The sequence below is a fragment of the Panthera leo genome, chromosome E2, assembly GCF_018350215.1.
Source record: "Panthera leo isolate Ple1 chromosome E2, P.leo_Ple1_pat1.1, whole genome shotgun sequence".
Lineage (NCBI taxonomy): Eukaryota > Metazoa > Chordata > Mammalia > Carnivora > Felidae > Panthera > Panthera leo.
Genome location: NC_056693.1, coordinates 5,302,053 through 5,374,141, shown reverse-complemented (window position 1 = coordinate 5,374,141; position 72,089 = coordinate 5,302,053). Strand labels below are relative to the sequence as shown.

The window sequence follows — 72,089 nt, the reverse complement described above, 5'->3', positions numbered from 1 at the left end:
GAGATGTCAGCACCGAGCCCCACGTGGAGCTCAAACTCGCAAACCACGAGATCTTGACCTGAGCTGAAGTCAGACACTTAACCGACTGAGCCACCCAGGCACCCCTGTAATCTGCATTTTGACCAAGGATTTTGCAAGTTTTGTTGAGACTGTTTAAACTTAATACATTTTAATTAGTGAAACTGAACAGATTTTAATGTGTTAACACTGATGTGTAGTGAAGAGTGTTATTCTTGCACCAGCCTCAACCTACTATATTTTTCTAAGTTTTTTTTTTTAGAGAGAGAGAGAGAGAGAGGAAGAGAGAGAGCATGAGTGAGGAAGGGGCAGAGAGAGAGGGAGAAAAAGAATCACAAGCATTGTCCATGCTGTCAGCACAGAGTGTGACGCTGGACTCTATCTCAAGAACCTGTGGGATCATGACCTGAGCTGAAACCAACAGTCAGATGCTTGACTGATTGAGCCACCCAGGCACCCCAATCTACTAACTTTAAACAAGACTGTTGGTAAACAGACGCTAAGAACAAAATACTGTTGATTTTAAACACCATGGGTTTGAACTGTGTGGGTCCACTTACATACATATATTTTTTTAACAGTATAGTGTAAGTGTATTTTCTCTTCCTTATGATTTTCTTATTAACATATTCTTTTCTCTACCTTATTTTATTGTAATACTGTATATAATACACATAACATAGAAAATATGTGTTTATCATCTATGTTTTCAGTTAGATTTCTGGTTGATGGTAGGCTATTAGAACAGTTATACATGGGGTATCTGGGTGGCTCAGCCGGTTGAGCATCCAGCTTCGGCTCGGGTCATGATCTCACAGTTCGTGAATTCGAGCCCCGCGTTGGGCTCTGTGCTGACAGCTCAGAGCCTGGAGCCTGCTTACGTCTCTGTGTCTCCCTCTCTATCTGCTCCTCCCCCCACTCATGCTCTGTCTTTCTCTCTCCTTCAAAAATAAATAAAAATATTAAAAAAACAAAAGAACAGTTATACATGTATTTTCAACTGCTGGGGGTTGAGGACCCAACCCCTTCATTGTGCAAGAGTCAACTGTACTTGTGAATTCAGAGGGATCTCATCACAAGTATTCCATTTTCACAGTAGCCTTAAACCTCAAATAATTTAGACTATTTTCCCCAACTTTATAAACTGTATCTTTTCCTCCTTTTTGTAACTAATATGTTTGAACTTAACATATATTTAATTAATGAGCTAATTTAATTAATCCAATAATTATTAATTATGATGGTTCTGGAATAGATGATATAGAACTATTATTGAGCTTGTGGCTAACTTCTTGGTATTGCTGTCTTGGACTTGATTGTATGTAATCAAGCTGCCTGCAGGCGGTTTGAACTGACACTAACTCATCTGCAAAGTCACATGCTAGTGCAACTTCCTGATATGAAGTCCCCATCAGTCCTTAAAAACAACACTCTCCACTCCCAGTCTACTTACTTTGTGTACCCCTTACAGAATAACCCCACAGAGTTTACCATATGTCACTCATTTTGATTTGAATTGTGCATTCTACACTTGGCCCAGGAACATGGACCCTAATAAAGGCATCTTCCCTGGTTCCTACCACTCTCTTTTCCTGCACTGCTCCTTGATCCCCTTGTGTAGTCCTTTCAAGGCTTATTGTGCACATCCTCTAGGATCTATGAGTAATACACTTATCAATGTTGATTACCTTCATGTTCTTTTATTGAACCATGGCTCACCATCCAATGCCTAAGGGCTCTACCTAAGAAATACTAATTTAGCAAAGTCACTACTTTGTTAAATATAATTATAAGCCACACCTGCAGAATTAAAAAAAAATTTTTTTTAACGTTTATTTATTTTTGAGACAGAGAGAGACAGAGCATGAATGGGGGAGGGTCAGAGAGAGGGAGACAGAATCTGAAACAGGCTCCAGGCTCTGAGCTGTCAGCACAGAGCCCGACGCGGGGCTTGAACTCACGGACCGTGAGATCATGACCTGAGCCGAAGTCTGACGCTTAACTGATTGAGCCACCCAGGTGCCCCACACCTGCAGAATTTTAAATCACTCTTTAAGAAATTTCTGTTCTATAATATTCTTTGCTCTTGTGCTTTTTCTGAGTGTACTGAACAAAAAAAGATTCCCATGGTTTTGATATGCATGGAATGAAAATTGTAAACATGCAAAGCTTAAGATATAATTTAGGTGTAACAGCATTAATGACAAAAAGTTTGTGTGTGTATGTGTACCTATATCTTCAGAAAAGAGGAGGTTGGATCAATATAGATAATATCAGAATTTCAAAATTGATGATTTCCTAGCAAATTTTAAATGTTCCAGATTCATAATGGGAATAAATTTGCTTACATAGCATTGAATTTATTTATCCCAAATCTCATGACTCTTGGTGTGAGAATTTACCCATGCAAATCCTCATCTACCTGCCTATTACTTGTGTGAATATACTCCATTTTCCTTGTTCCAGCATTCATAAACCATTGCTTATATGACTTGCTCAGAGATTTTAAGAATGGCTTTCCTTGAATGATATGATGTTCAGAAATTCATTCAAAATGGAAGTAATTCCACTGTGATCATGTTAAGTTGTATGTTGTTTAACTGATATGTTTGATTGAACACTATGCCAGCTTTTTTCTTCTTTACTTCACTTTTGAGAAATGACATCATCCAAGTTGTTCATGTTACTGTGACAGTTTATTCAGGTGAAAACATGAAGAGATCATGAGTCATGGGTTGTTTTGATATTTCCCTGGAATGAAGGACATAGGACAGTGCTGGGTAAGTAGCCACTATACTACACCTAGGAAGATAACAGTATTCCATTAGAAGTAATGTTACTTTCTCAGGTAGAGATGAAAAGCATCCAGACTGAAGTATTGGAACGAATTCTGCATGTGCAGACAGAACACCTGTCCTGGGCTGCACTACTTACTCTGAACTTAGGAAGGTAAATTCTACTTGTTTCCTTTCCAAATAATCCCTAGTTCTTCTATATCTCCTCATCTCCAGTCCCAGAAATCTATGCATCATGCTGCCCCCCTCCCACATCAGTTTCTCAGGCCCTTGTAGATTCTCATGTGAATCTGACCAATGAGAAATGATCTTTAAACAGATTATTAGAGGCCATATTTAAGATTTTTTTTAACTTTTTTAAATGTTCAATTTTGAGAGAGAGACAGAGACAGAGTGTGAACAGGGAAAGGGGAGAGAGAGGGAGACACAGAATCTGAGCAGGTTCCAGGCTCTGAGCTGTCAGCACAGTGCCCGATGTGGGGCTTGAACTCTTCAACTGCAAGATCATGACCTGAGCCAAAGTCCGACACTTAACAGACTGAGCCCCCCAGGTGCACTCATATTTAACATTTAAATACAACATTGTCTCCACTTCTTTAAGATAAAAGGAAAGAGGTGTCAATAGGCCACAGGTTTACCTCAGGCACTTGGCACTGAGACAGTTATGAAGGCAGATGAAACATAATGATGGTATCCTTTGAGTGTAACCTAGGTCTACTGGAAGCAAACATGGACAACTCTTGAAATGTGGGACACAAATGGTAGGGAATCCGTTTTAGTCACTACAAGGGCTTAGGAAGCTACTTTTGATCAACAAATGTGACAGAGATGGAGACTTGGCAAATGAGGTGGTTTTCAGAGAAGTCAGATCCTATCTTCATGATTTCATATGTCCCTGTGCAGTGCTGAGGACACGTGGTGTTGGATGACAGAGATTCCTGTACTTTTCAGGCCAAAATCAGTGGCAGTGGAAGGAGAGGGGTTGCTGGAAGATACAAATGTTGTGGGCATAGCTTCCCAATGTCACATGGCAGAGTAGATGCTGGAAATGAGAAGTCCTTCTGGACACCGGCAGGATCAGGAGGTGTGCGCTGTCCTTCCACAAAGCACTAGAATCTTAGGTTTATAACCGCATGTTGGTCTGATCCACTGTAGATGGATGACATTCCAGGGAAGCTGATCCACAGCTGGCAGGAAACTCAGTCCTGCATGAGCCCCACGATGAGTGTTCTACTCTGAAGATTGTGCAAGGTACTGATTAATTGGGGAGCAATTCACCAGACACAGTCAGTGAGCGCTTCTGCCTCATACAGTCCACCTAGTTTTTAGGCTAGATGCCCCTCTGTTCATTCACAGCACATGATGCATTTCACCCATCGTCTGAGGGCTTCTGTCTGTGGTAGAAACTTATACAATGAGGTTGGGTAGCAGTTGTGCTCACATTTAACTTGGGCACATTGAAGTATAACGATGCAATATGGGATAGCTGTTATTTTGTGTTCAGCTATACCATGAGAAGGTCAATGTGTACACAGGGAAAAAGCTGTGTATTTTGTGTTATGTACACAGTGAGTAGGTAGATGCTCATGTCTGATAACATGGCTCAGACGCCCTATGCTGTGCTCTAGCTGTTCTATGTCTTCCCTCTGGTATTGTCCACCTGCAGGCATGTGCTCTCTTGCTCTCTCATGACCACAGATGCTTGCCCCACTATCAGCTATCAAACCATGTTCCACGTGGCAAGGAGGGAGTGTAAATCTGATAGGACTTATGGAATATATTTTCCAACCACTCCTTTTCGCTGAAGGAAGGCCATCCCCTTCAAGGCACTTTTCTCTTCATCTCATTGACCAGAACCCTTTCATAATGCCACTCTAAGTACCAACATATCTGTAAGACAGGTGGACAGATGAGATTGTTGGGAAAAGACAGCATTACCTGAACTATTTCAAGGCATCTGACACAAAGGGCATCATGCCTTGCATTGGAATCAGATGTCATTAAAATCCCCTGAAATATAGAGTATGTCTACCCAGATTCACAAGAATTTATCATTTACGCAAATGGAGTGCTAATTCTTTATTGGTGGGCATGAAGAGCTGCTTAACCAGGCAATTATTTCCTGGCTGACAAGAAAAATCGTCAAATACAGATTCAAAGTGAGAATGCTGTATTCAACTCTATTATCAAACATAACATCTATTTATGTTTGCATGTGTTTCGTATCTTATTTGATAAAATATTTGAATAAGTTCCAATTTATTCTAACATTACCTTGATGAAAGAATGTGAAGACATGTGTATTTGTGGGTGATTCCAGGGTGCTTGAGGAGGGCACTGAGGGAAGTGAGACATGGAAGAGGGGGAAATCAGAGCCTTAAAGAATAATTCCACTTTCCATTGACCCCCTCCAATATCCTCTGCTGGATTCTATTTGAGCTGGTAGGTATCACAGTTGCTATGTATGTGTGTGACAAGAAGAATAAGAAATACATCACAACACCTAGAATTGAGCCCTGTTCTGCTATGCCTTGTGGCAAACACATAGACTTGCTCTATGCAGTGTTCAGATGTACCTCAGATGTTTTCCATTTAGGACTAATGGTTTCCATTCCTTGCATATACAAGCCCAGAGGCCAACACCTTCATAGGAACAATCACACCTAGATCCTCCCATGACATATCTGCTACTCCAAGCCTTGACCTGGGGAGCACTTTTTAAAGTTTTGATTTATTTTTCATTTTTTTTACTGTTTTTATTTGTTTATTAATTAATTAATTTATTTAGAGAAAGGGAGTGGGGGAGGGGCTGAGAGAGAACTATTTGAGAATCCCAAGCAGGCTATAGGCTGTCAGCCCAGAACCTGATGTGGGGATCAGTCTCACTAAACGTGAGATCATGACCTGAGCTGAAATCAAGAGTCAGATGTTTAACTGACTTAGCCACCCCACGGCCCCCACTTTTGCAGCTCTTTATACCTTCTCTTCCATTATTGTATTTTTTTTCTTCATCATTAGAATATGTGGAGGGAAGTGAACAACTAAGACTTTATCAGTGCAACTTTTCCAACTGCCAGACTCTTTAGTCTCTTGAGTAATGACCACCGTGTATCCAGGATCTTCTGTTTTTCTCCATGTCACTCGTTTATGTATTCATGACTCAGATTGTTATGTAGAATTTTAAGGTGCTCACATTTAGGTTCAATTGTGAATAATATAATCTGTTCCAGTAATAAATAATAAATTATAGCCATACGATGAATCCTTTTATAATTATTATATAATAATCCATACAGTTATGTTCTTTTAGTGGTTTGAGGAGACGAGGTCAGAGTCCAATCAAGCATGAAACAGTTTCTCCTGTTATGCAAAATCTCTTTGAATGTGCATCTTTCTTTTTTTAAGTTTCTTTATTTTGAGAGAGAGAGTGAGAGAAAGAGGGTAGGGGCAGAGAGAGAAGGAGAGAAAGAGAACACCAAGCAGGGCTCCATGCTGCCAGTGTGAAGCCCAAGGCAGCGCTCAAACTCACAAACCATTTGATCACGATCTGAGTTGAAACCAAGAGTGAGACACACAAATGAGTAAGCCCCTTGTGCTCCTGAATGTGTATTTTTCAATATAAGTATTTTTTCAATATAAATATTTTATTTTCCTAACATTTACTTGGGCATGGGGTTTTGAAGACAGTTTCACAATGGTGCTTAACATGTTTGATGGTCCTTCAAGAAACTGATGCTTCTGATGGTCAGTGCAGAATCTCTAAGTAGCATCAAGCATAGGAAATAAAACCTGCTATAGTAGGTCTTGCCTTAATGCAACCTCAGGAGGCAAGAAGATCCTTTAACAAGGCAAAGTTAAAACCCACAAAATCTAGAATCATGACCACAACCTGTAACCTGTGTTAACTGAAGTAGAGGCTTTTTACAGTAGAATGCCCTGTTCAGGGACAGGAAACATCACACCTGTATCAAGGGTACTGCTCCACTAGGAACACGTATATGCTCTACCTGATGGCCCAGACTCAGCCTAAGGTTTTTGGTACCTGAATCCCTATGGGGCCATTAGGTCAGTCTCACTAAGGACACTCTCTGTAGCAACAAAGGCTGTTTGGAATATTTGGGGATATTGTATGTAGGCCTCAGCCTACACCAGATATGGCACCAGAATCTGAATCTGCTTCCATCTCAGAGAAAGATGAGTGAGTCATCCAGTGTCCTCTCCTCCTTCCATAGAAGGAAGCTCCTTCGTGGTACCCAGGTGGGACTCATTCCAAGTTCTTTCTACTATTTTGAGAACACTGAGAATGTGTAGAGATGCAAACAGATAGAAACTTATTGTTTGCATGGCATCTAGTCATTAGAAAAACAGATGGAGAGTCATGATTCCTACTCTGTAGGAATTTTTAGACTAGAGTTAATGGGTACATTGTTGAACTCAGACTGTGGAGTCACATAAGACTAAGAGGTGGTATACAGGGGACTTTGATGCAGCTGGGCCAGTTCTCTTTCTGTGTGTGTGAGTTCTGGTGTCACTTCTGATGGGTCATCCATGGACCAAAGAGTTTTTATTAATAGTAGTAGTAGCATTTATTTTTCATTCTTGTTAAGAATACAAGTTTTCTAATATAATTGTCTCAGAAAATTCTAATTGTTTATGGTAAGTTGCCTTTTATTTTATTTTTATGAAATAGAATGGAAAGAGACTAAATAGGTTAAACTAATAAGAACTCTGGGTGTTAAATTTCTCTGGGGAGACCTAGGACTGGAAGAGCCAGAGGTACCCCAGAGGCAGGGAGAGAAGAGCTTGCAGCCAGCCAGCTCCCTTCCTCACCCAAACCAGATCCACCCCCTTGTGAGACTGTGTCCTGGTCTAGCCTGGCTCTGGAATCTACTTTTCTAGGACAGATTAGAGGAGGTGAGATTCTGAGTGGTTGTTCCTTTCATCTCCCAGGGCAGATTCCAAAAACCCAGAAGCAGATTACTGGGAGCAGAGGACTATATATTTTAGTGTCTTCATTTCTGCCTTTCCTATTTAATCTTGTTTTTCATGAGTCTTTCATCCAGAACCTATTTTGTATTTCTGCAGATCCAATAGTTGCTCAAGTAATAAAATATAAATATATGTATATATTATGACATGATTATAAGAATCTAACATCCCACCACCTCATATACTTAAGAGTTTTGATTTTTGATTTTTATTTTTGTTAAGAACATCAAAGATACACTCTCTTAGCAAATTTCAAGTATAAAAGACATGTAAATATGTGTAGTCTCCATCCTGTACTTTAGATCTCCAGAATTTCATGCATACCTGAGATTTTGTACCATTTGGCCAACATCTCCCACTATGCCCTCAGTCAGCTCCTGGGAATCACAATTCTTCTCTGCTTTAGGAGCCCAATGTTATTAGATTCCAGATACAATTGAAATAATACAGTATTTGCCATTTTGTGTGGCTATTCCACTTAGTGTAACATCCTCCAGACTCACCTGCACTGTCCCAAAGGGAAGGATGTCCCTCTTTTTTTTTAAGGTTGAATTTTGTATTTACATATAGAGAGATGATAGCTATATAGATAGAGATATCTATATTTAAATAGATATATAGATGTACTATATACTACATAAGTTATATATTATTTATGATACATAACATTCTGATTTTATTTTATATCATATATATGACATGTTCCATAAATACTCCTCCTAGAAAGCAGGGAAACTACAGGGAGATAATACTTCCTATCTTCCCAAATGATTAAACTTGATAAAGTGATAACTCAAAAATGGAGGAATTAAACTGATCATATATTGCTGATGAGAGTGTACCAACTACAGGAAAACTGGCATTTACTATAAACATTTTTCTATCCTGTTAAAAAATGCACACACAACAATGAAAACTCTCTGAACTTCAAATCTAACCTTCCTTTCTGCATTTTTCAATTCATCCATATTTCACTCCTATGGTATGCAAATGTTCTTTTTCAATCAATAGGGAAACAGAAGATAGCAAATGGGTCAGACACGGTATCTACATCTTCACGGTTATTGTGGGACATCTAGTGGCCACTTGCAGGATATTATGGGGATTAAATCACATCATGTATGTGAAGTTCCTTACATGGTGCATCACAACTTCATTGTAAACAGGAAATTAGTGCTTAATCCACATTGCAGTAATTGATTTATACGTGTTGTTTTCCAAATAGAGACTGGCTCAGACATTAGTGCATTCCAGAGCCTTCTCTCAGTAAACTTTAAAGTGCTGTGAAAGCATGTTGTTCTGCAGGATGGTGATAGTGGTCTTTGCTGGGAAAAACAGTAAACTCACAACAGTGGAAAGTAAGTAGTAAACTCTTGCCTGGGAACTCAGCAGCAGTTGTTTGTGTTGAGTCAGATGGTGGCTGTGGGGGGCTCAGGTGTGCTGTGCCTGCATTCTCTAGTGTAGTGCCACTAAACATGGGTCTTGGGGAGTAACATCAGCGCTAACAAGGAATTGGTGAAAGATGCCAGTTCACAGACCCCATTCCAAGCCTGAAGAATCACCATTTCTTCTATGGGACTTAAAACACCACATGATTCATATTCACATTAAAACTTGAAGCACAAAATTGCTTATCAGCCTGGGTTTACAATAAAAATCCCATGGTGAATTTTAAGAACCAGCATCATCTGTGTCCTCTGCCAGAGTCTATTAGTCAAGGTGAGAACATCGGTGCTGCTTTAACTATGAGCCCCAGGTGATTCTCAGGTGAGGCCAGGGTGAAGCATGAGGATTTGCAGGCATATTTGGGAGGGCTGCATCTGCCTTTCAGTAGAAGAGACGATGACAGTCTGTTCGGTGTGGATTTGGAAGGGGCAGGACAGTGCAGTCCATGTTCCTGGAGCTGTGGTAGGATGTGTGACTATCTGTGGGAGGGCAGGACATCTGAAATTGGGAAGGAGAAACTCACAGGTAAGTGTCCACACAAGAGATCCATTTTTCTGAATCTTTCCTGTGACAAAGTCAAAGAGGGGGCAGCCCTTTCTGCACTTTGAGATGATGAGTGCAGGTGAAGAGGCTGTGTTGAGGCCTTTAAAGGTCTACAGGTGTGATTTCTCCACATGCCATCACCCCAGAAAGCACTCAAGAGCAGGCAGAGAGGAAGAAATTACTGCTTCTCAGGTAAATTTGGTCTTGACTTAGCTCAGGGACTGTGTCCTCATTTCTTACTGAACTGCTATGCATTTAGAAATTGCAAACATTTACCTCTCTATCTCTGATGGCCCTGCCTAACAAATTTGTTTTGGACCAGTATTTATTCCTTTCATGATAGTCAAATTCAGCTCTTTAGGACATTCCTAAATTATGTTCCCAGGCCTTCTCTCTATTCTCTACAACCAGGCTTTCTATACAGCATGAAAAATTCCTGCCATGAATTCATGACTTGGAACTTTGAAATAATTCCCTCTGCGACAGATCAATATGGAGATGTGTTGATACCCAAGATTCTCTTGGGAGATGGGTCATGTTTTGGGACCTCAGTGAAGGATGATATTATACAATATTTAGGTTGTGTCTGGGTATGGCATGAGTCTATGTAAACTAGATTAAAAACATGAACAAACAAGGGTTCATGGGTGGCTCAGTCATTTAGGCATTAGACTCTGTTTCAGCTCAGGTCATGATGTCACAGGTTGGAGTTCAAGCCCTGTGACAGGTTGTTGTCAGCACAGCTTCTCTCTTCTTCCCTTTCCCCCTATGCTGTTCACTCTGTCACATTCAAAATAAATATAAAACCAAAAGAACATGAACAAACAGATCAGATGGCTATTTGGCCCAGAATAAGTCAACGTTCTGGAAGAAAAAAAAAAAAAAAAAAAAAGCCTTCTTGTCTAGATTGTTTCAAAGGCTTACTATTTAAAATGGATTGAATACTATAGGACATGGGAGGAATCTGTGGCTTGAAATTTGCAAAAACCTTCTATATTTTCATGATGGGTATCCTATTATGATTTGTGGTGTTTTTGTTTGTTTGTTTTGTCCTTCGGAAACTCTATCACAACAATGGTGAGTCCTTCTACATGCATGAGGCCACTGATAACAATTTGTCTCATTACAGCTGATGTTAATATTGTTCACATGGATTAGGGTCTCTCTGATGGATACCCCTGAAAATGAAGTTTCTCACCTTTGCTTACAGGAGATCCTGGCCCTTGCAGATAAAGGTTTCATTGATAGGAAACCTTGATCTCTTGAGATGCAATTTTATTTTGCACAGTATAACAGATGTATTCTCCATCATTACTTCTTTTTATTTTCAGCAAAAGGAAACAAGCATCATATACTTACTATTTGTGAATAGGTTTTAAAATTCTTGGCATAAATGTAACTTGGCACAAATGACATAATTTCAATGAAATAACCAGGTATTTGTTGGTGTAAGGAAGGATTAATGATGTTTTATCTTGACTTAACCTTCTTCTTCCCTGAGGTTCTCTGTAAGCATCACTGTAGATTGATGATAATTGTAGAAACTAAATGGCATAGGATTCTGTTGCCCACATTTTAAAATCTGATATCTAGTCCTTATTTTTTATTCAATAGTACTTTGAGATGGAGTTAAGTGGCTGAACTTTGAAAAGGCTTCCTAAGTGTTCTAAAGAGGCCATCAGGAAACAACATTTGGAGAAATAAGTTCTATATTGTTCTATAATGTAACATCTTACTGAGGATAGCGCTGGATTTGAAATTGTAGATTTTCCAGCCAGGATCATGTATCTTTTTGCACATCTTGCTATCTCCAGAGTGGATCTGATCAAGTTCCTGGAAAAAGGAAAGAGCCCTGGCATATGAAGAGAAGGGAGACAGTAACCATACACCCAAGGTAAGTGGGAATGAATGAAGCAGATGACACAGGTGAGGGACCAAAGTCAAAGGAGATAACTCAACCTTAAAATGTGGTTTGGGAAACTCAGATTGAATGGAATGATTCTGGAAACCTAGGTTTATTTTGCTGGTGGTCACAGAGGGATCTCTCCTGTCTCCCTCTTGCCATGCTCCTACATCTTCTTAGGCTTACCCTCTGTTCCATTGGAACATTGTTCCATTGTCATCTTCTATGACATTCACAGTGAAATCCAAAAGCCACCCATGGCCACTGAGGGTCTATGTGATGTCTGCTTTTCCATTGGTTTTGGGAGCACATGAAAATCTGTACACATAGAGAGATTCTAAGTGAAGGCCTCAATGTAATCTACTCCTGTCCAAGTTATGGGTGCACTTGTCTCCTGGAGACAGACACAAAGGCTGGTACAACATCAGGAATGTGAGGTGGATTGATGCTCCCCTATGAAATCTTATACAGTGCAACCCTATCCATATAGGCTTCCCCATTGACCAAACCCAGTACTCTGTGCTCTTAAATGTACTGGGAGCCTCATCATTTACATTGGCTGCACAGTGGAATAATGGGGCCACCTCATTAACACCTAATTAATACTAGGCTCCATTAAGGACTAAGTGCCAGAATCTTTGGGGTTGGGACACTAGAGATGGGAGTTGAAAAAAAACTACACAGGGGATCCCACTATGAAGCCAAAGCTGAGAATGACATTTTAAACATTGCTTGTCAAAATTCCATGTATACACAAATCACTTGAGGTTCCCATTAAAAACAGACTCTGGAGCCCCACATTCAGGTATCCTGACTCCTTAGGTCTAGACGAAGGTCATTAATTTGTTCTTTATTTTTTTAATGTTTATTTTTGAAAGTGAGAGTGTGAGTGGAGGAGGGGCAGAGAGAGGGAGACACTGAATCTGAAGCAGGCTCTAGACTCTGAGCTGGCAGCAAAGAGCCCGATGCAGGGCTAAAATTCAGGAACCAGTGAGATTGTGACCTGAGCCAAAGTCAGCCACTTAACTGACTGAGCCACCCAGGTGCCCCCATTAATTTTTACTTTTCACAAGCATTGAGGTTGCTGTCCCCAGACTTTATTTCCAGTAGCACTAGAGAGAGCAGAAGAGCACACCTGAATCCGTTATACCCAACCATCCTATCTGAACACAAATACTGCCGTTTTCAGTGAAGACTACTAACTGCTTTAAAAAAGATGGCATTCTCTGCTCATACCCTGCAAATTGGGAAAGGAAAGGATAAGGCAGTGGGGTCTGAACATGGCTCTTTGGGGTACACATGTGTACTCATCCACAAAGGGGATGTTTATTGAGTATCTTCTACATGCTCCAAGTGTATGAGGATGCACTGTGTTCAAGAAGTTGGCCTGGGAATCTTACGTATATTGTGTGAGTTAATCTTCCTAAAACCCTGGGAATTGTGTACACTATGTCCATTTTTCCAGGAGGGTTGGATCCTGGGTGAGCCTTCTTGGGAGTAGAGATTGTTTCTCTTCTCTTGTAATAGCAGTGCTCTTGAAGACCATGTCGGATGTGGAGGCACAAATATAGAGAGCAGATGGGAGACACAAAGGGTAGGGTAGAACCTCTGAGGGAAATTTGATGCGTCAATAATTTGCATTTATGTATTTGGTCAATTTTAATGTGTTGAAAATCAGTGGACATTCCAGGAGTGGAAGGTGGGATGCTATGTGTTACGTTGCAAGCACTGTTTGAACCAGAAAGATGAAATGTACTCACCAAATTGTAAGTCCTTTACAATCCTTTATCTGAGTCTGAGCCTTAGGAAAGTGTGGATATCAATGGGCTATCCAGGAGGTGGAGCTGCTAGGAACTCTGTTCTCTGAGCTGTCCTGAGAAGGGAGGATCAGGGACTGGCACCGGGGCCATAGAGGTCAATTTCGTGGTGGAACAGGTCACTTAAAACAATTTTTTTTAACATTTATTCATTTTTGAGAGACAGAGAGAGCCCCAAAATGAGCAGGAGAGGGGCAGAGAGGGAGACACAGGATCAGAAGCAGGCTTCAGGCTCTGAGCTGTCAGCACAGAGCCCAATGTGGGGCTTGAACTCACAGACCTCAAGATCATGATCTGAGGTGAAGTTGGACGCTTAACGGAATGAGCCACCCAGGCACCCCTCAAACAGGTCATTTTTTGACAGAATCTGAAGGGATAATTCTGTCAGGCTCCACACACACCTGTAGACAGAAGGATTGTTCCAGATGCAAATTCCAGGACACCTGAGCTCCATGCCCAGAATGTTAGCCCTGAAGTATGAAACAGTAATCCGGGAACATCAGAAGATTCACTCCAGTGATGGGACTGATGGACGCTTAAGCGTTTATATCATGCACGGTGATCCTGAATGGCTGGTCCCTGCTCCTTATCTTCTCAGGTTCCCCTTCATTGTGTGAGGTGCCAAACTTGATGGGTTCACCAGCATTCTCTTTGTGCACATGTGTGAAGTTTGATAATACCAAAGGCAGAAACGAGAGAAAGTATCAAAAATTTTGGGTGTGATAACACTGGTATGAGGGAGGACTGGTCTGGCCAGAGACTGTGACCCCTTCACGTTTGAAACGTAAACTCAGGTGTGTGGGCTTGGTTGAGAAGAGATTAAAGGCTGGTGCTCTGGAGGCCTGGGCCAGTAAAAGGAGGAGCACAGGATGACAGGTTTTGGCCCTGAGAGGGGCAATGCATGCACAGAAATCCCCTGTGCACATGTGCAGCATTTGGCCAAAAACTCTATCTGTGCAGGTGCTGTGGGAGCCATTACCACAAGTGAAGTCTGGGGAAATGAGGGCTGAATCACATGAGTGTCTTATGCACATGTGCAAAAGTGGGCTGAGAGAGGCACGGAAAGGTGTCCTACTGAGTCTTATGCCCACGTTGTGAGTGGGCAAGGTGTTCAGACCATGTGGGAAAGGTGCTCAAAATGAGAGGTGGTACTGTGTGGTGTTAAAAGATGAACTGGTACGTGTTCATATTTTCAAGAGTTAGCTGACTATTTTGTCTGTACAAATGGTTAGACATCTTCCTTCTGTAGAAGACAGTGGTAAAGTTTTTATAGAGATGTGGAAACAAAGGAAAGACAGTGATTTATTGGATTCAGTATTTGCCCTTATTTTTGAATGCAATTTTATACAAACAAAAACTGCCCAAAAATTAATATCAGAAACTTACAGACGGGTATTATGGTAACCTGCCTGAAAGGACAACTTACTTGGAGATTAAAATACCAGATAATAAGGTAAATTAAATAACATATGAATGAAAAAAATGCAGTGTATAATAGCAAGAGGTTTACTATAGAAAACATTTACTATAGAAAAGATTTATTACTATAGAAAAGATTTATTAGCCTGTACAAGTTGGTTTTGATAAACTACTGTCTACAGGTTACAGTAAAGGACCATGACTTTCATTGCAACAGTATTTCCCACACACATAAAAATCTGGAAATAAGTCCTTCTCATATTGTCATTTAGTGTTATTTTCTTCCCCAACCCTCAAGTCACAGAAATAGATTTTTGAATATTAACTAGCTAAAAACCCTGCACAAAGTGACCATTAGTCACTTTAGTCTCACACTGGTGTGACTGAGTGTTTTTAGATTGGTGGTGTTTGGAAGAATGACAATAAGGTTTTCCCTCAGTTTGGCTTTGGAAGGATATGAATAGGGTGTTTCTTTAACTCATGTAATTCTTACCACTTTTCAAACCTACACTTTTTTTCTTCCCACAAGTGTTGGTGGTGTTTCCCCAGGTACCTCAATTAGAGCTTGTGTAAGGATTACGAACATCTGTATCTTAAGGGGTTTCTCTCCAGTATGGATTTGCCTATGTCCATTTAGTGGTGAGCCATAAAGGTTCAACCACATATTTCACATTTGTAAGGTTTCTCAGCAGTATGTATTCACTGATGATGAGACAGTTGAGTGTCAGTCAAAGGTTTGTCCACATTCCTTACAAATGTACCTTTTCTTACCAGTACATTTGTCTTCTGTATATTTAGTCTTGAGGACTGACTAAACACGTTCCCAGGTTTATGACATCTGGATGAGGTTTTTTCCCCCACATGAGTCCTCTGATGATCATCATCATTGGAGGACTGGTTAAGAGCTTTCCTACATTCATTATATTCATAAGGATTCTCTCCTATATGCAAACTCTTATATATAGTAAGATTGGAGCTTTGATAAATATCATCCCCTTAATTATTCATAATGATTGTCTGGAAAATGAGTCCTTAGACATTGTTAACAGCTGACCCTGGTTAAACTGTTTTCTCAGATTCACTGTGTTGTACAGTTCTGTCTCCATTAACAATGCTCTGATAGGATTGTGGGTTTGAATCCTTGGTGAAGGACCTCTCAAACTGAAACCACTTAGCACTTTTTTTCTTCATTTTAAATCTATGATTTTCACAAGTATTTGACGGAAAGGTCAATGCAATCCTATTTTTGAAATGGTTCAAATAATTATTTTTAGCATGGACTAGGTAACTGTAGAGAGACAGGTCCTAAAGGTGTGGTGATGAGAGAATTGGAAAGCAGAGGGCTGAGACTTTCCAGGAGCTGAAGCATTGGTCCCCTAGCTCAAGCCTCTTTTATTTTTGCAAATTGACTGATAACAGCAAGCACATACAACATTGTGTTGGACATCTTGACAGGTCCTGCACCTGTAGTGTATTCCATACTGGGTCATGAGTACGTCTGGTGCCAGACAACACATTCTCATCCCCAGGCCTGGTGCCCATATGATGTTCTTCTGGAGAGAACGAACAGTCCTGGCAGCCTTCTGTCCTGGGAATGAAACTGCTTTCAGTTTCTGGCTGCTCTGTCCCTTTCCTTCAGGACATTCTTATGGTGCCTCCAGTTTCTTGTCCTCCAACATCTCCCCCTTTTTGTTTGTATACAATGGACTGGAGAAGGACATTGCATAACCCAAACTGTCGGTTGGTACATTGACAGGCTCATTTTCCTCAGCACCAGACTGTACGTGCAAATATAAATACACTGCATATTAATACAAACAGAATAGCAGTAGGGAAACTGAAAATCTTAATATGCTCTGTACGGTTTAATTTTCCTAATCCCTCTGATCTACTTTCTAAGATCTTAGAACCAGATAACATGTCCAGACTTGTTTTGAAAGTCTCCTATATCTCTGCTTGCAGATGTTAAATGTCCATGGGCACATTAGATTGCCCAAGCAAGGGGCACCTGGGTGGCTCAGTCGGTTAAGCGGCTGACTTCAGCTCAGGTCATGATCTCACAGTTCGTGAGGGCTGTGAGTTCAAGCCCCGCATCGGGCTCTGTGCTGACAGCTCAGAGCCTGGAGCCTGTTTCAGATTCTGTGTCTCCCTCTCTCTGACCCTCCCCTGTTCATGCTCTGTCTCTCTGTGTCTCAAAAATAAATAAATGTGTTAAAAAAAAAAATTTAGATTGCCCAAGCAAATGTCTCTTAACATGATTCCATGGAAATTTGGTGTTATTAAACGGTAATGGGGTTACACATACTGATGTAACATACCAAACACATTTTAATGATATTTGCCTTTGTAGGCTCACTAATTGATCTCCCAGAAATATCACAGCCTGTTGTAGGTCTGCAATTTCTCTGGACATTCTACTGTCAATATCCCTCTCTGTCTTCCAAAGTTGGTGTGATTTCTCATGCCATTGTTGCACAAGTTGTGCTGTATACACAGATTGGTGCAATGAGACAACAGCAGTAGCTGTGGTGGCAGTGACAGCAATAATGTTTATAATAGCTGCAACAAGCATTCCAACAAATTGTAGGGATTGATAAAGAATTTGCTGTAGAGCCTGGTCCATCCGATACATTTCTGGAGAATGTTGCCATGGTGGAGACCTGTAAACCAGCACCCACAGGCCAGTGTGTGCTCCAAGTAAATACAAGCTTTCTGATGACCGATTAAAGGGTATGGAATTGTTAAGACAAGTGTATAATGAGCAGTTAACACAGGTTATAAGGGCCTCAGAATCATTCCAAACTATGTCATTTTAATAGTACGTATGGCAAACGGACACAAGCCCATATGTACCTGGTACTATTGCCCGTGAAGGACAAAGTAGTATATTGTTGGAGCTGTCTTTGTAATACGTGCCCTTCCAGGTATGTAAAGGGTGAAGGGCAGCAGTTAATTTCCATATATGCTTTTGTAATGGTCCTTGTTGTAAATGAGGACTGGGCACAGAAAATCCCCCACCATGCCGAACAACTGAGACATTAGGAGTGGCGCTGATAGTATGATTATGAACATACCATCGTAGATTTCGTAACATATTTTTAAGGCAAGCTGAGCCCAAAGGGCTCCAATCAATGATGCTTCCATAGGAAGTATTTAAAAGAACTCGACCTATCTCCCCTCTACATGCTTCCCAAGTCACCCGTCCATTCCATTCTGACAATGTATGAGTAGCACAAGACGGAAGTATTGGAAGAGTGTCATTAAGATTGGAGCCAATCAGAGAATGGGCTGATAGTAAGAAAATAGGTTTGTGCTGGGTTCCATTTTTAATAATAGATAGTAATGCTTGAGGCTTACTTTTGAGGCCGTTTCCCATAACCACAGCATATAGGAGGACCTTCAATCCCTACAGTATAATAATCCATAACAGTACCTTCTTCATCTGGCCTATGGGGTCCTCTGCTGTCAAATGGTCCAGGTGTCCATTCAGTGTCATTTGTATATACTGGCACGGGGGAGTCATACCAATTTACATCCTGATTGAAAGGCGGATGAGGGATGTAAGCCCAGTAAGTATAGTGATCAGCGTTTACCGTAGTAATGGTAGCTGAGAGCATCATATGGAAAAGGCGAGCAGGAGTTTGTGGGCTGCGAGTCTGCATCAATATTTTTTCAACATCATGCATCAACCTCTTAACTTGTCCCCAAGTAGGAGGTTGAGCAGTCCTAGTGCACCTCAGAAGAGGGTGTGGTGCATTGGGCACAATTATTGGTTTCTGGGTGGACATTCTGCAAAACTCTTCAACTAGTGGGGTCATGTTGAACCGAAGTTGCTTGGATCATCTCATGCCTGGGTTTCAACCGGCAACTGAGTAACTACTGGTAGCCTTGATCTGTAGAGACATAAGCATACCCTTTGCCCCACACAACAACCTCTCCCTATTCCCAGTGTCCCTTCTCATCTTTCCAATATACTGGCTGGTGAACAGGGGTGACCTTTTGCTTGTGCCAGTGTACCTCAGCAGCAGGACATGTATGGGGTCCTTGTATGTCCAAGAAATTTAAAGTATATAAGGCACGATGTAATTGTTTCCATGGTGTAGGTCTAAGTCCTTCTTCTCCTACCCCTTTTTGTTTAATTAACATGTTTTCAAGTACCTGATGAGTATGTTCTATGATCCCTTGACCTTGAGGGTTATAGGGAATGCCAGTAAGATGAGTAATTTGTTGGGCTGCAAAGAAGTGGACCACCTTATGAGATATATATGCGGGGCCATTATCAATTTTAATGCATTGTGGGATACCTAGAATTGCAAAGGTTTTAAGGAAATGAGCAATAATGTGCAAAGCCTTTTCTCTGGTATGTGCCATGGCCCAGATATATCTGGAGAAGATATCCATAGTAAAATGCACATAAGGGAGCTTACCAAAAGCAGAAATATGGGTAACATCAGATTGCCAAAGTTCATTTGCCTGTAGTCCACGAGGATTCACTCCAGAGTTGTATGGAGCCACAGTGAAGGGCTCACAAGAAGGACAGGCACTAACAATGTCTTTTGACTGAGCATGTGTTACAGCATGTCTATGGGCAAGTCCTCGAGCACTAGTAGGGTGAAGCATATGCTTCTGTCGTGCCATTTGTAAGGTGCCTTGTAATAAGTCATCAGCGATGGAATTTCATAAGGCTAATGTGTCAGGAAGGTTAGAATGACTGCAAATACGAATGATATATAAAGGGTGTTGCCTATACTGTATTCTTGTAAATGCAAAAACAGAAGATGTAATTCATTTTGTGGAACAATATGTGCAGTTTCAATATTTAGGACTGTGAACCACACATATTGTGAATCTGTCACAATATTGAGGGAGGCAGATACAAGATGCAACAATTCTATAATAGCTGCTAATTCAGCCTTTTGGGTAGATGTATAGGGTGTCTTAGAAATAGGGCCATGTATAGAAGCTTTACCATGACCAATTCCATCTGTATAATATGTGTCAGTATCTGTCAAAGGCCAGTCTCAAACTAGCTTTGGCCAAATCCATGATGTAGCCTTGAGAAATGGCAAAATTTTGTCTCTTGGATAGTGATTGTATAATTTCCCTACATAATCAGACAAAGTTATTTGCCCTTGTATATTAGTTTGGTAAGCCATATTAATTTGTTGATAAGGGAATAATTATAGAGGAGGGATCGTCACCATTAAGCACACGTAATCAGGATCGGCCTCTCCAAATTACATTCCCAATTTTATCCAGATGTATGGTAAGAGTTTTAGTGTCCTTATTTGGTAAAAACAGCCACTCAATGATTCCCCTGTCCTACCATAAGACCACAGTTGGAGAATGTGGAGTAGAAAAAATCAATAATTGAATAGGAATATTAAGTCAAATATGAATGGGCTGACAATTTTGAATATGATTTTCAATCCATTGTAATTCAGCCTCTGCCTCTTTTGTGAGAACCCTAGGGCTGTTAAGGTTGGGATCACCAGCTAATGTTTAGAAAAGATGAGATAAGGTATAAGTCGGGATACCCAAAGCAGGTTGCAACCAATTTATATCTCCTAATAACTTCTGGAAATCAATTAAAGTTTTTAAATTATCTTGGCGAATCTGTACTTTTTGGGGAATGATGGTTGCCTTGTGAATTTTTGCACCAAGATAAAGGAAAGGATCTTGGGTTTGCACCTTAACCTGTGCTATTATTAGGTCGTATTTGGGTAACAATAATCTAGTGGCCTGATAAAGATCTTCTACCTGTATAGGTGTTTCTGCAGCACAAAAATATCATCCAAGTAATGGATAATCAACGCCTGTGGAAACTGAATATGTAATTGTGAAAGTGGCCGATTTAACAAAATGCTGACACATAGTAAGGCTATTAAGCATACCTTGTGGAAGAACTTTCCATTGATAGCATTGCACAGGAGCCATATGATTGTATGAAGATACAGAAAAAGCCAATTTTTCTCTATTATCTGGCTGTCGAATTGTGAAAAAACAATCTTTTAAATCTGCTATAATTAATTACCAGTTCTAAGGAATCATAGGAGATGGGAGCCCAGGTTGCAAAGGTCCCATGGGCTGTATCACCTCGTTTACCTTTCTTAAGTCAGTAAACATTCTCCATTTTCCAGATTTTTTCTTTATCACACACACAAGAGAATTCCATGGAATGGTGGACATTTCTATATAACCTGCATCCAATTGTTCTTGCACTAATTGCCTTAAAACCTCTAACTTCTCTTTTGGAAGGGGCAACTGTTCCACCCACACCAGGGCAGTTGTTAACCATTTTAATGGTAAAGTATAACATTGTTCAGGAACAGTTATGTATATATGTATGTTCAAAATTACACTAAACTTGAATTCTGTACAGGATATACGGGATATCGCAGGCCCATATAAGGAGGCTGCATTTCAGCAGTAATTGGCTCCATAGGCCCACTTCCTTGTTGTCCAAGCCCTTTTAATGGATTATAATTCATTTTGGACATAATATTGGTTGCAGCAGGGGAAACATAGGGAATATTAATATATGCTCTCCATTGACTTAATAGGTGTCTTCCCCACAGATTAATAGCTATATCAGTAACATAAGGCTAGAGAATAACAGCCTGGACTTCAGGCTCTTTACATAGAAAAATTTCAGCACTCTGTTGGATATCGACAGCTTTTCCTACACCCAGAAAGACTGTGGATAGAGGTCGAAGTCGCCAATTCTTACACCAAAACTTAGAAGCAAGGATGGTGATGCTGTCATCTCCTGAGTCTACCAGGCCAGTAAACAATTTTCCATTAATTTGTAAGGTCATCTCAGGCCTTCTGTCCTTTAGAAATGTTTGCCAAAATACCTGTTTTCTGGTAGATCCAAACCCTCCCTGCCATTAGATCAGTGGAATTTAAAACAATGTAAGGCAACAACAATAGTTGAACAATGCAATCTCCTGCCATGACACGATAAGGAACAGTATTACTCTCCATTACTAAAATCTCAACCTTAAAGTCAGCATCTATGACTCTTAAGTGGACACAGTTCCCTGAGTAGGAATTGAACCCTGGTCACAGCAGTAAGAGCACATAATCCTAACCACTACACCACCAGGGAAATTGAGCTGCAATTGTCTCTGGGCCATTAACCTGGGACCCGGTAGGTTTCCATTCCTCCAGTAGTGGGGGTAGGGGCTCAGATTCTGAGTCCTCATTATCTACAAGCTCATGATTACTTTCAGCCAGTGAAGGGTTGCAAGGGCCAATACCCCTGTCTTTCCCCAATTCTGACTGCAAGGGCTGCCACGCCAGGGAACTTAAATTACATAAAGACCATAGGGAGAGAAGGATGGCTTCTCTTTGCTGATGAGCAAGGCGCAAAGCACGTAAAACCAAATTCCATTGTTTCTGATTCAAAGCATTTTTGCTAGAGGGCATAAACCAGTAACAATGTTTCTTTACTAAATAAAACAAATCCTCAAAACGGGAACATTTCACTTTTATCCCTGAGCTCTTTAATAAAGTCTGCAAGAGCTGAATATGTGAGTTATAAGTAGATGGGGTGGAATCCCCAGTACTTACTCTGCAGAAACCCCAAAGGAGGAGCTTCCCTGGCTCTAAAGTTCCCTTCAGTTCCCTGGGCATTTCTTCAGTGGTGCTGCACATGTCCACCTTCAGGTCCCTGTTGGGGCACCAGAGAGACAGGTCCTAAAGGTACGGTGATGAGAAAATTAGAAAGCAGGGGCTAAGACTCTCCAGGAGCCGAAGCATTGGTCCCCTGGCTCAAGCCTCTTTTATTTTTACAAATTGTCTGATAACAGCAAGCACATACAACATAGTAATTGGCGTCTTGATGGGTCACGTACCTGCAGTGTATTCCATACTGGGTCATTAGTACATCTGGCGTCAGACAACACATTCTCATCCCCAGGCCTGGTGCCTTCTGGAGAGAATGAGCGGTCCCAGTGGCTTTCCATCCTGGGAATAAAACTGCTTTCAGTTTCTAGCTGCTCTGTCCCTTTCCTTCAGGACATTCTTACGGTGTCTCTGGCTTCTTGTTCTCCAACATCCAACCATGTTTATCAAAATTAAGGGACTTTGGAACGAAAAGGGATTGTGTGTTGGTTGAAGAATCAAGAACCCTCCAAAAAGAACTTGTCAAATCAATCACATTTAGAATTAAAAAAAAAAATTAATGTTTATTTTTGAGACAGAGACAGAGCGTGAGAGAGGGAGGGGCAGAGAGAGGGAGACACAGAATCCGAAGCAGGCTCTGAGATGTCAGCACAGAGCCCAACGTGGGGCTCAAACTCATGGACCACGAGATCATGACCTGAGCTTAAGTCGGATGCTCAACTGACTGAGCCACCCAGGCACCCCGATCACATTTAGGATTTTTATCTCCATTGTTAAATGTCTAACTTTCAGAAGTGTTTCAGTGAATGATTAAACCCATGTTATATATGAAATGGTTTGAATGATTACTTTCAGCATGGACTAGGTGATTTTCCAGAATTTCCAAATGTCCTTTCAGAGAATATGTATTTTAATAATGGATTTGGGTCCTTTCATTCAAAGACAGTATTCTGCAAACATAACTGACTTAATGTTGGGTTTTGCCTCCAATTTTTATATCCTTGACCTCTTTTGTCAGTAAGGATTTCATCATGGTAATACAGCCAGTTTTGTCATATCCATCATAATATCATTTCTACCCTTCTCTACCCACCCCCCATAATTATTGCTGTCATTCATTAAGTATAAATACTCAGGTGTGAATGCAAACTGGTACAGCCACTCTGGAAAACAGTATGGAGGTTCCCCAAAAAATTAAAAATAGAACTACCCTACAACCCAGCAATTGCACTACTAGGTATTTATCCAAGGGATACAGGTGTGCTGTTTTGAAGGGACACATGCACCCCCATGTTTACAGCAGCACTATTGACAATAGCCCAAGTATAGAAAGAGCCCAAATGTCTATAGATGGATGAATGGATAAAGAAGAAGTGGTATACAGGGGCGCCTGGGTGGCTCAGTCAGTTGGGTGGCCGACTTCGGCTCAGGTCATGATCTCACAGTCTGTGGGTTCGAGCCCCGTGTCGGGCTCTGTGCTGACAGCTCAGAGCCTGGAGCCTGTTTCAGATTCTGTGTCTCCCTCTCTCTGACCCTCCCCTGTTCATGCTCTCTCTCTGTCTCAAAAATAAATAAACGTTAAAAAAATTAAAAAAAAAAGAAGTGGTATATTTATACAATGGAGTATTAGTCGGCAATCAAAAAGAATGAAATCTTGCCATTTGCAACTATGTGGATGGAACTGGATGGTATTATGCTAAGTGAAATTAGTCAGAGAAAGACAAATATCATATGACTTCATTCATATGAGGACTTTAAGAGACAAAACAGATGAACATAGGGGAAGGGAAACAAAAATAATATAAAAACAGGGAGGGGGACAAAACAGAAAAGACTCATAAATATGGAGAACAAACTGAGGGTTACCAGAAGGGTTTTGGGAGGGGGATGGGCTAATGGGTAAGGGAATTAAGGAATCTACTGAAATCATTGTTGCACTATATGCTAACTAATTTGGATGTAAATTTAAAAATAGATTTAAAAAAGAAGTATAAATACTCAGGGCCATAGCCTCCAGATCTTCCCAAATTAAGTCTAAGGAATTAATCTTTTTTGCCAATCATTGCCAACAAGCCTAGGATGTTATGGGAAGATGCAACTACAAGATAGAAAAGAAGTTATCTCACTTATTAAACCCACATTTATATATATTAAAATGATAATGTAGAAAATTTTACCCATCCATAGGACATAGCAGAATGGAGAAATAGGAAATACCAGTACTTTGCTGTTCCATGAAATTAAAAATGGACCAAATGACCTTTTGGAATGCTCCAGAAGCCAGTTGGGAGAACACAGCACACCTAAACAAGTACAAATGAAGAAGAACCACATCAAAGAGACAAGGAAAGTTTGTGAAACTTGCCCACTACAGCTGCTCACCCTCTCTGGCACTCCATGGCAAGACTGTGAGAAAACTCTTACCTCCTCTAAGGAGGGAAACAAAGGAGTGACCTGTATGTTCAATGATCTGGCTTGTTGGCAGCTGCCTGAAGGGCTTGTTTCTGTCTGGGAGGACATGCAAAGCCAAGGGACTGACAGCACTCTCTGAATGCACTGTGATGGGTGCTCAGACAGAAGATGAGTATTTTTTCAAACAATGGAAACTACAGAGGTGAAGACCGAGAGATTGAAGGTATCACGCACTCTCACGTAACTACACTTTCTTAAACTGGGAAATTTCAAAACCTCAGATGTGATAATGGCCAATACATGTGTAACTGAATTACTGTTATTTATCTTTTCCTCTACAAAGCAAGTTGATAAGCCTGTGCCCAGAGGATATTTTTTTAACTTCCCAAATCTCAAGGAAAGATCACAAAGTATAAAGAGAAATAGAAAAACACATTCTAATCAGATGAATAAAAGAATAAAATCTTTTTTTTTAATGTTTATTTATTTTTTGAGACAGAGAGAGACAGAGCATGAATGGGAGAGGGTCAGAGAGAGGGAGACACAGAATCTGAAACAGGTTCCAGGCTCTGAGCTGTCAGCACAGAGCCCGACATGGAGCTCAAACTCACGGACCACGATATCATGACCTGAGCTGAAGTCAGATGCTTAACCGACTGAGCCACCCAGGCACCCCTAAAATAAATCTTTAAAACTGGCCCTAAAGTAATAAAGAACTTATAATTGCCTGGCAAAGATTTCAAGAAATGATCATAAATGAGGCACCTAGCTGGTGCAGTCAGTGAAGGGTGTGATGCTTGATTTCAGGGCTCTGATACTGGGTGAAGAGATGAATTAGAAATAAAATCTTAAAAAAAATATATCCTAAAGATGCTCTTGGAGAAAGAAGAGGAAACAGGTAGGTAATTAAATAATATCAGAATACTATGCATGAACAAAATGAAAATCCAAAGAGACAAGGTACAACAAACAACCCAGAATTGGGAGGTGAAGAGTACAATTACTGAGTTAAAAATGCACTAATGGGACAGCAACGGACTTGATCGAGCAGAAGAAAGAATCAGACAAGCAAGACTCCTTGTTATAAATATCTCTGAAAACCAAAGGAAAACGTGGAAAAGAATAGGGACTCATGGGACACCAACAAATCTCACTCCCCATAAGGAGAGGAGAGTGAAAGAGATTACATAAACAACTAAAGGTTTGTAGTTCCCAACTATATGGAAAGAAGAAATTCAATAAGCTCGGTAAATTCATAGGAGGATACATATCAAGACCTGAATGCAGTGACACATTATAATTAACGTATCAAAAATCACAGGTGATAATTGTTAAACACCATGACAAAAGCAGCTCATGTTATACAAGAGAGCTTCTTTAAGAATATTAGTGGAATTCTCAGCAGACCTTATAAGAAGAAGTGCATGGGACAATGTATTCAAGTAATGAAGGATAAAAATATATCCACCAAGAATGTTTTATCTAGGAAAATTCTTTTCCATGAATGTAGAAATGAAGATTTTCCCAAGTGAAACCAGCCCCATCCCAAGTTTACCAGTAGACCTGTCCTATACAAATGTTCAAGGAAGTTCTTCTAGTTGAAATAAAAAGATTCTAAACAGTAACTGAAACCACATGACAACATGTAGCTCTCTGCTTAATTTAAACATTTACACAATTATAGAGATGTTTAGTGTTGTAACTGGGTAGTTCATGTCGCTTTCATTTCTGCTAGCAATTATTTTTCAAATAAAAGCATAAAAATCCTATCTAGGTAATAAAATATAAAACATAAAGAAAATAATTTGTGATAGTGGTTGGGTACAGGGTTGGAGACGACAAGTATGGATTTTGCATGTAATGGACAATGTCAGTTTATGACGGTTTATTATAACCTTGAGATGTTTTAAGTAATCTCTAAGGTAACCACAATGAAAATACATACGGAGGACATAAAAGTTAATGAGAATGATATCAAAGCATGTCATGGGTATAATGACACAATTAGGGATAAAATATGATACCTAAACTTGATACCATGGTATAAAATGTTTAAAAATACCTTCAGGGGTGGGGCACCTGGGAGGCTCAGTTGGTTGAGCGTCCGATTTCGGTTCAGGTCATGATCTCAGGATCTGTGAGTTCGAGCCCCAAGTCAGGCTCTGTGCTGATAGATTGGAGCCTGGAGCCTGCTTCAGATTCGGTGTCTCCCTCTCTCTCTGCCCCTTCCCCCACTCATGCTCTGTCTCTGTCTCTCTGTTAAAAATAAATAAACATTAAAAAAATTAAAAAAAAAATTACCTTCAGGGGAGCCTGGGTGGTTCAGTCAGTTAAGCAACTCCAGCCCAGGTCATGATCTTATTGTTCATGGGTTCAAGCCCACAGCAGGCTCTGTGCTGATAGCTCAGAACCTGGAGCCTGCTTCAGCTTCTGTATCTCCCTCTCTCTGTGCCCCTCCCCCCCTCTCAAAAATAAACATTTAAAAATTACTTTCAATTCACAAAAAGTGTTTTTCTCATGCAAAGGGAATACAAATTTACCAGTAGATCATGAAATTCTATTATTATGACAACTCCCTTAGATATGACACAACATTCACAGAACACTAACCAAGGAAAGAAATGAACAACATGAGTCACAATCAAAGTATGTATGGGTGATATTTATACAGGCAAATACATACATAATTTTATGGGTAAAGGGCATAAAGCTGTTTTATATTTGAGTTAAATTCACACTGTCTTAAAATGCACTGAGATGACAATTGTCAGCCTATAACAAAATTCACAGTACATTGAAACCACAATTACCTAATGTTGTGGAAGGTCCTTGGATAGATTTAACAGATATATTCAGAACATTTCATCCTAAAGCAGCAGAATACAGATTCTTCTCAAATGCACATGGAACATTCTCCAGAATAGATCATAAAATGGGACACAAATCAGCCCTCACAAGCACAAAAAGCTCGAGATCATACCTTGCATATTGTCAGATCACAACACTATGAAACTCAAAATCAACCACAAGGAAAAATTTGGAAAGATAACAAATATTTGGAGACTAAAGAACATCCTACTAAAGAATGAATGGTTTAACCAAGAAATTAAAGAGTAATTTAAAAAGTAGATAGAAACCAATGAAAATGAAAACACAACAGCCCAAAACCTCTGGGATGCAGAATGGTTGGTCCTAAGAGGGAAGTATAGAGCAATCCAACCCTTCCTAAAGAAGAAAGAAATGTCTCAGATACACAACCTAACCTTACACCTTAATGAGCTGGAAAAACAACAGCAAATAACGCCCAAAACCAGCAGAAGATGGGAAATAATAAAGATTAGAGCAGAAATCAACAATATGGAAATTAAGAAAAGCAAAACAGTAAAACAGATCAATGATACCTGGAGCTGGTTCTTTGAAAGAATTAACAAAATTGATAACCCCCTAGCCAGTTGATCAAAAAGAAAAAAGAAAGGACCCAAATAAATAAAATCAAGAATGAAAGAGGAGAGATCACAACCAACACTGCAAACATACAAACAATAATAAGAGAATATTATAAGCAATTATATGCTAAGAAATTGGGCAATCTGGAAAAAATGAACAAATTCCTAGAGACATATGAACTACCAAGACTGAAGCAGGAAGAAATAGAAAATTTGAACAGACCCAAAAAATGGTTAGAGAGGGAGGGAGCCAAAACATAACAGACTCCTAAAAACTGAGAACAAACTGAGGGTTTATGGGGGGTGGGAGGGAGGGGTGGGTGGGTGATGGGTATTGATGAGGGCACCTATTGGGATGAGCACTGAGTGTTGTATGAAACCAACTTGACAATAAATTTCATAATAAAAAAAAAAAAAGAAAATTTGAACAGACCCATAACCAGTAAAGAAATCGAATTAGTAATAAAAAAATCTCCCAAAAAACAAGAGTCCAGGGCCAGATCCTTTCCAGGGGAATTCTATCAAATATTTAAAGAAGAGTTAATGCATATTCTTTTGAAGATTTTCAAAAAACAGAAATGGAAGGAAAACTTCCAAACTCATTCTATTAGCCCAGCATTACCTTGATTCCCAAACCGGACAAAGATCCCACTAAAATGGAGAACTACAGACCAATTTTCCTGATGAACATGGATGCAAAAATTCTCAACAAGATATTAGCCAACCAGATCTAACAATACATTAAAAGAATTATTCACCATGATCAAGTGGGATGTATTCCTAGAATGTAGGGCTGGTTCAATATCCACAAATCAAGCAATATATCACACTAATAAAAGAAAAAAGAGCCACATGATCCTTTCAACAGATGCAGAGAAAGCATTTGACAAAATGCAACATCCTTTCTTGATAAAAACCCTGAAAAAAGTAGGGTTAGAAGGATTATACCTCAAGATCATGAAAGCCATATATGAAAGACCCACGCTAATGTTATCCTCAATGGGGAGAATCTGAGAGCTTTACTCCTAAGATCAGGAACATGACAGGGATGTCCACTCTCAGAACTGTTATTCAACATATTATTGGAAGTCCTAGCCTCAGCAATAAGACACAACAAAGAAATAAAAGTCACCCAAATCAGCAAGGAGGAAGTCAAATTTTCACTATTCTCCAATGTCCTGATATTCTATGTGGAAAACCCAAAAGACTCCACCCCAAAACTACTGGAACTGATCCATGAATTCAGCAAAGTCACAGGATATAAAATCAATGCACAGAAATTGGTTGAAATTCTATACATCAATAATGAAGAAACAGAGAAATCAAGGAATCTATTCCATTTACAACTGCACCAAAAACAATAAAATATCCAAGAATAAACCTAACCAAAGAGGTGAAAAATCAATGCACTAGAAACTATAGAAAGCTTATGAAAGGAATTGAAGAAGACACACACAAAAAGGAAACACATTCCATACTCATGGATTGGAAGAACAGATATTGTTAAACTGTCAATACTACCCAAAGCAATCTACATATTCAGTGAAATCCCTACCAAAATAACACCAGCATTCTTCATAGAGCTAGAATGAATCCTAGAGCATAGAAACAATCCAAAAATTTGTATGCAACCAGAAAAGATCCTGAATAGCCAAAGCAATCCTGAAAAAGAAAACCAAAGCTGGAGACATCACAATTCTGGACTACAGCTGTGTTACAAAGCTATAATCATCAAGACAGTATGGTACTGGCACAAAAACAGACCCACAGATCAATGGAACAGAATAGAGAACCCAGAAATGGATTCACAAACATACTGCCAAATAATCTTTGACAAAATAGGAAAGAATATCCAACGTAAAAGAGACAGTCACTTCAGCAAATGGTGTTGGGAAAACTGGACAGTGACATGCAGAAGAATGAACCTGGACCACTTTCTTACACCATACAGAAAAAATAAACTCAAAATGGATGCAAGATCTAAATGTAAGACAGGAAGCCATCAAAATATTACAGGAGAAAACAGGGAACAACCTCTTTGACCTCGGCCACAGCAACTTCTTACTTGACATGTCTCCAGAGGCAGGGGAAACAAAAGCAAAAAATCAACTATTGGGACCTTATTAAGATAAAAAGCTTCTGCACAGAAAAGAAAATAATCAGAAAAACTAAAAGGCAACAGAGTGAGAAAAGAAAATAATCAGAAAAACTAAAAGGCAACAGAGTGGGAAAAGATATTTGCAAATGACATATCAGATAAAGGGTTAGTATCCAAAATCTATAAAGAACGTATCAAACTCAACACCCAAAAAACAACCGAGTGAAGAAATGGGCAAAAGAATTGCATTGACAATTTCCAAACAAGACATCCAGATAGCTAATAGGCTAAGGAAAAAATGCTCAACATCACTCATCATCATAGAACTACAAATCAAAACCACAATGAGATACCACCTCACACCTGTCAGAATGGCTAAAATTAATAACCCATGCAACAACAGATGTTGCTGGGGATGGAGAGAAAGAGGAACCCTTTTGCACTGCTGGTGGTAATGCAAACTGGTGCAGCCACTCTAGAAAACAATATGGAGGTTCCTCAAAAATTAAAAATAGAGCTACCCTATGACCCAGCAATTGCACTACTAGGTATTTATCCAAAGGATACAAGAGTGCTGTTTCGAAGGGGTGCATGTACCCCAATGTTTATAGTAGCACTAAAGACAATAGCCAAAGTATGGAAAAAACCAAGTGTCCATCGACTGATAAATGAATAAAGAATACACACACACACACACACACACACACACACACACACACTGGAATATTACTTGGTGATCAAAAAGAATGAAATCTTGTTATTTACAGCAACGTGGATGGAACTAGAATATATTATGCTAAGCGAAATAAGTCAGTTAAAGACAAATATGACTTCACTCATATGTGGAATTTAAAATAATGCTGTTGAAGAACAAAAGAAAGCATATTATTATGGGATTGCAAAACCAGAATAACAAAATTTAACCCCAAAAATACTACGTAAAAAAGATGAATTTTTAAAAGGAAACCTATATAATTTTAAACTGTGTATCCATGAAGAGCAAACATTTTGACTTGTTTCCATGTCTTCACTGATAGTAAAATAGTAAAGAATATTCATTGAAATCAACCATAAAAGACTCTAATGAAAAATTTTATGAATAAGCACTGAAAATACATTTAAAAATGTAGTATGTTTCAAATATATTTCTCCTGTTACAATGAAAGTAGGGCTATAATCCATTCCTAGTACCAAGCAGACAAACAATACCTTTAATTTCTAAATAAAGAAATACCATAAACATTGTAAAATATACCAGCAATTGCTTTAGAAAAAAATAGATATTTGGGATTAAATTCAGAAAAATAAATATTTCAGATTACCTTCAGAAAAACCAAATGATTAATTTTTTCCTAAAGTAAAATTTCATTTCTAAACAAACTTTTTTAAATATGAGAATTTTACTAATTACCTCACTTCTTATAACAACATGCCCACATCATATCAGAATTTTTGTTCTAAAAATTCAGAGATGAGGAGCAGCTGGGTGGCTTAGTCAATTAGGCACCTGCCTCCTGGTCTCAGTTCAGGTCATAATCTCATGTTTTGTGAGTTCAAGCCCCATGTCCCTATGTTGGGCTCTGCTTTGACAGGGTGGAGCCTGCTTGGGATTCTCTCTCTCCACCTCTCTGTCTGCCCTACTCCTGCTCGCTCTCTCTCAAATAAACTTAAAAAAATTAAGAAAATAAAAATTCAGAGGTGAATCTCATACACAATCAGAAAGTGAAAACACATATGAAAAGTAACAACTTCATATCATACAAAATTATAAAATTATGCATTTATGAATGACTAGAGTAACAACTTAAAATTGATTATAGGCTGCGTATTTCCCGTTCTAAATGTTCTACCTCCCCTGGCATTAATTTCTGTAGGAATTCTAGGATACAAATAGATACATTAAATTATTTCCTCATGGAGGAATGGAACACAGAGAGTGGAAATTTCTAACTTCAGTTAATACAAAGAAAAATGAACTTTGGAAGTCAAATAAAGGATTAGATTTTCTCATTTTAGGGAGGTGTTTTGTAATGAAATTACTGAGTCCCAGATTTGTATGATTAGGATTAAAGCCTCCATAACATTGGAAATCATAAAGAAGAAAATATGTGATATCTGTCTTAATTATTTCTGGGGTTTCTGCGCCAAAACCCAATATGGCCACCACTACCCTGACACACTGCCAACACAAAGCAAAACAGAAATTATAAATGGGTTAGCACAGAGATCCTCAGAAATATGGAGATTTCCTCAGGGGCCCTCAAAAGCAATTGAGAAGCTCTCAGATTAAGGAGGCCCTCACACTCCAAGGGGAATCTCCTGGTCCCTCATTGTGGATGTGATGGACCATCACTGCAGCTGAAAGAGAATCCTTAGAGAATATGAGAGGTTGATAATATCAGACAGCAGATGTCCCTCTGTGAGAGGGAGAGGAATAAAACTAGGCTTCTTAGACTAATTTCCATTCAAAGAGAACTACTCGAATGACATCTTAAGGTGTATCTTCCTCCTTCACATTTGGACCTCACCACTATCATCTGCTTTATTCCTTCCCACCTGCCTGGGTGAGTGGCTAATGTTCCTTTTGCTTCACATTCCAATGCTTGAACTTTTGTTCCAAAAAGATGACCAGGCCTTGTTTTGACACAATGAGACCTGTTTATAGAAAAAAAAGGAATACTTAGGGCACCAGAGGTACTCAGTCGGTTTAGCGTCTGACTCTTGATCTCGGCTCAGGTCATGATCTCATGGTTCATGAGATCCAGACCAAGTTGAGCTCTGTACTGACAGTGAGGAGCCTGTTTGGGATTCTCTCTCTACCTCTTCCCCCGCTCTTCCCTGCTTGCGTTCTTTATCTCAAAATAAATAAACTTTTTTTTTTAAAGGAATATGAATGTTGATGGAGATTGTATCTTTCAATCCACTATTGTGTTCAGTAGAGAAGAAAGGACATTGTAGAATTCTGGAAAATGATTTCCCAAATGCTGTAGCCCAACAACCCCTGTGGAACATGCAGGAGGAATTTCCCATGTTCAGATCTTGACCTTCACTTTTGAATACTACTGATAAGGGAGTGTGGAGCAAGCTAAGGGCAAAATATAGGCTAACAACACCCCAACCCCAGGTGGTATATGTGTGATATTCCTCAGATGCTTCTGGTTATCCAAGAACAAGGGAAAGGAAAGAAAGCAACTGATAGAGATCACAGTCATGCAGGAAAGGAACCTCCTTTAGATTACAGATCATTTAATAAACTGCAAGAAAAAGGCAATCTTATCCATAGCTTAATTTCTGGAAATTTAGAGACTGTTTCCTGGAGCCCTCATATCACCCTCATCAAGATGTAAGAAGGTTTAAGTGCTTGCTATGGTGGTGATGTGGGAAACTAAGGCAAATGAAAAATTAAATTCCCTTACTGCCTATAGTCCATTCCCAACTCCTTGAAACAGGCAGAGTGACCTTCCTCTAGGACATCAGCTGCCTCAATAATGACACTTTGCTGGGAGCAAAAGAGAATCTTAGCTTAACATTAATCCAACCTCAAGGATCCTGTAAGTATACTTCCTTTATCTCAACTGCCCCAAGATATATGCTGGCAATCATACGCCAAGCTTATGGCCTCCCAATATACATCCAAAGGGTCTCATGACTGAAGTTTTACTAAACAGTAATAAATGGTGCTTCTCTAGCAACAGCTAGCCCCTCAAAGTCCTGGAAAACTTGCTTTCAAAATTCCTTAGAGACTTACTCTGTCCCTGAAGCCCTTCGAACCTGAAGGTATATAATGAGTTACCTGTCACAATACCAGAGTAACTATTCTGCCCATGGGTGCTGTCCCCATGCTTTAATAAAATCACCTTTTTGCACCAAAGACATCTTCAAGAATTCTTTCTTGGTCGTCGGCTCTGGACCACCCCACCATCACCCCAAAACCTCATCACTACCACTACATCAGTGAGTAGAAATTGGTATTTAAGACATGGGAAATACCATTTTATGTCACTCAATGTTTACAACTGCCATTAATCTACAGAAATGATGCTACCTTAAGGAAGGGGAAGCAAAAGCTGAAAAGGAAACACCAGGAAGAATTTTCTCTTTACACACAAATAAGTAACTTTCCCTTTACTGCAAGGATATGAATTCCATTCTCATAAAAAGGAATCTTCCAAGAAACTGTCTTCAAATAAAGGAACAAAACCCTTGAGTGGTGTTTGGGAAGTCTGGAAGGACTTATGCTCACCCAAGAGGAGGTTTCCATAGTTCTCTGACATCACATCCCTGTACAGTTCCTGCTGACTGTGGTTCAGGCATTCCCACTCCTCCTGAGATAATTCTATGGCCACATCCCTGAATATCAGTGGTCCCTGCAATAAATAACACAGTTACCAAGTGGACATAGGCAGAGGTCATGATGGTACCTAAGATGAAAGAGGTGTAATAGGTCAACTTACAAGATATCAGAAAGCTTATTGTATATAAGTTCGGCTTAAACTCACCTTTCATGAATAATTGACATAAAAGCTCATGTAGTTCCCTTTTAGGGTTATCAAAAATTACTAACCGCCCTATCTCACTTCTGTGACCTCGCCTGCTTGCTAAATAGATAACTTAGGTTGCAAAACGCTCCCCTACACCTTCTACCAAGATCTGGCCTAGGCAAGACCAACATGTAAAAAGTCACGAACTCACTGCCCCATGGTATCTTAGGTGTCTAACTATGACTGGTCATTTTAAACCCTCTTAGGACAAAGAACTTTAAATTGATAGGTTCCCGCCAAAACTAACGTCTGTGTGTCACAATATAATTGGCTACCATGAAATGCTGTAAATTGTAATTGGTTAACCAAATAATGACGTATTCTGACTTGCTAAAATCCATATAAGCTCACTGCTACCTTTGTTCGGGGCCATTCTCTGCACTTTTCTCCTTAAGATCAGGAGATCAGGTTTGGCCCAGTCATGAATAAAATCTTGCCTCACTTCTACTCAGTGTCTGGTCGTTTTTTTCGACAGCACCCTGTTTCAGAGGGAGTTAATGTCACCAGCTGGAACCCAAGACCAGACCTTCATTGCTTACCTGCTTGTGCCCACAGACCTTAGTCCCTCATTTTACTTACCCTCTTCTTTCCACCTTATCTTTTACTTGAGGCAAAACACCCCATGGGCATAGCATCCTGTGGTAGAAACAGAAAGCATTCAACAAAAGGTAATGACTGCCCTGAGGAAGAGTTTGAGCCTGCTCAATTTGAGCTTAACCCCTGACTTCTACCTCTCCAGATGACCCAAGGAAAACCACAGAGTGACCACCAGTTACTTTTACCTCATTATAATACTAAAACCGCCACCTCAATTTACCAAACATACAAGTTATGTATAGAACTGTTCTCTTAAGGTGTACGTGTGAACTTAAGCCCAAATCTACCTAAGACAACAGACCTCAGAGCACCTGGGTGGCTCAGTCAGTGAGGATCTGACTCTTGATTTCAGCTTTGGCCATGATCTCAGGGTTCCCAGGATCCAGTTCCCTGTGGGGCTCTGAGCTGACAGAATGGAGCCTGGTGGGGTTTCTCCCTCTCCCTTTCTCTGCCCGTCCTCTGCTCATGTGTACACTTGCTCTATCAAAATAAATAAAACTCTGAAACAAAGATGACAATGCCTGTCTTTCTAAATTTCCACCCCAGCCCTAAATAAAAGGAAACCATTTCCCCTGCCTCTGTGGGTCTCTGCTTTGGAAGTTATTCCCTGTGATCTCCTTATTGGTTGTAAATCTAATTTTCTTTGAGTGACAATCTCACCTGGGGTAGTTTCTAGTTATGACTCTGTTTCAGGGTTTTAAGGCCCCCAAACACGTCATTATGTGATTCTTGTTTTCATTTTCTGAAAATATAAAGAAGTAAATAGAAGGGTATTTCTGTGACCTGATGTGGAGTGAATTAAAAACATCCTGGGTGGAGGTGTGATTTAGAATCTCTATTCCCACAAGTCAATATCCTTACAACAGAAAGGTGAGTCCTTCCTTGTCCAGTGGACACTGATGTGATGTGGGCTGGGAACCAAGAGTCAAGAAGTATTCTTGAGATGTTTTTGGTGCCAAAAACTGGTTTTACTAAAGCATGTGGACTCCTGGGTAGACTGTCATTTTGAGAGGGCATTGATTATATACTTTTAATTTGGGGAGTAAAGATAAAGTTAGTTTCCAAAGGGATTTTCATATGTTAACGAAGACCAAGTTAGATCTTGCAGGTCTGGCTATTGTGAAGGTAAAGCGACCCTTTGCCTCTAACAAAGCATTAAATTAAGGCACTTGGGAATTCCTAGAGGAATGTCATACTCTGCCAGTCTCAAGTATTTATCAAGGTGCTGCAAATTGAGGGAAAGTTAATGTTATCTACAGTTCTTTTGCCTTTGTTTTTCTCACCAAAACTATGGCAAGAGAAACTCACAAGTTTCCAGTTTCTGCACATCATTTAGTTAATTCCCCTAAAAGTCTTACAAATGATGAGAGGCAAAATATGAACTTTATACTAGGGGAGAAATCTGGCAAAGATAGCAAGCCAAATACTAGAAGTTAACATCAGCTGTAAGGAAACAAATGGATATCAGTACCTAAATCACACCAAAACATCTGTATTACTGGTATGTTCTTCTGGTCCCAAAAGAAAAAATCAGATACAACTCTGATTATGAGGATAGAGTAGATTTATAGAAAGTTATATCACATATACTTATCATGTCCTGTAATATCTATGGTATTCATAAAAAAATTTTTTTAACACGTATTTACTTTTGAGAGAGTGAGAAAGAGAATGAGTGGGGTAGGGGCAGAGAGAGGGGGAGGACAAAGAATCCAAAGCAGGCTCCAGGCTCTGAGCTGTCAGCACAGAAATTGACACAGGGTTCAAACTCAACTAACTGCGAGATGATAACCTAAGCCAAAGTTAGACACTTAGCTGACTGAGCCACTCAGGAGCCCCCATAGCTATCATTTTCAACTCTGCCTGTGTACCCATGAAAAAAGAAACACTTTGAATTACTGGCATGTCTTCAAGGACAGTAAAGTTGTAAACAATATTCATAAAATCAACCATGGGAAACTCTAATAAAAACTTGTATGAATGAAACACCTTAAAAAAAATAAATGTATTTTGTTAATAAATCCCTATTACACAGAATTTAAGGGCTTAATCCATTCTTTAAGAAAACAAAAAACCTTTCATCATTTTTTGTTTTGTTTTTAAGTTTATTTTGAGAGAGAGAGAGAGAGAGAGAGGAGGGGTAGAGAATTCCAAGCTGGCTGCACACTGTTAGTGTAGAGCGGGGCTGGAACTCATAAACCACGAGATGATGTCTTGAACTAAAATCAAGAGTCAGATGCTCAAACCTCTGACCCACCAAGGTGCTCCTAAACCTTTCACTTCTAATAAACAAACACCATCAAAGTTGTAAAATATGCCAATAATCACTTTACCAAAAAGTCTTTCGGGTTAAATTCAGGTACATTTTCAGGAAAGTAGAAAAACTAATGATTCATTTATCCAGGAGTTGAAGTTCTCTGATTTTAGTTTTGTGAATTTTAATTGCATTCTTCTGATAGTAGAAAGTGGAATGATTTTACTTTTATTTGTTATCTTTTAGCTTTATCTTCAAATGGCACCCAGAGCCTCCTTCCAAAGATATGCATAGAAACTTCTTTCCAGAGTGTCAGTGGGTAGACATAACCATAGTGCCCTTGAGAATGTATACTTGATGATAGACTGGAATAGTGTTGGGGAGAGACAAGTGCATCAAAGATATCATGAAGGACATACCCAAAAGGTGACAACTGCCCATAATAAGAATCTCACTGCCCAAAATGCTGAAGGATATAAAACGTTTTGGAAAACTCCCCTTTCTACGTCCACTACTTCTGCAAAGTGGCATGTTTCTATAATCAAAGGCTCAAATCAAATGGTCAAACATACATATCTGCAGAACAAAAGTTAGGAAATCTAGAAAGTGACCTGGTCCATGCTGAAAATACTTACTTATACCATTTTATCAATAGGATTACATTGACCTTTCAAACATTTCTGAAAATCAGAAATTTTAAAAATAAAAAAATAAGTAGTATCCCTTTGAGGGATCTTCACTGAGCAGTCAATCTTACAACATAACCACAGCATTTTTAATGAAAACAGAATTGCTCAGAACAGTGAATCTGAGAAAATATTTAACCAGGGTTCAAACATTAATTAACATCTGAGGACTCATTTGCCAGAGAACCATTATGACTGTAATAAATGTAGGGAAGTCTTTTATCAAAGTTTCAACCTTATCATATAGAAGAGTATTTGTCTTTAGTCAGATTCCTGAGGGGAACCTGAGAGGGAGTAGGTCATGTCTGTTACATCCTTAAGAGCAACCTTACTCCAGAGGGGGTTTGCTGCAGTCAGACACTCCCTGCATTGTTCCAAAAAGTGTTTTTCCCCACCCAGGGACCTCATGCCCTAATCTTTCCCTTTCTGCCTACTGAATCCTATCTTTTCCTATTATAATTCCAAGTGAGGCCCAGAGGTGAGCAGGAAGGTTTCCCATTAATTTATCAGAGTTGAGTGCAGGCTTTGGCTCAAGGGTCTCCTGTACAGGAGTTGGGGAGGGTCAAGTCCTGTAGCACACTGTTTCTATGCTCAAGCAGAATTTGTGGGCTTCTGTGGGAGGGGAGGCCCCCTGAAAGCAGAGAAGGGAAACTCAGTGATTGGTCTCCAAGTGGGAGCTGACAGTTTCTGAATAGCTCCTGACACAAAGGACTAGGAACTTGGGCCTTTTTTGCATTTCAAAGCCCTGCCTGCAGGCGATCAGGTTACAGGAGGTGAAGAGGCAGTGTTGGTGTCTTTACCGACATTTTCTCCTACTTGTGCTGTGTTTTCTCCACAAAGATCTTCTGAGAAAGAAATCTTGAAGAGGAGGTGAAGGAAAAAATGGCCAGTTCTCAGGTAAGCCTTGCGCCCCAGGCCGGAGGACCTGTGATCTTTTTCTCCTGAATTCCGGGCGTGTAGAAATTGCAGGGCACCTGGGTGTTTCAGCCATTTGAGCATCAGACTCTTGATTTGGGCTCAGGTCATGATCCCAGGGACCTGTGATCCAGCCCTGAGTTGGGGTTCCTGGCAAGCTTAGAGCCTACTTAAGATTTCCTCTCTCTCCCTGTGTCCCTGTCCCCCATTTGCATCCATGTTCTCTCTCTCTCTCCCTCTAAATAAAAAATTTTTTAAATGCCAATGATTTTTTTTTTATCAGTTCTGACGGTTTGCTTTGTGTTTTCACCGAATTACTAACCTTTCAGAAATGATACTCTAGGTTATGTCTTTAGAACACTCCTCCCCTATATCCCAGAGACCTCTCTCTCTTCTGTCCAACATGGCTATCAGTATGGCAACAGCAGTTGTCACTTTGAATTAAATTCCTGCAAGTATTGAAAATATTCCCTTTGTGACAGATCCAGAGGGGAAGGTGTTGAGGCCAAATTTCCTGTTGCTGATGGGGTCTGGTCCTGGGATAGCAATCAAGGAAAACCATTCCCATGTAGGTCTTATCTGAATGCTTTCTCTGCCCCGGGTAGAGTAGGATTATGAAAATGCACAAATACACCAGACAGATATGAGGCACAGAATAACTGGAATGCTCCTGCTCTTCAGGATGTGGAAAAGGTACTTTAAGATATTCTAGATATTACAAGACCTGGAACTATATGTAATTGAAGGCTGTATAAACCCACCATATCCTCAAAGTTGTCTATATTGTGATTTACTGTTTGGGGTCACAAGAACACACTGGTGACCGTGTGTCCTGAGGTGTGCCTTAGGCACTGACATGAATGGTGTACTTGCAGCTGATGTTACCTTCTATTCCTTGGCTTTGGCTCTCTGCCAGATTTCCCCCCAATAACGTTCATATTTTCCTTCTTATCAGTTATAATGATTTTAGGCCTATTCCCTGAGCAATTTCCAGACACCATCGCATTTAAACTGGAAACTTCTTTCTCCTAGTTTCTCTTTCCTTGCATATATATTTTTCTACCTTGAGTTTTTTTCTTTTCTTTTTTAAGTTTATTTATTTTGAGAGCAATAGAGTGAGAGCAGGAGAGTTGTAGAGATTGCAAATCCCAAGGAGGCACCACAGGGTCAGCACTGAGTGGGACATGGGGCTCGAGCTCAAAAACCAAGAGATCTTGACCTGAGCCAAATTCAAAAGTCAGAAGCTTAACTGATTGAGGCATCAAGGCACCCCTTCCTTGTAGTTTCTGATGAGCAGAAGAAAGCCAAATGAAATGTAGATGAAATTAAATTTTCTTACAACTTAAAACCCATGGAGAAATACTTGAGACTGGCAGAGGGAGATATTCCTCCAGGAATTCACAACTGCTTTAATGTTAATGCTTTTCTAGAGGCAAAAAGCTAGCTTAACTTTACAATAGTCAGACTTCCAGTATCCTGTGAGTCTTCTTTAACATATGAAAATCGCTTTAGAAACTTCTTTTATTTCTACTCCCCCCCCCCCCCCCCCAACTTAAAGTCATGGCACGTACTCTATTTACTTCTATGTATTTTCAGAAAAGAAGAATCACATAATTAACAGGTCAGCATATCTTAAAATCCCGAAATAAAACAGAGCACAAATGATGAATGAAACAAAAGCTTTCAATGAGGGGCACCTGTGTGGCTCAGTCGATTAAGCATCTGACTTGAGCTCAGGTCATAATCTCACCGATCCTGAGCTGGAGCCCTGCATGAGGTGAACAGGAGTCAGGCCTCTCCATATTTCTCTCTCTCTCTCTCTCTCTCTCTCTCTCTCTCTCTCTCTACCTCTCCCCCTCCCCCCCCCCCCCCCCGCCCCTCCTGGTATTCTCTCTCTTCTTCTCTCTCCACCCTCTCTCTCTCTCTCAATAAAAAATAAAAAAGCTTTCAAAGAAATACTATGTTAGGAGATCATGGAGTACTATGGTCAAGACAATTCTTGAGATACTCTCTGGTGCCAGATAGTTTATTGAAGTAGCACAGGGACAGGACCCGTGGGCAGAAAGAACTGTACTTTGGTTGCATGAAGCTTATATGTTCCAGGGGAGGGTAGGTGCACAGAGTGTTCAATCACAAATGTTTCTTTAAATTTCTACTTGTAAAACTGCTTCTGCAAGATTTCTCTGGTGCTCATCATTCAGTTCCATATAAAGCAGTGGTGAGATGTACTGGCAGTCACGAGACCCTGTAAAAATGTAGCAACCAGTGGTACGTGGGTTGTTCAGTCACAGCCTGGAGTCACAGCTTGGGTTCTTTCCCTCTCTCTGCCTCTCCCCATTTCACACTTTGCTTACCCACACTCTCTCTCACAATATAAATAAACATTAAAAAAAAAAAAGAATGTAGGAACCAGCATTTATTTGATGCATATCAAAATTATAGGATTATATGTTAGCTTTATGTGCAAAAGGTGGAAATTTTTCTGATTGTATCCCTCATCATACTAGACTCAGAAATAATAACATTATATATATCATAATGTGTGTTTGTGTTGATAGTGTGAGTAAAAGACCTAAGCGTCATCATCTACAACTAGTTTTATGAGTTTTATGTCATTGAAAAAAATTTTTTTTTCTTTTTTTTTTTGAGAGAGAGAATCCCAAGCAGGCTCCACACTGTCAACACAGAGCCTGAGGTGGAGGCTGGAACTCAGGAACCATGAAATCATGACCTGAGCCAGAATCAAGAGTTGGGCACTTAACCAACTGAGCCACCCAGGCATCCCTCATTGAAAATGTTTCTTAGTCACCATTACACTTTCTTACTTTATCATATTTAATGCCTATACAAGAATGTAATGCCTTAATATTTATGGATATGAGCATGGAATGTATAAAGATAGATCAATTTTGTGTGCATACCTTATTCTTTCCATCATTCTTCTCAGGTTTGACACCTGTTATGAACATTGCTTTAGGGTCCCTTCTCCATATTGACCAGTGTGTTATTTTGGGTCAACTCTAGGTCAGATGACCTGTATTAAAATATGATCCCTACCAGGTACTGGATGACTGACAAAACATTTGCTAAAAATAGAAGAATAATGTGTTTCTTCTCTTAGATTGTTATTATTTATTTTCCATGAATTTATGAAACTGTTAGATGCTATCTACTAACCAGGAAATGCCTCGAAAGGCTTGCTGTCATGTTTCTTGCTATTCTAGAAGAACCTGTAATTGCTATAAATCCCATTGAGTTCCAAGTCCTCCAAGAGTTCTTGTCTTTGAGTTCTACTTCCTCGTTATTGAAATATGTATCTCCTGGCCCATAGACTAATGCTTTGTAGAAATGCAGACAACTACCTCATCCTAGAACTCCTGAACAGTATCTGCATTTTAACAAGATCCCCAAGGTCCTGTTGTGAAATTCTAATTCACATTACAATATGCTAAATACACTTGTCACTCCCCAAAACTTTCCATTTAAGAAATAGATAGCACATGTACCATATGATGTAAATACAATATTCAAAATGTATATGCCTGTGTTGATGCCTTCATTTTACAAATTCTCTTGAATAAACACAGTATTTATAAAGGTTCTTACCTCCAAGGTAAAGAATATACTACAGCATAATACTGGGTGACAAATAATCTTACTTCATCAAGCAGGAACCTCACCTAAGCCAGAACCAGTTCTCCTGATCTAACTGAACTAATTATGTCAAGTGGAGTATAAGGTTGCACATAAGCCTTAAGAGAACAGTTGTGTACATACTCTGCATATTTCATAGGAAATGAGGTTTGTGCTCCTCCTTGGGTGAGATTTTAGTATTATAATGAGGTAAAAGGGAGCTCCTGGGTGGCTGAGTCCATTGAGCGTCCTACTCTTAATTTAGGCTCATGTCAGGATGAAAGTCCTGAGATCACGCTCCACTTTAAGCATGGACCCTGGTTGGAATTCTGTCTCTCTCTGCCCCACCCCCACTTGTGCATGCTCTATCTCCCTCAAAGATATAAGATTTAAAATAAAATATTTGAGATGAAGGGAACTGTACTCACTCCGTAGTTTAGTCTATTATGCATTTGCTTAGGTGTGAGTCAGGGGTTAATCTCCAACTGAGCCCATCCAAACTCTTCCTCAGGGCAGTCATTACCTTTTGTTGGATGGTTTCTGTTTCCACTACAGGAGACTATACCCATGGGGAGTTTTTTGTGAAGTAAAAGATAAGATAGAAAAAGAGGTTAAGTAAAGTGTGGAACTAAGATCGGTGGGTACAAGCACAAGCATTAAAGTCAGGTTTTGGAGTCCGGCTGGTGACATTAACTGCCCCTTTCATTTGACCTAGCATTATGAACTCTGCCTGTGGCCACTTGATAAGTGTGTTTTTTATTGCAGGGATTGCTGACATTCAGGGATGTAGCCATAGAATTTTCTCAGGAAGAGTTGCGGTGCCTGAACCACAGTCAGTGGGAACTGTACAGGGATGTGATGTTAGAGAACTACGGACACCTCCTTTTCTTGGGTGAGGATAACTCCTTCCAGATTTCCCAAATCATACTCAGGGATTTGTTCCTTCCCTTGAAGACTGTCTCTTGGAATCTTCCTCTATTGCATGGCTGGGATTCAGATCCCTGCAGTCAGGGAAAGAAGTAGGGGTTTGTAGATATAGAGAAAAATCTTCATGATGTTTCCTTTTCAGCTTTATCTTTCCCTTCCTTAGGATAACATTATCATTTCTGTAGATTAATGGCAATTCTAAGCATTGAGTGGCATAAAATGGTATTTCTGACATCTTAAATACCAATTTCTACTCATTAATGTTGTGGTAGTACTCAGAAGTGGAGGTCAATATCTGAACATGGAAAGTTCATCCTGTGTGTTCTTAAAGGGGGTGTTGGGCCACAGCATTTGGGGACTCATTTTCTAGCATTCTACCATGTCCTCTCTGCTCTACTAAGCACAATAGTGGATCAGAAGTTAGAATCTCCAACCACACTCATATTCTGTTTTTCTAATAAACAGGTCTTGTTGTGTCAAAGCCAGACCTGGTCATCTTTTTGGAACACAAGAAGGATGTCTGGGCCATGGAGAGAAAGGAGACAGTAGCTACACACCCAGGTAGGTGGGAATGAAGAGGATGACAGAGGTGAGGTCCAGTTGTGAAGGAGGAACTGGACCTTAAAATGCGGTTGAGCAGCTCTGCTTGAATGGAAATTAGGTTGAAAAGGCCAGTTTCAGGGCTCTTCCTCTCACATAGGACATCTGCTTTCCAACATATCATGCTTTACATTCTCTAAGGATTCTCCTTCACTTTCACTGAAGGTTCTTCACATCCACAGTGAGGTCCTCCATAATCTGATTGGTTCTCCATTTGCTTTGAGGTCTTGGGGAAATGTCTGCCTTTCTGAGGAACTGTACGCCAATCCATTTCTGAGTTCTGTTTTGCTTCTTGTGTGAAGTGTGTCAGGGTAGTGGTGGGCATCTTGGGATTTGGTGCAGAAATCCCAGGAAGGCTGGAGTGAGACATTACAAGTTTTCTGGTTTATCCTTTCAGTATTACAGAGGCTTTAAACTGAATCATACAAAATAGAGATCCAGTGATTTCATCAGGTAACAAAGCAACTCCCTAAAGTGAGAAAATCTCGTCCTTTGTTTCACCTCAAAAGTTCATTTCTTGGGTTGCCTGGTTGGCTCAGTTGGTTAAGCGTCCGGGTTGAACTCAAGCCATGATCTCAGTTTGTGAGTTTGAAACCTGCACCAGGTTCTCTGCTGTCAGTGAAGAGCCCATTTGGGATCCTCTGACTCTTCCCCTCTCCCGCGTGCTCTCTTTTTCTCAAAGGCAAAATATTTAAAAAAAAAAAGTTCAGGATGCCTGCATGGCTCAGTTGGTTAAGAATTTGACTCTTGATTTTGGTTTAACTCATATCTCAGGGTTTCTTAGTTGAAGCCTCTCATAGGGCTCTGGGTTGACAGCATAGAAACCATTTGGTTTCTGTCTCCCTCTTTCCCTCCCTCCATCCCTCTGTCTCTCTCTCTGTCTCTGCCTGTCCCTTACTTGCTCTTTGCCCTTCCTTCAAATAAATAAATAAAAGTTTTAAGGTTCATTTTCTTTGTATTAACTAAACTAAGAAATTTCCACTCAATGTGTTGCATCCTCAATGGTGAAATAATTTAAAGCATCTATTATTTTCCTAGAACTCTACGTAAATTAATGCCATAGGGGAGCTAGAATATTTAAAAATTAAAACTCAGAGCCTAAAATAAAGTCTCAATTGTTACCGTATTTCTTAATAATTGAATATTCTTATGATTTTGTCTTGTACAGTATGAAGTTCCTGTGACCTTGGCATATGTTTTCACTTTCTGATTACTCACATATCAGATTCCTTTATGTTTTTTTTTAAAGTTCTGATATAACATGGGCATGTGCTTTATAAGAAGGTATATAACTAGTAAAATTCCTATATTTAGAAAAAAGTTTTAATTATAAATATAATTTTACTCCAGGAAAAATTAATCATTGGTTTTTCTATTTTCCTCAGAATATCTGAATTTAATACCAAAGATTTTTATAATAAAGTGATTGTTGGCATATTTTACAATTTTTATGATGTTTATTCAGAAATGAAAGCTTTTGGGGCACTTGGGTCGCTCAGAAGGTTGAGCTTCTGACTCTTGGTTTCAGCTCAGGTTATGATCTCATTGTTTGTGAGTTCAAGCCCTAAGTCCAGTTCTGCACCCACACTGTGGATCCTGCTTGGGATTCTCTCCCTCTCTCTCTGCCCCTCTTCCTCCTCCCTTTTTCTCTCTCTCAAAATAAACTTTTAAAAAAACATAAAAAGAAATGAAAGTTTTTGTTTGCTTGATTCTAAAGAATGGATTATAGGGGCACCTGGGTGGCTCACTGTTTAAGCTTCAGACTTTAGCTTAGGTCATGATCTTGTGGTTCATGAGTTTGAGCACCCCGCATCAGGCTCTATGATGACAGCTCAGAGCCTGGAGGGAGCCTGCTTCGAATTCTGCATCTCCTCTTTCCGCCTCTTCCCTGCTTGCGCTCTGTCTCTCTCTCTCAAAGGTAAATAAACATTAAAAAAAATTAAAAAATAAAGAATGGATTATGCCCTTAAATTATTAACTATTATTAATATATTAGGGATCTATTAACAGAATACATTTTTTAATGTCTTAAGTGCTTAATGCATAAAAGTTTTCATTAGAGCTTTCCGTGGTTGATTTTAATGAATATTCTTTACAATTTTACTGCCCATGAAGACATGCCAACAACTCAACATGTTTCTTTTTCATGGGTACACAGTCACAGTTGAAAATTATAGCTACATAGGGATGCCTAGATTCTGGTCATGATCTCATGGTCTGGGAGTCTGAGGCCTGCATTGGGCTCTGTGCTGACACTGTGGAGCCTTTTGGGATTCTTTCTTTCTCCCTCTTTCTCTGTTCCTCCTCTGCTTTAGTTTTCTCTCTCTCAAAGTAAAGGAGGTTGAAAAAATACATATATACATATATATGCCTCTATATCTCTCTATATAGGCTTCCTTTAAATAATTCATCTTTTATTTATGTAGAATTTTTTGAGGTATATTTTGTTTTACTCTGGTTTGGCAATTCATAAACCATGAGATCATGACTTGAACAGAAGTTGAACGCTTAACCAACCAAGCCACCTAGGCACCCCTAGAAGAACTTTAACATTTCCTATAGGACAGGTCTGCTGATAAACTTAGGTTTTTCCTTGGGAAAGTGTGCATTTCTACATTCATGGAAAACAGTTGTGCCAAGTAGGGTATTCTTGGTGGATTTTTTTAAATATAATTTTTTGTTCTTAATTTACATCCAAATTAGTTACCATATAGTGCAACAATGATTTCAGGAGTAGATCCCTTAGTGCCCCTTACCCATTTAGCCCATCCCCCCTCCCAAAACCTCTCCGGTAACCCTCAGTTTGTTCTCCATACTTATGAGTCTCTTCTGTTTTGTCCCCCTCCCTGTTTTTATATTATTTTTGTTTCCCTTCTTCTATGTTCATCTGTTTTGTCTCTTAAAGTCCTCATAGGAGTGAAGTCATATGATTTTTGTCTTTCTCTAATTTCACTTAGCATAATACCCTCCAGTTCCATCCACATAGTTGCAAATGGCAAGATATCTTTCTTTTTGATTGCCAAGGAATACTCTATTGTATATGTATACAACATCTTCTTTATCCATCCATCCATCGATGGACATTTGGGTTCTTTCCATACTTTGGTTATTGTTGATAGCGCTGCTATAAACATGGGGGTGCATGTACCCCTTTGGAACAGCACAGCTGTATCCTGTGGATAAATGCCTAGTAGTGCAAATGCTGGGTGGTAGGGTAGTTCTATTTTTAGTTTTTTGAGGAACCTCCATACTGTTTTCCAGAGTAGCTGCACCAGCTTGCATTCCCACTTGGTGGATATTTTTTGATCTTTCAGTATTTGAATACATTGTTCCATGCTTTTCTTTCTATAAGGTCTACTGAGAATCCCAGTAACAATCTTGTAGGAGCTCTTATACAAGATGAGTTGCTTTTGTCATGCTTTTCAAAATTCTTTCACTGGTCATTTTTGATAGGTTAATTACAACGTGTCACTGTGTTCATGTCTTGTCTTTTTTTTCTTGAATTTTTATTTAAATAATAGTTAACATACAGTGCAATATTGATTTCAGTATAATTCAGCAGTTCATCACTTACATATAACACACAGTGTTCATCATAACAAGTGCTTTCCTTAATACCCATCTCCCACCATTGATATTTATCCTACTGTGAATTTGCTGAGCTTGTTAATTTGTCTCCTTTCCACATACATGGGACCTACAAGCCTTTAGTTCTTTAGGGAAACTCTCTGCCCCCTTTCACTCTCCTTTCCTTATGGGGTCCCCTTAATGTGTATATTGGTTCACTTGTAGGTGTCCCATGTGTCCCTAGACTTTGTCATTTTCCACATTTTTTTTTTTTTTTTGGTCCTCTTAGATAATTTAAAACAAGGGGTCTTTAGATTGTCTGATTCTCTCTTCTGCTTCATAAAGTCTGTTGCTCTCCCCTTCGTGTATGTTCAAATTCAGTGGTTCTACACTTCAGGTCCTAATTTCTCAGTGATTTTTACAGTTTGTCTCTTTGGGTTTACATTTTGGTCATGGATAGTTTTTCTGCTATCATTTAATTACCTATCCGCTTTCTCTTTTTCCTACATGGACATTAAAAAAAAATTTTTTTTTAAACGTTTATTTATTTTTGAGACAGAGAGAGAGCATGAACGGGGGAGGGTCAGAGAGAGAGAGGGAGACACAGAATCGGAAACAGGCTCCAGGCTCCGAGCTGTCAGCACAGAGCCTGACGCGGGGCTTGAACTCACGAACCATGAGATCATGACCTGAGCCGAAGTCGGACGCTTAACCGAACAAGCCACCCAGGCGCCCCATCCTACATGGACATTTTTATGACTTTTTTTTCTTTAATTCTTTGTCTCACCATTAACACTACCTTATTAATTTAGGGTCAGTTTCGGAGATACATTTCATTCCTGTGATTGGAACTAGTTCTATTTCTTTATGACCTTGTGATCTTTTGTTGAGATTGGTGAATTTAAGAAAACAGCCTCGGGGTTCAGGATTATGAACTTGTTTGTACAGGAGAACACAAATAACCAATTTGTAATGTCTGAATTTTTGTAATTTCCTAGTTTACGAAAGTATAGTTACGTCTTTAGAGCCCATGATGCCTTCCTCTGTTGTCCTCAGCTCTGGAGTCTCTCCAGTGTGTAAACAAAAGCTCACCTGTTGTCTGAGCAGCCATCATAGTGCATCCAGAGGGTGCTCTCATTCCCTCTGCTCCCATGTCCTTCATGACAGAAATAAGCCCCTCAGGCACCTGCAAAGAACCCAGATCACTGAACATAGAGGTCACTCCTGTGTTTGTCTCCTGATGAGAGGTAACTGTTTTCACACAGTGTTGGCAAGGAGTGTCAGGAACGGTGAGTAGCTGTTGTGGGCCAGTGTCACAAACTTTGTTTCTTTGATGTTTCTTTTCTTCATTTCTACTTGCCTGCATGGGCTGGGTTCTCCTAATTGCGTTCTGGAGCATTCACAAGGTAATTTAGTCCATTTTTGTCTCCATGGAGGAGCATCATCCCGATGCTCCCTATTTCTCCACTGCTGATGTCCTGTGATGGGTATTAATTTTGCATATTAGCATTTAACATATATGCATGTGAGTGTAATAAGTGGGAGAACTGATCATGTATCTTTTACTTGTGTCTTTCCATAACACTATAGGCCTATTGGCAAAGTCAGGTAAAGAATATTCTTTTTAAAGGGTGATGTAGGAACAAATGGAAGCTGTGGCTCTTAGTATTTACACTTAGTGATGACTTGGATGAAGAGGGTAGAGACGGGCAGAAATGAGGTTACGATGGATATCACCAAAGCGGGATAATTGCCCTTAATGGAACCCGTACTGCCAGAAGAGATCAAGTGTATAAAATGCTTGGGGGAAAACCCCACCTTAAGTCAGTTATATTTGAACCCAAAGACCAAAATCCATTTTTGTAAATTTTTAAAAATATTTTACTCATTTTTGAGAGAAAGAGTGTAAGCAGGGGAGAAGTAGAGACAGAGAGATGGAGACACATAATCAGTAGCAGGCTCAAGGCTCTGAGCTGTCAGCACAGAGCCTGATATGGGGCTTGAACTCATGAAGCATGAGATAGTGATGTGGGCTGAGGTCAGATATCCAACCTACTGAGCGATCCAGGTGCCCCTCCAAAATTCATTTTTAATCCTACATGTTCTCTGGAAGGACTTTTGGAAATTCTGGAAAATATACCAATGCATGCCAAAACTACTCATTGGAATTATTTCAGATATAAGATTGGATTAATCGTTCAGTGATTCACTGAAATACTTCTAAATTTAGACATTTAAAAAGGAAGATAAAAACTCGAAATGTGATTGTGTTGAGATGTCTTTTCAGAGGGTTCATTATTCTTCCACCAGGTATAATCCCTCTTTTTCCAAAGTCTCTAAATTTGATAAAAACCAGACAGTCTGTATGCAAACATCACTGTTCAATGTTATCACATAGTACCTAATATGGAACTAGTTTTTATGTGTGGTGAACTTCAGAAGGCCTTTAATGAGAACTCTATCTTCCATAATTACCAAGGTGTTTAGTATGGAATTACAACTTACCAGTGTAAAGAATCTGGGAAGAAACATGAAGCAAGGGTCAAATCATCGATTTCAGAGAACTCCGTTTCCAGATATCCAGTATAAAAGTAATAAATGTGGGAATGTGTCTTATGAAACCTCAAATCCTATTGTACATCACTGTATCCTTACTGGAGAGAAGACTTAAAATGCAGCAACTCTAGTAAAGCTTTTAATTAGTCTTCAAAACTTGCTCAACAGCAGAGATTTCATAATGGGAAGAAACCTTACAAATATAACAATATGGCAAAGGTTTTCAGTACCACTCAAAACTTGTCAACATGAGGTGTGATATATACTGGGGAGAAGGCTGAAAATGTTTTGGCAAAGGCTTTAGGCAGAACTTCAAACTTTGTGACCATCAGAGAGTGCATACTGAAAGAAATATTACCAATGTAAAAAAATTTGACAAAGCATTTAATCGTCATCAAAACCTTCAACATGAGATCGTCCTGAGGAGATACTTTACAGATGTCAAGAATGTTGACAACGTCTACCTAGAACTGAATTTATAAAACATCAGAAAAACTACACTGGATATAAACCCCAGAAATGTAATGAGTGATGAAAAATGTTTGCTTTTCATATATATTAAAAAAATTTCTTTATAAAGATAAAAAAAAATTACAGTTGTGAACAATTGGCAAGCTATGTAATGGAATGTGAAATCTAAATTGAGAGAATTCTCAGCAGAAAGAAGTCAATACCACTTTTGAGACATGATTCTAAATCAGAGTATTTATTATAGAGAAAAATCCAAAATTAAAACACTCAGGTTGTTTATTTAGCCTTGGACAATGGAGGTGCTATGGGATGCCAACCCCTCCACAAGTGAACATCTGCTTGTAACTTGTGAGCCCCCCAATTTAAAAACATAGGCACTTTCCCATGGAAATAGCCTATTGTTGACAGAAGCCTCATCTAGAACATAGTCAATACCCCATTATTAATATGTGGTCTGTATTATAGGCAGTGTTTTTATAATAAAGCAAGCATGAGGAAAGAATATTAAGGAAATCATAATGAAGAGAAAACACATTTACAGTATATATATAAATTTGTGTATAAGTGGACCCACACTATTAAAACCCATTTTCTTCAATGGTCAACTGTGTTTGTTAATATGCGTGAAAGAATCAAGGGAAGATGGATATCTGTCTGGAGAGGAATAATTTTACTGTCTCCTTTTTCTTTTGACCATGATTGTGATTTGTTGAGGGGGGTGTGTGTGTGGAAAATATTATAAGCTTGTGTGCATGCAAAAGGATTTGATTGTTTCTGTCTCTCAGACATACACGGCTGTTGTATGATGGGGAATTCTCTAATACCAGCTTTTCCATGGAAGATAAAGAACACTGTCATGTACAATGTACGAAGAAAGTCTACATTCACATGCTGTTTGTGGTTGACGTATAACTGATGTAAGTAACCATGAAGTGATCATTCAAGGCATCATTATTTGCATTAAAGTAAGATAGAGGAACATTCTGAATTTTAAATAGATATGACAGTTTTTTTGCAAGGAGATTATGGTGGCTGTTGATTTAAAATTTGCATGCATCTTCATAATAGCAATCGATAGAAGTCAAGAATATTAGGCAGTTGAAATAGAGATTTTCACGCATCGTAGGCAAGGATAGCTAACTCTTCCATAAAAGGGTGTAAAATTGTTATAAATCCACATTTATTCAATAATGGGCCTCAGTTTGAACAGAATGGAAAGCACAACTCACAGATCAGAGGAACAGAATGGTTCTTGAATGATTGAAAGGGGTGTTTTGACCAAGGATCATATAGCGGTTTTGCACTGGTTTGGTTAGAAGGCATTTGAATTTAATATATTTTGAATAAGAACACTGAATGGATTTTAATGTGTTAACTCTGTGTTAATGAATGAACTGTTCCCCTACACCAACATTAGCCTGCCCCACCTTCATTAAGGTTGCTGGTAAACAGTAACACAAAGTATAATCGACCATTGAACAACATGGGTTTGGACTCTGTGGGTACATTTATAGTCAGGTTTGTTTATTGTACAGAAATATATTTTCTCTTCTGAGTTTCTTAACATTTTCCTCTCTTGAAATTCCTTTATTGTAGGAATGGCATATATAACACATATAACATAAAATATACATTAATTGATTGTTCTTGATAAAATTCCTTGTCAATAGTAGGCTATTAAAATGTAGTGTTGGGGAGTAAAAGTAATACACAGATTTTTAACGGCATGAGGGGTGGGCACACTGAAACTTCCCTACTTTGGCTAAGGAAACAGTAAGATCCAGAAGGCACAGAGAACTCCTGTCAAAATCAACAAAAGCAGGCCCACACCAAGATATATTAGATTAAATTTACAAAATATGGTGATAAAGAAAAACTCTTCAAAGCAGGAAGACATCTTTCACTTATCAGGGAGAACCATAAGGTTACCTGGTGATTTTTCAACAGAAACTTGGCAAGCCAGAAGGGAGTGGCATCATCTATTCCACGTGCTGACTGGGAAAAATAGGCAGCCGGGAAGTCTCTATCCAGCAAGGCTATCATTCAGAAGGGAAGGAGAGACAGAGTTTCCCAGAAAAGCAAAATCTCAAGGAATTCCTCACCACTGAACTAGCCCTGCAGGAAATGTCAAAGGGGAATCTTTAAGTGCAAAGAAGACACCAAAAGTGACAAAGAAAAAGGATCCAGAAAGTATATAGAAACGAGAAAACAATTAATAAAATGGCAATAAATATGTATCAATGAATACTTTAAATGAAAATGTACTATACCTTCCAATCAAAACACATAGGGTCTCCGAATGGAATAAACCAACCAAACAAAAACAACAAAAAAATAAACCCCAGGCCCATCTATATGCTGCCTACAAGAGACTCCATGTAGACCTGAAGACACTTACAGATAGAAAGTGCGGGTGGTAGAGAAACCTTTCTCACGCAGATGAAGGTCAAAAGAAAGCCAGAGTAGCAATACTTGGGTTGGACAAACCAGATATTTTATTCTTGTGTGGTAATTATCCTGCTTTGGTACCAGGGCAATGCTGGCCTCCTAGGGTTATTTTGAATGGGTTCCTTCTATTCTATTTTTAAGATTTTGATGAAGAGTCCCTAAATTTGGTTTTCTTTTTAATGTTTGTTAGAATTGACCAATGAAGGCAAGAGGCTGTGGGCTTTCCTATGCTGGGAGGTTTTTTATTCCAAATTCAACTTGTATATTTGTGATGATCTAAGAAGATTCCTTATTTCTTGAGCCCAAGATTCATTTTTCAATCTTGGTAAATTGTGCATTGTTTAAAATTACATTTTTTTCAATTTTGTCTAACTTGTTAGTATATCATTGTTGATAGTGATCTGTTATCACACTATATATTTCTGTGGTTATCTGTTGTGAGGTTTCCGTTCCATTTCTCCATTTGGTGTTTGAGTTCTCTCTCGTTTTTTCTTAGTTAATGTAGTTGAAGAATTTCCATTTCTGTTTGTTTTGAAAAACCTGGGCATTATTTTCCATGTTATTCTTTATTCTGGTCTCTTTTATTTCTAATTTTAATTTTTTGGTTTTACTTATTTATTTATTTATTTAGAGAGAGCGAGCATGCAAGCTGGGGCAAGGGGCAGAATAAGAGAGACAGAATCTTAGACTCCTCACTGAGAGTGGAGCCCTACCTGGGACTTGATCCCACAACCCTGGGATCATGACCTGAGCTGAAATCAGGAGTTAGACGCTTAATGGACTGAGATACCCAGGTGCCCCAACTATTTTATTTATTTCTGATTTTTCCTTGGTATTTCCTTCTACTCCTGTAGAACTGAATGTGGGGCTTGAACTTGCTAACCACGAGACCATGAACTGAGCCAGAGTCAGATGCTCAAATGACTGAACGACTCAGGCACCCCTGTTGTTGTTTTTAATATTTATTTGTTTTTGGAAAGGAGAGAATCCCAGGCAGGCCCTGTATGGACATCATAGAGCCTGAGAAGGGACTGGAGTCACAAACCATGAGATCATGAAAGCCAAAATCAAGAGTCTGATGCTAACCTACTGAGTCACTCAGGCGCTCCTTAAAGGCAAAGACCATTTTGTGTGTTTCAATAGGTCTATGTATGTCTGGTTCTTCAAAATCAGAGGCACAGTTGTTTTAACAATCATTTCTTGGGGATGTGGAAAGGAGGAGAATGATCCTTCCTCTAAAATGTTGGGCAGGAGTTGCTTTCTGACCACAAGAGTACTTGTACAATTCTCAAGGCTGTAAGGGAGGGTGTCAAAATGCCATTGTGGTACATGCCTATGCTCTTGCTCTACTGTCCAAATGAACTTGAACAGTGTGCCAAAATGCACCTTTCTTTTCCCAGTTACCCAAAATCTGTATGGTGTGTTAAAGACCCCAGATTGATTGATAGGGAGATTCATACATAGATACATAGATGGATGGATGTATAGGTACATAGATGATAGATTTCTTCATGGTGGAGTCCAGGTAAGTTTTATCTTTTTGAAATTCATAACCATTCTTTGGTATTGACTTCTTGCCATATAATTATCTATTGTGGGCCTATTTATTTTTATTTCTATGGGATCAGTTGTACTGTATCTGCCTTCACTTCATTACTTCTGATTTTAGTCAGCTTTCTCTGTCATTTTGATGATTAGATATAGCTCTGTTGATTTTGGGGGGCTTTCTGAACACCACCTTTTCCTATTGTTGATTTTTCCTATTTTTGCTACATATTTTTCATTTTTGTTTTAGTTATCCTTTCTTCTGCTAATTTTGAGCAATATTGTACATTTCCTGAATTTCTGAGATGTAAGAGAATGATTTCTGCTACATCAAGATGTGCTACACAATTCTCTCTTAAGCTATGTGGTCAGTTCCTTGTGTGCAAGTTTATGTGTCCATGGAAGAATGAAGTCCTGGTGATTTCTTTCAGCTATATTCCTGATGTTCTCTGATTGATTTTAAGGTTCTATATTAGAAGTTGTGAGTACATTTATCTGAGAGTAGTATCTGGAATGATTTTACTTTTGTTATTTGATCTCTTTCAGCTGTATTTTCACTTGGCACCCAGACATTCCTGCCAAAGCCATGCATTGAAGCTTTTTCCCAGAAAGTGTCAATGAGTAGATATAAACATAGTTCACCTGAGAATGTACACTTACTGACAGACTGGAACAAGGGTAGGGAGAGTGAAGGGCACCAAAGATATCTGGGGACTCCTTTTCCAGAGAACGATGATGAATGTAATAAATATGGGGAAGCCTTTTATCAAAGCACCAACCTTATTATACACAGGAGTATCCCTAAGGGAGAGAATCTTTATAAATACATTGAATGTGAGAAAATTCTTAACCAGTCTTCCAATGTTGTTGATCAGAGGGTTCATGTGGGAAGAAACCATTACAGATGTAATAATCCTGGGAACATGTTTACTCATTCATCAAGACTAAGCACACATAAGACAACTGGTACTGGAGAGGAAAGTTATATAGGTAACGAATGTGGAAAAGCCTTTGACCACCAACAAATACATACTGGACAGAAACCTTACAAATGTGAAGAATGTGGCAAGACCTTTAAATTCTGCTCAACCCTTACTCAACATAAGTTAACTCATATTGGAGAGAAACCTTTCCAATGTAAGGAATGTGGCCATGTCTTTAAACGGCTCTCAACCTTTACAGAACATTACAGAATTCATAGTGGAGTGAAACCTTACCAATGTAACGAATGTGGCAAAGCCTTTAACCGGCACTCATCCCTTACAAGACATCAAAGAATTCATACTCGAGAGACACCTTACAAGCGTAAGGAATGTGGTAAGGCCTTTATTCATTCACAACCGTCTGAACATCAAAAAATTCGTACTGAGGAGAAACCTTACAAATGCCAACAATGTGGCAAGTCCTTTAACAGATCCTCAGACTTTATTCCACATCACAGAATTCATACTGGAGAGAAACCTTACCAATGCAAAGAATGTGGCAAGACCTTTAACTGGCCCGCATCCCTTAGGGTACATCACAGAATTCATACTGGAGAGAAACATTACCAATGTAAAGAGTGTGGCAAGGCCTTTACCCACCTCTCAAGCCTTACCAACCATCACAGAATTCATACTGGAGAGAAACTTTACCAATGTAATGAATGTGGCAAGGCCTTTAGGTACTTCTCAACCTTTACACAACATCGCGGAATTCATACTGGAGTGAAACCTTACAAATGTAAAGAATGTGGTAAAGCCTTTAACTGGCACTCAGCCCTTAAGACACATCAAAGAATTCATAGTGGAGAGAAACCTTACCAATGTAAAGAATGTGGCAAGGCCTTTTCCCGCCAGGCACATCTTAATGTACATCACAGAATTCATAGTGGACAGAAACCTTATGAATGTAAAGAATGTGGCAAGGCTTTTAGCTACATCTCAAACTATACACAACATCACAGAATTCATATTGGAGTGAAACCTTACAAATGTCAAGAATGTGGCAAGGCCTTTTACCGCCAGGCATATCTTAATGTACATCACAGAATGCATAGTGGAGAGAAACCTCACAAATGTCAAGAATGTGGCAAGACCTTTAACCAGCATTCAACCCTTAGAGAACATCAAGGAATTCATACTGGACAGAAACCTTACCAATGTAAAGAATGCGGCAAAGCCTTTAACTGGCAATCGGCCCTTAAAAGACATCACAGAATTCATAGTGGAGAGAAACCTTACCAATGTAAAGAATGTGGCAAGACCTTTAGCCAGCACTCATCCCTTAGAGAACATCAAGGAATTCATACTGGACAGAAACCTTACCCATGTACAGAATGTGGCAAAGCCTTTAACTGGCCATCAGCCCTTAAGAGACATCACAGAATTCATAGAGGAGAGAAACCTTACCAATGTAAAGAATGTGGCAAGACCTTTAACCACCACTCATCCCGTAGTAGACATTACAAAACTCATACTGGAGAGAAACCTTACCAATATGAACAATGTGGGAAAATGTTTTACCACTGTTCAACCTTGACTTATTAACATAGAATTCAGACTAGAGCAAAGCTTCTAAATGTTAAGATTGTGACAGAATTTTAAGGACTCCTCAACTCTTATTCCATATCAGATAATTCATACTGAAGAGTAATGATACCCATTGGGAATGTGGCAAGATATTAAAGCAATGCTTAAACCTGGATTCTTCATCAGAGAATATATACTGGAGATGATTTTACCAATACAAAGAATTTGGCAAGCCTTTTAATCAGTACTCAAACCTCATTCAACATCACAGAATTCATACTCCAGAGAAAAATGATAACAAATGTGGCAAAAAAGTGTTTCAGACTGCTCAAGCCTTACTCATCATCAGAGTTCCTGTTGTGGAGAGACATTACAAATGTAATGAATGTGGGAAACCTCTAGCTGGAACTCACAACTACCTCAACATCACAGTTATTATACAGGAGTGAAACTGTAAAATGTAAAGAGAGTGGCTGATCTTTAGCTGGAATTCAGTCATGACCCAGTATCCCCAAATGCATACTCGGGGATAATGTATGTATAAGGAAAGACCTTTTTGAATATACACTTTAGAAAACAAACCATACGGAGAGGAAAGTAACCTGAAAGATATAAATACTTAGTCATCTAATTACCTGAACATCAACTGTCAATAAACGTCACAGAATTCACACTAGAAAGGAGTACATTGGTCACTCTATTCAGACCTTATTCTCCACGAAAATACTTAACCATGTGGGATAAAACAAAGTTGAACACTTAGATAACGAATATGCGGGTATGCCTGAAAATAGAGAAGGGGCGGTGTTTTGCATAGGAATAAGTAATTTCAATATGCTTTTGTTTTACCTTGGCCCTTTTTAAGATGTTGACTACAAGTATTAATGTATTTGTGCTCCCAAATCAGTTCAGATTCCCAGTGGGTGTTGAAAGTATGTGGCTGATTCTTCCTGCATCAAAGATATCAGATGCCCTTCCCTCTTAGGTGGGACTCCTGCATACCTGATTTTCCATGGAAGCTGAAGGACAATATGATGTACAATCTATGAACAAACCTAACTGGAGAGGTCATTATGTTTCTAACACTGATGTAAGTTATTACAAAATGAGTGTTCAGAACGTCATTCTTGAACATTTATTAAAACTAAAAACGTTTCTGAATGTTATAAAAAAAAGTGTTATAGTTATTGGTTTTGTGCAGTCCAGGCACATACTGAGACAACTTCTTACCAGCAATAGTTAGAACTAGAGAATACCAGTTGATGTGGTTGAAAGGAAGAAACCTTCACAGATATCAGAAAAAGAGTAACTAACTCTTCCCTAACATGGCATAGGATTGTACATTGACATCTTGTAAGAATTACCTCAGGTCTCAAAGAGTTTTAGTATGCAAAATTAAGGTGTTAACAAAATAAATTTTTATAAGATGTCTCCTTAAAGCCTCCTGGTAACCACAAAGCAAAACCTGTAGTAGATACACAAAACATAAAGAGAAAGGAATCAAAGTACACCACTAGAAAATCAACAAATCACAAAGAAAAAGACCAAACGGATAAGAAAGGGGCAAGTAATTCTACAACAGCTAAAAACATGGAAAACAATGACAAGAATAACTCCATCCATACCTGTGTCAATACTTATTTTAAATATAAAGGGACTAAATTCTCCAACCAAAAGATACATTGGCTGAAAGGAAAGAAGTACACAAACTAAGGATTCGTGCTGCCTTCGAGAGACTCACTTCAGCTGTAGGAACACACTCAGGCTGAAAGCGCAGGTGTGGAAAAAGATCTTCCATGCCAATGGAAAACAAAAGAATGTGGAGTAGCCATGCTTACATCAGACAAAACAGACTTTAAGCCCAAGACTGTAAGAAGTCACAGTGCATGTCCTTACAAAATAGAGGGGTCACCTCGTGCAGCGTTTTTAGTTATGTGGTGTTTGGCAGAATGGCAATAAGGTGTTCACCCATTTTTCTTGGGGGAGCGGGGGAGGGACACCAACAAGAGTATGTTCATGTAACTCATATAGTGTTTAACAATTTGAAAACCCACACATTTTTCCACTACTCTTGGTGGTGTTTGTATAGGTACCTGAACTGTAGCTTGTGTAATGTTTATGAACATCTGTATCTTAGGAGTTTCCTAAATGGCTAGTTGATATTCAAAATCCTATTCCTGAGATTTGATGGTTTGGGGGGAAAAAAGAACCCTGAATGACGCTTTGAGAAACACCTATTGCTTCCAGGTTTTGATGAGTGTGGGGAAAATAACTGTTGCAATGAAAATCTGGGAATTTTACTGTAACAAGTGGCCAATGGTTTCTCAAAACCAACTTGTAGAGGCTAATAAATCTTTTCCACAGTATTCCATTTGCTAACTTCTTGCTGTAATACACTGCATTTTTTTCCTCTCATATGTCAATTAATTTACATTGTTATCTGATGTTTTAAGCCCTCAAATAAGTTATTGGTCCTTTCAGGCAGGTTACCACAATATCACTCTAAAATTCCTAACATTCATCTCTGAGGATTTTTTCTTTGTATGAAATTGCCAATCATCACTTTTTATGGATCACCTTTGCAATACTTGTGATAGTGGATTTATTTCATGTTGGGTTCTTTCTGAAATGATAGACGAAAACCTGAGATTCTACTTTGCTCACACTTTGTAGAACTGCAGTACTTGTTACTAAAGGTTTTATACATTATATATGTATTCACCAAATAGAAAACATGAATCCTTTCATGAATCCTTTCATCCTCGCATGTATTTAGAATTTGTCTGTGTTACATTAAACCAATAGATTTGTATATTCATGTAGTGTCTGCATTGACAAGACATTTAATTGTGTTTATTGCCTGAGCTACTTAATAATCTTTTTGTGCATCAGATAGTTGTGTTGATGTGGTCAAAGTTTGATACATTAGAGTTATTTATTTTTAAAAACTAGTTTTGTTTATTAAATATATATGTATATATACACACATACATATATATATATATATATATATATATATATATATATATATATCTTTTATAGTTTTTTAAAGCAATATAACAAGCTTTCCCTAAAAAAAGAATAAATAGAGGGGCACTTGGGTGGCTTAGTCAGGTAAGCTGCCTACTTCCGCTCAGGTCATGATCTCGTGGTCTGTGAGTTCGAGCCCCACATCGGGTTCTGTGCTGACAGCTCAGAGCCTGAAGCCTGCTGCAGATTCTGTGTCTCCCTGTCTCTTAGACCCTACCCACTCAAGCTTTGTCTCTCTTGTTCTCAAAAATAAACATAAAAAAAATTTTTTTAAGAAAAGACATAATAGAAAATAAAAGTCAATTCAACACAAGGATAGAACTTTGGTAAATATTTGTCCGCCCCACAGAAAAGCACCTAAATATAAAGCAACTATTAACAGACAAGAATAGAGAAAAAGACAAGATATATTAGCAGGGGACTTCAATAGTGAACCTTTCCATAATGAGTAGATTGTCCAGACAGAAAATCAATAATATCAGACTTCAATGCCATTAAGTAGGTGTCTTACAACATTCCATCCAACAGGTAAAAGAAACACGTTCTTCTCATGTACATATGGAACATTCTCTAGTATATGTTATATGCTGGGTCACAAAATCAATCTTAATAAATTTAAGATTGAAATCCTATGAAGCAGGGTGCCTGGGTGGCTCAAAAGTGTCCAACTCTTGACTTTGGCTCCGGTCACAATCTCACAGTTCTTGGGTTTAAGTCCCCCATCAGACTCCACAATCACAGTGTGGAGCTTGCTTGGGATTCTCTCTCCCTCCCTTCCTTTCTGTCCCTCCCCTGCTTGTATGCTCACTCTTGTGCTGTTCATCTCCAAAGGAACAAAATTTAAAAAAAAAATTCATGAAGTATCTTTTTCAAACACAATGACATAAAACCAGAAGCCAATTAGAAGTACAAAACAAAAATCTCAAGTGTGTAAATACTCAACAAAATGTAACATTCATAAAAGCCAAGACTTGAAAAACATTTGTGGCCCCTATCAGAAAAGTAGATAATGTGGTGCATATATAAGGTATATGCTGGCTTTCACAATACTGATTGCCTATTTGAAGATGCTAAAGGGAGTAGCTCCTAAAACTTATCACACCCAAGAAATTTCTGTGAGGTGATGGATGTTAACTAGATTTATGGTAAATACTTTGCAATATATACATGTATCAAATCCTTAAGTGACACATTATATTAAACTAAGGTGTACAACTTCTTTCTGAATAAAAGTAGGAAAAAAAAACTTAAGCAGACTAGTGGTTGTGCATGCATAAGGATAAGGGAATGAGGGTGGTGACCTAGAATATATTTGCCTCATGAAACCTTGATTTTTAACCTCACAAGACCCTGAACAGAAAGTAAAGCCAAGTCCACTGAAATTCCACACTTATTAACAACACAATTGTGTGAATATTTGCCCATAAAATTATGATGACTGGTTATGGTAGTGATAGAAAACAACTACATCAGGCATATCATGAATTATAATAGGAAAATTATAAAGTATATGCTTATAAAATATTTAAATAAAAAGTAACAGTAATTCCTGTCAGTCAAAAATAGCTAGACCTTCAGAGATAACTATTTTTCAAGTAGAGGTGGATCCTCCCTCTTATGCAAATTCAGAGTGTATGTGAAATTGCACTTGAAATTGACTAACACACAGGTGCTAAAATACCTTGTCCTGGGTTCAATGTTTCTATAAATATTGTCACATCAAACTTATTCTCAACTTGCTTTTCTTAATCAATGCTACACGAGGGTGGTATTTTGACACCAGTAGAATCGATTTCACAAAAACAAAAATGCATCATATACCACGGTAATTGTAAAGAAAACGTCCTTTTTCCAACAGTTTCTTGTCTATATGCTTACAGAGTTGAATGACTATCAACATCTCTTTTAGTGAAAGGCTGGCAGATACGGCCCTCCCAAATATGGCTGCGAATCCTCCTGCTTCACCCTGGCCTCACCTGAGAATCACCTGGAGCTTGTAGTTAAAGCAGCACCGATGCTCTCACCCTAACCAATAGACAGACTCTGGCAGGGGGCACAGGTGATGCTGGTTCTTAAAACTAGCTAAGGGATGTTTATTGTAAACCCAGGCTGATAAGCACTTCTGTGCTTCCAAGTTTTCATGTGCATATAAATCGTTTGGTGTCCCAGGTCCCACAGAAGAAAAACCTGTCAACCTTGCCTGGTTCCACTACAGTAAAGGAAAATGACGACATTAGAAATCCTGCAGGTTTCTGGGGCGCCTGGGTGTCTCAGTCGAATGAGTGTCCGACTTTGGCTCAGGTCATGATCTCACGGTCTGTGAGTTCCAGCCCCATGTCGGACTCTGTGCTGACAGCTCAGAGCCTGGAGCCTGTTTCAGATTTTGTGTCTCCCTCTCTCTCTCTGACCCTCCCCCATTCATGCTCTGTCTCTCTCTGTCTCAAAAATAAACATTAAAAAAAAAAAAAAAAAGAAATCCTGCAGGTTTCCAGTGAAAATCTGGACCAGGGAAGATCATTTCCACTCTCAATACACAGCTGCCATTTTCCATGGTTCAATATTTATATTCAAAAACAGTGAAAACAGCAGGGAAACATAAGTTGTGGGCTATGTACTCCATGAAAAATGAAATCCAAACTACACTGTTCACCAAAGTCTAAAGTCATTCTATAACCTTTAAAATGCATGGTTCACTGTTATTAATGCTTTATTGTAAAGATTTTAACCCTTACGATTTTATACACTTGGACAAATCTGATTGCTTTTCTACTGATGTGAGGTAACAGAGTCACTATTTATTTGACTACTGAGGACAAGGTACACTGGTCAACCTTTCCAGGTTAAAACACAGGAGAAGCCCAGACTACACATGAGCCTACTCTCCCATCTAGAAACCAAGACCAGATCCACCTACAACAATTTCATGGTCATCTGTGTATCTGACTACATTCTTCATGGGCTGATCTCTTTTTTTTTTTTTTTTTTAATATGTGTTTATTTTTGAGAGAGAAAGAGCAAGTAGAAGCTGGAGAGGGGTGGAAAGACTAGGAGATAGAGGATCTGAAGCAGGCTCCATGCTCAGTGCAGAGCCTGATCAGGAGCTTATACTCACAAACCACGAGATCATGACCTGAGCCGAAGTCGAATGCTTAACCAACTGAACCATTCAGGCACCACCAAAAATAAAATAATATTTTTATTGAAGAGGACAACCATAAATATGTCCCCAGATGTTTATTCTCCAAGTAGGCTCCAAAACATGGCCCTTAGGCATCACCTGAGAACGTGTGAGAAAGGAAAATTGGGGAGTTACAGCCCAGAAGTATTGAAATGGTAACATGGGAAGAGACCTAGAAATCTGATATTTTATAAGTGCTTCAGGTAAATCTGATTCAAAATAAATTTGATAGTCTCTGCAGTAACTAAATCAAAGGTCATCCCTGAGTTATACACATTAAAGGTCACTCTTAGGGGCGCCTGGGTGGCTCAGTCGGTTGGGCATCCGACTTTGGTTCAGTCATGATCTGACAGTCCGTGCGTTTGAGCCACACATTGGGCTCTGTGCTGTCAGTTCAGAGCCAGGAGCCTCCTTTGGATTCTGTGTCTCCCTCTCTCTCTCTGCCCCTCCCCCACTCATACTCTGTCTCTATCAAAAAATAAATAAACGTTAAAAAAAATTTAAAGTCACTCTTAGAAACCTTCTGTGTTTGTGGTGATGTTAGCGGTGTGATACACACACACACACACACACACACAAACACAACATACACATTTGCTTTATTCATAAATAAGTCTGACTCTAACATAGTCTGGTTCAGTTTTCACATCTTCCATGTCTCATGTTCCTCATTGAGTATGCTGGAATCACCCAAAAATACACTTGTCCTCAGATTATTTCATCAAATAATACAAATTTACATGAATTGGAATTTATTCAAATATTTCATCAAGTAAGATATGAAACACATATGGCCACACGTTAATAGATGTTATATTTTATAATGGAGTTGAATATGGCAACATTCTTACTCTGAATCTGCATTTCATGACTTTTCCTATAACACAATAAATAATTACACTCTTAATTAGTTGTTTGTACTCAGGTATAGAGAATTAGCACCCCATTTGCATACATGATAAATTCTTGTGAATCTGGGTAGGCATACTCTAAATTTCAGGGGATTTTTCATAACATCTGATTCCAGTGCAAGGCATGATGTCCTTAGTGTCAGATGCCTTGAAGCACTTCAGGTTACACTGCCCATTCCCAACCACCTCACGTATCCACCTGTCTTACAGATACGTTCTTAGTTAGAGTTGTGGTTTGCCAATGTTCAGGTCCATGAGATGAAGAGAGAGGGGCCTTGAAAAGGATGGCCTTCCCTGAATGAAACAGGAGTGGTTGCAAAATAAATTCCTGAAGTCCCATCTGATTTATACTCCCTCCTTGCTGCATGGAACACAGTCTGATAGCTGATGGCGGGGCAAGCATCTGTGGCCATGAGAGAGCAACTGTGAACACATGATTGCAGGTGGACAATACCACAGGGAAGAAACGGAGAAGCCAGAGTGCACCATAGGGTATATGAGCCATTTTATCTGACATGGACATCTATATACTCACTGTATACATACTAGAAAATATGCATCTTCCTTTCTACAAAGTACACATTGGCCTTTTCATGGTATAGCAGAACACAAAACAACAGCTACCCCAAAATGCATCGTTATTGTCACTTGTGCCAGTGTTAAATGTGAGCACAGCCTGGTTCCCAACTTCATGGTGTCAGTCTCTACAATGGACAGACATCCTCTTTCTGCTCCCCACCAGATGGGGAAAAAAATGCTACGTGAGCTGTGCATGAAGAGAGGGGCATCTAGCCTAAAAACTAGGTGGACTGTTTGAGGCAGAAATACTCACTGCCTATGACTGGTGAACTGCTCCTCAACTAATCAGTACTTTGCACAATCCTCAGAGTAGAACACATCATGGAGCTCAAGCAGGACTGAGTTTTCTGCCAGCTGTAGATCAGCTTCAGTGGAATGTCATCCAACTACAATGGCTCAGACTGACGTGGGGCTAGTGACACATATAATAGTTGTTATGCCTTTAAGATGTTTTAAGTAATCTCTAAGGGAACCACAATGAAAATACCTACTGATAATACATTCACCAATAAATAGATGATGTAATGGATTCTATTATTCTAACAATTCCCATAGACATAATACAACATTCACTGACCACTAACCAAGGGAAGAAATACACAAGGTGAGTCACAAAGGACACATGGGTAATATTTCTACAGACAAACACATAGATACTTTTAATGGCAAAGGGAACAAAACCAATTCATATTTGAGTTACACTCACATTGTCCAAAAATGTAACGAGTTGAAAATTGTCACTCTATAACAAAACATACAGGTAAAAACAAAACCACACCTAAATAATGCTGTGGAAATTTCTATACAAAAGGAAGCATATTATTATGGAATTGCAAACCAGAATAAGAGAAAATATAACCCAAAAAATTCTACATAAGAAAGATGAGTTATTTAAAGGATACCTACTATAATTTTATTTTAAAGTTTACTGATTTTGAAAGAGACAGAGCACAAGGAGGGGAGGATCAGGGAGAGAAGGAGAGAGAGAGAATCCCAACCATGAGATCATGACCTGAGTTGAAATCAGGAGTTGGATGGTGAAGCAACTGAGACACCCAAGTGACCCTGTGTATCTATAATTTTAAAGTGTGACTGTGTACCTATGAAGAAAGGAACATTTTGAATTATTGGCATGTGTTCATGGACAATAAAGGTGTAAAGAATATTCATTAAAATCTCCCATGGAAAGCTCTCATGAAAACTTTTATGAATTAAGCACTTAAAAGACCTTAAGAAATGACCTATGTTAATAGTTCTGTCCTATTCCACAGAATTTAAGGGTATCACCCATCCTTTAGAATCCAGCAAACAAAAGTTTTCATTTCATTATTTTTAAGTTTGTATTAAAAGTGTATTTTGAGAGAGAGAGAGAGAAAGTGGCAGAGGGGCAGAGAGAAAGGGAGGGAATCCCAAGTAGGCTCCACTCTGTCAGTGCAGAGCCAGGCATGGGGCTTCAACTCACAAATCATGAGATGGTGACCTGAGCTGAAATCAAGAGTCTGATGCTCAATGCCCTGAGCATTTCATTTCTTAATAAACAAATACCATCAAAGTTGTAAAATGTGCCAACAATCACTATATATTAAAAAAAAACCAAAAACTGAGAGATGAAATTCAGATACTTTCTGAGTGAAGTATAAAAACTAATGATTCATTTGTCCTTAAGTTGAAAGTCTCTGATTTTAGTTTTGTGTATCAGAAATTTTAACTGTATTCATCTGACAGTAGTGGATTGATTTTACTTTTATTCATTACCTTTCAGCTGTATCTTCAAATGGCACCCAGAGCCTCCTCCCAAAGATGTGCATAGAAACTTGTTTCCAAAGACTGTCAGTAGGTAGACATAAACATAGTGACCTTGAGAAAGTATGCTTAATGAGAGACTGGAACAGTGTTGGGGAGGGTGAAGGGCATCAAAGCTATCATGAAGGACATATCCAAAGGGAGACAATTACCCATAATAAGAGTCTCACTGCACAAAATGGTGAAGGATATAAACATTTTAGAACCCCCCCTTTCTAACTACACTACTGCAAAGTGGTGCATTTCTATAAGCAAAGGCTCAAATCAAATGGTCAAACATACATATATGCAGAACAAAAATTTGGAAAACCTGGAAGGTGACCTAGTCTATGCTGAAAATACTTATTTGTACCCTTTTGACAATAGGATTGCATTCACCTTTCAATCAAATATTTCTGAAAATCAGAGATTTAAAAATGAAAAAAAGTGGTAGGTGGTATCCCGTTGAGAGGTCTTCACTGAGCAGTCAACCTTAAAACAAAACCACAACACTTTCAATGAAAACAGGATTCCTCAATGCAGTCAGTCTGAGAAAATATTTAAGCAGCGTTCAAACGTTAATAAACATCTGAAGACTCATCTTCCAGAGAACCATTATGACTGTAATAAATGTAGGGAAGTGTTTTATCAAAGCTCCAACCTTAGTATACAGAAGAGTATATATTTAGGAGAGAATCATTACAAATATAATGAATGTGGGAAAATCCCTAACCTATCCTCCAATGATGGTGATCATCAGAGGATTCATGTGGGAAAAAAACCCCATACACATGTCATGAACCTGGGAACATGCTTAGTCAATCATCAAGACTGAAAATGGATAAGACAACCTACACTGGACAGAAAGGTCAGATTTGTAACAATTTTATGAGGAGCCACTCATTTGTGTACAGGCTGGTCTACCTTGAAGCCATTGTATTGATTGTACTAGGCTACCATAAAACAATTAGATTGTCGCGTATTCATTATCAGTGCATGAATCATGATACCTCTCAATAAACATGAATTTCTGGGGCGCCTTGGTGGCCCAGTTAAGTGTCTGACTTTGGCTCAGGTCATGGTTTCATGGTTTGGAGGGTTGGATCCATGTGTTGGGCTGGGTGCTGACAGCTCAGAGCCTGGAACCTGCTTCAGATTCCATGTCTCCCTCTCTCTCTGTGCCTCCTCTGCTCATGCTCTGTGCCTCTCTCTCAGAAATAAATAAACATTAAAATATATATATTGCATTTGGAAAACTACCTGGCAGTGACTTAGGGAAATAAACTTTCCTCCTGAAGGACAGCAGCTCATCGAGTCTAATTATGTCTCTTTGCCAGAAGGATTATTTGAAACAGACCAAGGAAAAGCTCAGAAACCCAGGACAGGTTTCCTTTGTAACAGACATTTGCATGTATCAGGGTAAGTTCCATTTGGAAGTGTTTCTCCCTCTGTGTAGCAGAAAGAGGGAGAATGTGTAAATCTCCACAAACTCTGGTCAGTGGAGAAGGCATGGATTTTAATCTGGAGACAACATCCCTAGCCTGGGTGACTGTGCTTTGCTGATCTCCTCCCCAAATGCTTCCCAGTAGGATCACCTGTGGAGTTTCAAGAAGGATCATTGCTGCTGCCCTCCCCCTCACATTCTCTCAACTGAGTGGGTGGAAACCACAGTGTGGTTTCAGGGAAGTGCTCCAGGGGATTCAGGTGCAGGATTTTTGACCTCAACACCAGGGATTCCTGGTCTTCCTGCTTCAAAGAAAGAAGAGGTGGGCACAAAATGAGCCACAGGCAGAGGTGATTAGTGTCTAAGAGAGGGAGAGTGGTAGGAAAGCTCGCTGTACACAGAGGGGTGTCGGAGGGTGAAAACCCGAGACAATAGGCAAGGATCTTTGTTTTGTGAGGATTGGGTCTCTCCCACCTTCCCTTTCCCCTATTTCCTTTTCACCACCTACTCATATTGGCTTGCTAACTCTAGGTGTTGGGTTTTCCATTCCTGATTGTCTCATTCCCATTGTACTCGGGATGGTGAGGCCCCACAGTTCCTTGTGGGTCATACATTTTATGTTCTACCACTAAGTTGGGTCTTCTGTCAAATTCCTGAGGGGAACCTGAAGGGAAGTCGGTGATATGTGTTACATGTTTAAGAGGAAACTTACACCTGAGGGGGTTTGCTGTGGTCAGACACTCCCAGCATTGTTCCAGTGTTTTGGAAAAAAAAGTGTTTTTCCCCACCCAGGGACCTCAGGTCCTAATCTTTCCCTTTCTGCCTTCTGAATTCTATCTTTTCCTATTATAATTCTTTTTTTTTTTTTTTTTAATGTTTACTTATTTTTGAGAGAGACAGAGACAGAATGCGAGTGGGTTGGGGCAGAGAGAGAGGGAGGCACAGAATCTGAGGCAGGCTTCAGGCGCTGAGCTGTCAGCACAGCGGCAGACATGGGGTTCAAACTCACAGACCGTGAGATCATGACCTGAGCTGAGGTCGGACCCTGGACCTACTGAGCTACACAGGTGCCCCTCCTATTATAATTCTAAGTGAGGCCCAGGGTTGAGAAGGAAGGCTTCCCAATAATTTATGATAGTTGAGTGCAGGCTTTCCTCAAGGGGAGGTAATAGGGTCTTCTGTACAGGAGTTGGGGTGTGTCAGGTCTGCGTAGGAACATTTTTCTATGCTCAAGCAGAATTTGTGGGCTCATGTGGGAGGGGAGGGCCACTGAAAGCAGAGAAGGGAAACTCAGTGATTGGTCTCCAAGTGGGAGCTGACAGTTTCTGAATAGCTCCAGACACAAAGGACTAGGAACTTGGGCCTTTTTTGCATTTCAAAGCCCTGCCTGCAGGCGATCAGGTTACAGGAGGTGAAGAGGCAGTGTTGGTGTCTTTACCGACATTTTCTCCTACTTGTGCTGTGTTTTCTCCACAAAGATCTTCTGAGAAAGAAATCTTGAAGAGGAGGTGAAGGAAAAAATGGCCAGTTCTCAGGTAAGCCTTGCGCCCCAGGCCGGAGGACCTGTGATCTTTTTCTCCTGAATTCCGGGCATGTAGAAATTGCAGGGCACCTGGGTGTTTCAGCCATTTGAGCATCAGACTCTTGATTTGGGCTCATGATCCCAGGGACCTGTGATCCAGCCCTGAGTCGGGGTTCCTTCTGAGTTTCGAGCCTACTTAAGATTTCCTCTCTGTCCCTGTGTCCCTGTCTTCCATTTACATTCATTTACATTGATCCTCTCTAAGAGAAGTTTAAAAAAAAAAAAAAGGCAATGTTTTTTTTTTTTTTTTTTTTTTTTTTTTTTTAGTTCTGATGGTTCTGCTTTAAGTTTTCACCTACGTTTTAAGCTTCTCAGAAATGATATTCTAGGGGCGCCTGGGTGGCTCAGTCGGTTAAGCGTCCTACTTCGGCTCAGGGCATGATCTCGCAGTCCGTGAGTTCGAGCCCCGTGTCGGGCTCTGTGCTGACTGCTCAGAGCCTGGAGCCTGTCTCAGATTCTGTGTCTCCCTCTCTCTCTGACCCTCCCCCGTTCATGCTCTGTCTCTCTCTGTCTCAAAAATAAATAAACGTTAAAAAAAAAATGATATTCTAGGTTATGTCTTTAGAACACTCCTCCCCTATATCCCAGAGACTTTGCTCCCTTCTCTCCAACCTGGTTTCCAGTAGGACATCAACAGTTGTCACTTTGAATTAAATTCCTGCAAGTAATGAAAATATTCCCTTTGTGACATATCCAGAGAGGAGAGTGTTGAGTCCAGGTTTCCTGTTGCTGATGGGGTCTGGTCCTGGGACAGCACTCAAGGAAAACCGTTCCCATTTAGGTCTGATCTGGATGGTTTCTCTGCTCCGGGTAGAGTACGATTATGAAAATGCAAAATACATCAGATAGATATGAGGCACAGAATAATCTGGAATGTTCCTGGTCATTAGGATGTGGAAAACATACTGTAAAATAGTCTAGATATTACAGGACATGGAGACTATATGTGACTGAAGGCTGTATAAATCCATTGTATCTTCAAAATTGTTTATATTCTGATTTACTGTTTGGGGTCACAAGAACACACGGTGATCCTGTGTCCTGAGGTGTGCCTTAGGCACTGATAACAATTTGTTTCCTTCTAGCCATTATTACCTTCTTTTACTTGACTTTGTGCTCTGTGACAGATTTCCTCCCTATAACGTTCATATTATTCCTTCTTATCAGTTGTAATGATTTTAGGCAGATGCCCTGAGTGACTTCGAGACACCATCATATTTAAATTTTTTTTAATGTTTATATATTTTTGAGAGAGACACAGACAGAATGTGAGTGGGGGAGGGGCAGAGAGAGAGGGAGACATAGAACTTGAAGCAGGCTCCAGGCCCCAAGCCATCAGCACAGAGCCCAGTGTGGGGCTCGAACTCACAGAGTTGTGAGATCATGACCTGAGCTGAAGTCAGGCTCAACCGAGTGAGCCCCCAGGTGCCCCAAGACACCATCACATTTAAAATGGAAACTTTCTTTTAGTTTCTCTTTCCTTGGTTTTTTTTTTTTTTTGTTTGTTTGTTTTTTTTTTAAGTTTATATATTTTGAGAGACCCAGAGAGAGCAGGAGGATTGGAGTTGCGGAGAAACCATGAATCCCAAGCAGGCTCCACAGGGTCTGTGCAGAGCATGACTCAGGGCTCAAACTCACAAAACCATGAGTCCTTGACCTGAGCTGAAGAGTCAAACACTTAACTGACTAAGGACCCAGGCACCCCTACCTTGCAGTTTCTGTGAGGAAAACAAAGGCAAAAGAAATATAGGTAAAATTAAATTGTCTTACAACTTACAACCCACTGAGAAATACTTAAGACTGGAAGAGGAAGATATT

At 39.4% G+C, this 72,089-nt stretch overlaps 1 protein-coding gene across 1 annotated transcript; it reads left to right on the top strand.

Annotated features, from left to right (window-relative positions):
- The first annotated feature begins 39,380 nt into the window (after window positions 1–39,380).
- On the top strand, window positions 39,381–58,658 carry LOC122208989 (zinc finger protein 430-like). The gene is made up of 5 exons (XM_042920498.1): window positions 39,381–39,490; window positions 43,907–44,033; window positions 44,534–44,633; window position 44,971; window positions 56,713–58,658. The coding sequence occupies exons 1-5, from the start codon at window positions 39,476–39,478 to the stop codon at window positions 57,781–57,783; spliced, it is 1,314 nt and encodes a 437-aa protein (XP_042776432.1). The 5' UTR covers window positions 39,381–39,475; the 3' UTR covers window positions 57,784–58,658.
- The last annotated feature ends 13,431 nt before the right edge of the window (window positions 58,659–72,089 follow it).

Coding starts and splice junctions, on each gene's coding strand:
- LOC122208989 (XM_042920498.1), top strand. Junction 44,034..44,533: donor CGGACACCTCCTTTTCTTGG/GTGAGGATAACT, acceptor TCTAATAAACAG/GTCTTGTTGTGTCAAAGCCA.